The sequence below is a fragment of the Schistocerca piceifrons genome, chromosome 1 (genome assembly GCF_021461385.2).
Source record: "Schistocerca piceifrons isolate TAMUIC-IGC-003096 chromosome 1, iqSchPice1.1, whole genome shotgun sequence".
Taxonomy (NCBI): Eukaryota; Metazoa; Arthropoda; class Insecta; order Orthoptera; family Acrididae; genus Schistocerca; species Schistocerca piceifrons.
The window spans coordinates 1,035,542,877-1,035,614,965 of NC_060138.1; positions in this window are offsets into that span (position 1 = coordinate 1,035,542,877).

Below are 72,089 nucleotides of genomic sequence, written 5' to 3' on the forward strand. Positions count from 1 at the left end.
TGGTTGCCATACTGTCTGTTTCTATGATTGTCTCTGTTATATTCACTGCTATGGAAATGTGATCTTTCTCTGTAACTCTTACTCTGCCTGTGGTTGTCATATGGGTGGTGTCTGTTTTGTTCACGATTTGCGTTGTAAGAATAGCTTTGTCGTCCAGTTGTTATTTCTTTCATCGCAGAATTGTGATGGATGTGAACTGTAATTGTTGTGTTCCTGTTTTCGCGTCCCGCAATTGTCTGTGTCAATTTCCAATTTTTGTAACAGTCCCTGAAAAGCTTCAATGTCGTCTTTGCAACGTCCTGTCAAAATAATATGTCGTAAATGTTGAGGCAATTTGATTAACCAAATGCGGAGGAGTTCTGAGGGGCTGTATGGGTTTGACAGGTACTGATTCTTGTGCAACACGTCTTCAAAATATTTCACAAGACTGGAAAATTCAGATTGTTCGAAATGTTTCATCATTATGATGCTATGTTTTACTCGGTCTTGTGTAGCTTGAGACCAATATCCTGAGAGGAGGGCATGATAAAATTCTCCTTCACTGTGGCAATCATGAATGACCGATCGCATTCTTACAGCTGGTTCATTCTCTAAGTAGCCACACATGAATTCTAATCTGTGCTCTAATGAACAGTTGGGAGGAAAACAATGAGAGAATGGATGGAGCCACGCTTGTGGATGAATGTCGTTGCCAGAATTCTTAAATGTTTTGAATTTACGTGTAGTAATGAACAGCTTATAGTCAAAATCATCGTGTTGACGAGTCTCATATCGGTCATTACTACGTCGTCCATCTCAAAATTCGGTGCACCTTGCCAATTTCTTTCATAATTTCCGAAATGCGCTGTGTTATTATTTTGTGGCTTTTCCGTATTTCTAAGTCCCTCTTCCCGTGTTGGAGCGCGAGTGTCCTCTGAAATATGTAATTTTTGTATTCCTTGTGCCAACTGATGTTGTACTTCCCGGATTTCTCTTTTGTGTTGCGTATTAATTTGATTTTGTCTGAATTTCTTAATTTGTTCATACTCTTCTGTGTCAGTGATGGCTACAGGTCTTGTGTCATTCAGATCATCATCTACCTTTGCAGATAAGTTAGTGAACTGATCCGAAAGTTCGGCTACTTTCTCCGATAGTGTACTTATTTCCTCAGTGTGTTTTTCTGAACCAAGTTTCAGAGTGTCCATTTGTGTTGAAATCGTATCTACTGTGTCCTTTAAGTTTTCCTGAGTTTTTGCAAGTAGCGTAACCGAATCGGTAGATGCAACTGAGTCAGTTTTAGCCCACAAGGTCTCATGATTTTCATGAACAATGGTTTGCAGTTCTTTTATCGCTGCTTCGTGATTCTGTAATGCGTTTTCATGCCGCGAAAAAATAGGTTGAAAATGCTCACAAATTTGTGTTTTTACGTCATTACAGACTTTTTGACATTTCGATTCAATGTTATGTAACTCAGTAGTTAAATCTTCACGTGTTTGTCCAAGTGTGGTGTCTAACTTTTGAAGCTTTTGCTGTGTTTGCCTCTGATTTTGTCCCATTGTGTCTAATTGTTGCTGTGTTTGTCTCTGGTGTTGCTCCATTGTGTCTAACGTTTGAAGATTTTGTTCCATTGTGTCTAACTTTTGAAGCTTTTGTCCCATTTGTTGCATTAATTGTAATAACAATGCACTGGTGTCTGAAACATGTTCCTCAGTGCTATTCGGCAATGCATTTGAACCGGCAATATTCGCATTTTGAAAAGCAGAAAATGTATCTTGACCTATTTGAGAAAACGGCGAGGACGCAAAACCTGAATCTACAGTATTTGCAAGATTGTGTCCGGTTATTTCGGATTCCTGAGGCAGGCTGTTGCCAACCCGTCGATCGATAATGCTTCCCTGTTCACTAATTGTTTCACTGCCTACACCATTATTTGCAGCCCGCTCCATTTCCCTATGCACAGTTACCAAATTACTACTTTGAATATTAGTTCATTCACTACACGGTGGCGCTAACACACTGCTTTCGTCTTCACTGTCATTTCTCAGTTTACTTTGGAGCCTAGTATTACGTTTTTCACACGCCATTATTGTCTCAATATTTCACACGACAACACAGAAAAGCACAATTTGAAGAGCAATATAAGAAAACACATTAACATAGCATTGAAAATAATATCTCGTTAATTGCAAGCGCAGCTGCAAAATACTTGGTGCAAATCTACATGCATGCCACAACAGTTTTACTGTACAAGAATGAAAAACTACAACTACAAAGGAAATTCTCTCTACAATTACACGTTAGCAATAAACAAAGGCTGCACTAACTGCACAAACTACAAGAAAAAATCAGAACATTCCAGTGAGGTATCCTGGCAGGGTCGCTATATGAAACGTCCCCTTAGAAAAATTAATGAACTACTGTGCTGATAAGCCTCTTACAGTATTTGCTTTTAGAACAGCTGAGCAAAACTGAACGTTCTCAGACATTACTCTCGTTACTTATTCTGATCAACACTAAACTGACACATAATATTTTTAGTGCAATGCATTCTGGCTTTCAGTAATCCCTACAAAAGAATGGCCCTGACTAACATTAACCTATACCTTTCACAAATCACTTACCTCACAAAAATCTTCGTTACTCAAACTATTGCAATACAGCGAGCGCCACTACTGCCAGCTAAATAAAATATTCAAACTACTGAAGGCACTAACTACTGATAGGCATAGTTAGCAAATGAAAGATTTTGATAGAGAACAAACAATGTATCTGCCTTAATAGTGTTCAAAAGTCATAATATATATGGCAGTTCATGACATCCAGTCTTACAAATTTCAAAACTCCGCCATTTCTCTCCCCACATCCACCACTGCTGGCGGCTCACCTCCAACTGCGCAACGCTATGCGCTATTAACAGCCAGCTGCCCAACACTACAATGGCAGACAACAATGCAAACTAGCCACAGACTGCACACAGCACAGCCAGTGATTTTCATACAGAGCTATACGTGGCGTTACCAATAAGAAAACCTAAACAGCCTACTTACAAACTGAAAAAAAAATAAAACACATTTTGGGGCTCCTAAAAAACCACATTTGCGTTTAGAATCTTTGCAAATCTTAGGGAGAGAGAAATTATTAGTTTGACGTATTTTGCATATTCTCATTCAATAATGTCATATAAAATAATGTTCAGCGTAACCCATCTTTAAGAAAGAAAGTCTTCATTGCGCAAAAACGTGCTTCAAGAGTAATATGTGGTGCTCACCCACGTTCATCTTGTGGACATCTGTGTAAGGAGTTCTGACTATTGCTTAGTAGTATATTTATTCCCTTATGAAGTCTGTTGTAAACAGTTCACTGCAGGTGAAAAGAAACAATGATATACATAATTACAATATCAGGAGGAAAAGTGACATTCATTACTCCACATTAACGATGTCTTCAGAACAAAGGTGGGTACACAACGCTGCAACAAAAATTTTTGATCACTTACCCAATGGTATAAAATGTCTGGCAGACAGCAAAGCAAATTTTGATAACAAACTGAGTAAGTTCCTCCTTGATAACTATTTCTATTCCACAGAAGAATTTATATTACAGTAACGTGTAAATGGTGGCTGGTAGGAATTACTAACTCACGACTGTATATCTTAATACTTTCAAATGTTCAGAATGTCACCGTACGTACAAATTAATGTGACTTGAATGTATACTACTGGCCATTAAAATTGCTACACCAAGAAGAAATGCAGATGATAAACGGGTATTCATTGGACAAATATATTATACTAGAACTGACATGTGATTACGTTTTCACGCAATTTGGGTGCATAGATCCGGAGAAATCAGTACCCAGAACAACTACCTCTGGCCGTAATTACGGCCTTGATACGCCTGGGCATTGAGTCAAACAGAGCTTGGTTGGCTTGTACAGGTACAGCTGCCCATGCAGCTTCAACACGATACCACAGATCATCAAGAGTAGTGACTGGCGTATTGTGACGAGCCAGTTGCTCGGCCACCATCGACCAGACGTTTTCAATTGGTGAGAGATCTGTAGAATGTGCTGGCCAGGGCAGCAGTCGAACATTTTCTGTATCCAGAAAGGCCCGTACAGGACCTGCAACATGCGGTCGTGGATTATCCTGCTGAAATGTAGGGTTTCGCAGGGATCGAATGAAGGGTGGAGCCACGGGTGGTAACACATTGAAATGTACCGTCCACTGTTAAAAGTGCCGTCAATGCGAACAAGAGGTGACCGAGACGTGTAACCAATGGCACATACACGCTTCCAATGTGCGTTCACCGCGATGTCGCCAAACACGGATGCGACCATCATGATGCTGTAAACAGAACCTGGATTCATCCGAAAAAATGACGTTTTGTCCATTTGTGCACCCAGGTTCGTCGTTGAGTACACCATCGCAGGCGCTCCTGTCTGTGATGCAGCGTCAAGGGTAACCGCAGCCATGGTCTCCGAGATGATAGTCCATGCTGCTGCAATAGTCGACGAACTCTTGGAGCAGATGGTTGTTGTCTTGCAAACGTCCCCATCTGTTGACTCAGGGATCGAGACGTGGCTGCACGATCCGTTACAGCCATGCGGATGCCTGTCATCTCGACTGCTAGTGATACGAGGCCGTTGGGAACCAGCACGGCGTTCCGTATTACCCTCCTGAACCCACCGATTCCATATTCTGCTAATAGTCATTGGATCTCGACCAACGCGAGCAGCAATGTCGCGATACGATAAACCGGAATCGCGATAGGCTACAATCCGACCTTTATCAAAGTCGGAAACGTGATGGTACGCATTTCTCCTGCTTACGCGAGGCATCACAACAACGTTTGACCAGGCAACGCCGGTCAACTGCTGTTTGTGTATGAGAAATCGGTTGGAAACTTTCCTCATGTCAGCACGTTGTAGGTGTCGCCACCGACGCCAGCTTTGTGTGAATGCTCTGAAAAGCTTATCATTTGCATATCACGGCATCTTCTTCCTGTCTGTTAAATTTCGCGTCTGTAGCACGTCATCTTCGTGGTGTAGCAATTTTAATGGACAGTAGTGTAAAATGACTCATTCCCCATCATTACTATCCGTCGTGAGAAATGATCCATGGAACACGGAGCTAACCAACTTCCGCGTCTGAACTCGGTGTTTGTTGCTAGCAGCTTCCACTGCGTGCCTGGAGGTAGGGAGGTGTTGTTGCGGATATGGTCCGCAGCAGTGCTCGCTCGCTCCTGAGAGTGAGTCACTCGGCGGGCGCTAAGCAGCACTTGGTCCCGAGCCGGTCTCGCCCGCCCACCTGCCGCGTAATAGCGCGGCCCGGCCCGGCCCGGCCCGGCCCGGCGCCACGCTTCGTCTGCACATCGCAGGTCCCGTTAGCACGAGGAACGGGACACCGGCCGCCGCCAGTGGTCACATCTAACGTGCCTCGTAAGCGATCACTATCACCGTACAATAGTACTACGCAGTATTCTGCCTCAGTAGAACTGTGCAATAATACTGCGCAGCATTTAATGCGGTTCGAAATGTTGGACGATGCTCGTCTGATTACTGTTATGCTTTATTGCAAGCAAGCGGGAAAAAGAAGGTGGATCAAAATTTGGCGTAAGGAGAATCAGAACTCACTTATGAAAACTTGTTGATAGTCCTGATAGAGACAAATGATTATCAGAACTTTTTCTCTGTTTATGGTTCAACATTTATTGCATTACTGCAAACGGTTTGTAGTGGGACGAAATTGAAGCGTCACCCATCCACCAGTGTCAGCCCAGTTTGCAGGTGAATATAAGTTTAATTTAGTTTTGTTTATGTATTTTTGTAATATTTGTAATGGTTGTGAAGTGTCTAAAGTTTTTGTATTTTTTTTTTATGTTTCATGTACGGAGAGGGCGGCGCAACGAACGGAGACAGCATCTTCGTTGCCGGGACCGGAGAGAAAATTGCTGGCCACTATACGTCGCGGGTCGACAGCCAAAGAGCAACAGAAGATCCTGAAACCGAGTTGTTGCGTCGTGCTTCTAAAAATTGAAAATGAATAATTTGTAATGTTTTGTACAACAATGACGTCGTAGAGAGTTTAATCTTATTGATAATGTTAGTTTTGTCTCGTCAAGGCACAGGTTCACGTCTGTATGTAGGAAGATAATAAACTAGTGGATGCTATTAAAGTTGAAATACGTGTTCCGAGGATTTATTTATGAAGAATTATGTGAATGAATTAATAATATATTTGACATGATTATTGAATTTTGACAGCGTTCGTCGCCACTTTGAATCTCAAAAGTTTATTCAATGTGATTCTAATATCGATTAAATCAGATAACGTGTATCAATATAATTTCTGAGGAGAAACAAACGACATCTAAAATTGAAAAAGTTTACGCAAACCAGTTGGCCCGAGTGACGTAATTCTGTGCATACGACTCAAATGATGTTTTACAGTTTCGTTCAAGAACCATTCTGAGACAATTTAAAAAGAATATAAATAATTTTGAAGTGGGTTGTAACTGACGTAGGTGACGAAGTCTACACATTGTCATATGTCAAATGAAAATCGTTTATAAAAAACGTCGTTACACTACAGGTTGCCTCTATGATCAAAAAACAAAAGACGACATTCAGAGAAGCAGTTCCAACAAGATACCGCTTATTTGTTAAGCCACTGTACTTTACTATTGGCAACTCTTTGGAAGATTTAAAGTTCGTAAGTGCTGTTCACCTTGAAGTGTTGGAGCCCTAGTCATGGAACTGTGTTATGTAATAAACGATTGTATTTCGGTAAGTAATCTAATAATTACAGCTATTGGGATAGTACGTTTTTAGGTTGCGTAATACCTACATGGGAAGACCAAGCCATTAATGCCTATTTCCTCTGGGAAGCAGATCAGATGTCGAAGCATAGACGCGTGGACACAAAATGGTTAGTCTATACTGAAAGGTGTAGTCCACTTAGTGGCGCAGTTACAATCATGAAGAAAATGTCAGGTCATATGGCGCCTCCGATGCCAGCTTACACTTAGGCAGCAACCCGCATTACCCTGACTGTAGGGAAGACGCAGGCCATTATGTTTATTCACCATCGGCCTAAACTGAAAGACCGTCTTACAATGCACAACATCATTCTCCAAAATGGTTCAAATGGCTCTAAGCACTACGAGACTTAACAAAAAAATGGCTCTGAGCACTATGGGACTCAACTGCTGTGGTCATCAGTCCCCTAGAACTTAGAACTACTTAAACCTAACTAACCTAAGGACATGACACACATCCATGCCCGAGGCAGGATTCGAACCTGCGACCGTAGCAGTCGCACGGTTCCGGACTACGCCCCTAGAACCGCGAGACCACCGCGGCCGGCTATGAGACTTAACATCTGAGGTCATCAGTCCCCTAGTATTAGAATTACCTAGTATTTGAACCTAACTAACCTAAGCAGATCACAGATCCATGCCTGAAGCAAGATTCGAACCTGCCACCGAAGCAGTCGCGCGGTTCCTGACTGAAGCGCCTAGAACCGCTCGGCCACAATGGCTGGCATCACACTCCATTTGAAAAATCTGGTGAAATACCTGACTGTCATACTGGACTCGTAACTCCTCTTCAAGAACCACCTTTAGGAAATATACAACAGCACCATGCACCTTTTTCACCAATTACAACCACTACTGTCGAGTCAACAAGTGAACGTGAGCACCAAACTACGCCTGAACCAAACAACGATGGTCACGGGATCACCTGAAACACCCATCTCAAACCGCTGGAAACCCTACAAAACCAATGTCTACGGTTAATCTCTGGAGCACCTCCATCAGTAAGGATCGCGGATCTCCATCATGAATAGCCCATGGGGAGCATCAAGGAAGTAATTGTATAATCCACACAAAAATACCTCGCTACCATTCAAGCACTAAGGCCCCCTATGATGAATTTTTAAACACAAAAAAGGAGAAAAAAAGTAATGTAACACTGTACGACATAAATGTAAAGTCAATTGGGACAGTGTATAACATCATTAAATGAAATGTAATAAAGTAGCCAACATCTTAGGAGGGTCAAAGGACGTAGTGCTCAGTACCCTTCTCACATAAAAATAAAGAGAATCGATATAAGCGCGGCTTACGTAAGTATTTACTTCAACGGTAGACTCATAATCATAGATATCAGGAGTATTTACACCTATAAATTCCAACCAAGTGTGACATCAAAAAGAGAAGAACGTTATTTGGCTGTAAGGACACGACGGTACCGCCTTATTACTGTGCCGCAGCTGGCCTCTGACCTCGCAGCATCCATTGGACGTGTTATATCGGGGCACACTGTAGACAGAAGGCTTCGGTAGAGTGGCCTTTATTGTCGGAGACCTGCTGTATGTTTACCTCTGATGCGTCTTCACAGAAGGGAACGTCTAGAGTGGAGTCGTCAACATGCCACCTGGACGGTCGAACAGAGGGCCAATATTCTTTTTACAGATGAGTTCCCATTTTGTTTGGAGAGTGATTCTCGACAGATGCGCATATGGAGGGCACGTGGAACACGATTTCGGCACCCAAACGTTGTGGGAAGAGACCGATATCGTGGCGGAATCCTAATGGTATGGGAAGAGATTATTGTTGACCACTCTAACACCTCTTTCTGAAATTGTATGGGTGGATCGGTAAAGAGTTAAATGCTATCAGATATCGAGACGAGATCTTGGGAGCTCATGTACGGTTGTTCAAATGGTTCAAGTGGCTCTGAGCGCTATGGGACTTAACGTCTGAGGTCATCAATCCCCTAGAACTATTTAAACCTAACTGACCTAAGGACATCACACACATCCATGCCCGCGGCAGGATTCGAACCTACGACCGCAGCAGTCGCGCGGTTCCGGACTCAAGCGCCTAGAACCGCTCGTCCACCGCGGCCGGCCTGTACCGTTGTTACGAGGTGCTGTGGGCTCAGGCTTCGTATTCAAGGACGATAATGCTCGACCTCATAGGGCATGGATCGTTGATGTTTTCTTGGAAAAGGAAGATATAGCACGCATGGCGTGACCCGCTTGCTCTCCCGATTTGAATCCTATATAGCATGTCTGCGATGCAACTAGGGAGACGGGTTGCATCACATCAGCATCCACCAACCACTCTTCAAGACTTGCGAGCAGTTCTGGAAGAAGAAATGCCTTATTGCCCCAATATGACGTCATTCACGGCATGCCCATAGTTTTCAGGTCCGTATTGGTGCCCATACTGAGCACATTAACTAGTTGTCGGAATGCGTGCACAAACTCGTTAAGTTGGAAAAAACGAAAACGTTTTTGTCGACCGTTATGCTTGTTGCAGTTGTTTACGTTCTGTATTCTACACATTGTTCCTACTTCACTTTTTGTCTACCGTTATGCTTGTTGCAGTTGTTTATGTTTTGTATTCTACACATTGTTCCTACTTCACTATTACCTGTTTCTAGTATTTTGTGGCAAAATAAATGCAATCTTGCAAAACTTCGTTTGTTGCTTTAATTTTGGACACCATTGTAGAAGGACTTGCACAAAGGGACCGAAAAACCACAGATGGGATCTTCCATACGGCCATTTCATAGCTAAACTGTTTTGCACGGGAACGTGGCATATAGTGGCATGCTCTGACTTATATTTTCGTCGCCAAGAAGAAGTTTATACAGCATATTATATGAAGAGTCACGGCTGCTATCTTTGGCCAGCGCCGCCGCCACTGCAGTTCGGCTCTTCGACAACCTCCAGTCATTATTTTGAATTAGAATTGTTACAATTTGCATGAACCAGTGTTTTGTGACGTCAGGCACACATCAATGACCATCATTTCACCTTTGTCGGGTTCCTACTCCTCCTCCATTAATGGTTTCGAGTAATCATAAAAGTGAAAACTTTATTTAATGTCAGTTAATTATTTAAAGTCAGTTAATTTATTTGTTAAAGTATGCTAAATATAAAATGGAGATAGATAGTACAATTTTCAAGTTCTCCACATGTTTACGAAAGCGAGTAACTTTATTCAGTATCAAATTACAATTTTTACCTGATATGACAACTCGGCTTCATCGTAATCAGCTGTTAGATAGGAGGGTCAGGCCACAACACGCGAAGAAATTATATTTGAAACGCAAATGACAAAAATCCGGCTGTATTACCTGCATAATTCGAGCATGCGTGTTTAGATAGGCGCCTTCTGCATAAATACAGCGGGCGCACGCATTCGCCACGACAGAATGGCGCAACAGGCCCTATAGGACAGATAGGCAGTTACAACTAGGACTCTTAATATTTTTTAAAAAATATCGGGCATCTGATATATCGATATTTAAAAAATATCGTTATAGGCCATCAATGTATCGAGGAAATATCGATATAACGACATATCGACGAAAAAGTATCGACGTATTGGCTCATAAAAAATGGTCTGCACATTGTAAATATAACTGCCGGTTACAGAACTGTATATTTAAGTTTTGATTTATTATTAGATATTCTGTACATCAACAAACTAGCTGTCTGCGTATTCCATTTAGAGCAACTGAAAGTAAAACGATGCACGTTCACGCTTGGAGATAACCACTTTGCTAACAACGGTAACTGCATGCAAGTGACACAATAAAAGGAGTCTGATGGGTCCGTCGGTTTTGTCTGGAACACAAAATGTCGACTTCTCTGTTTTTTTCGTTTCTGCAAATTACGCAGTGAAGTTAAGCGTTGCAGTTTCTTTAGGTAGCGTCGAGCACCGATTACGTCAGCATACCCCTCACAAGTCTCCGCCCACCGCAAAAACCAGTCTTCTCATTTAGATAACGGTCATATTTTTCTGCAGCTGTTATTGATGAATGCCGATGTGAAGAAATAGAACGCTATTTGCGACAAAAATAGTTTTCTAACGCAGCTGGTGTGCTGTTTCTCGACATCGAAAAGCTTGTCATTCCATTCACACCGCCTTCCCCCGGTTCCATCGGACTTCTTCTTTGCTTCAGTTTCTTGCTTCACACAGTCAAAGAGAAAAACTGGACTTGATAGGAGCTCAAAGAGTAGTAAGACACCACACAGTGAAAGTAAAATTATGTACTACTAATACAGTTTCAAAAGAACAATTCCAAATATTTACCGAAAATTGCGAAAAAAATAATACAAAATAGAAATATCGGCACTCGATATGGCCACTTCGATATCGGTATATCGATAAGTTTGGTAACACAACATCGCCAATGTAAATCGATATCTTTTAATAAAATGACTATATATCGATATTTCGCCAACTGCCCTAGTTACAACCAAGCGCTAGAGCATTTGCCCCCCTTTTTTTAAAACCGAAATAAAACACTTTAAAATCTTAAATGACGGCACAGTAAGACGCTAACGCAAATATTTAAAAAAAATTGGATACTGAAGTTAAATGGCCACCAACAGATTGACTTTTGTAATATCCAGTCACTCAAAATTCAAATATGCTTCCAGCAGATCATGTATTTCATTAGCAGTAATCATAAGACATTCGTTACAACTAATTTAAAACGTTAACTTCAGAACAACTACCCACTTGCTGTTTTTTTTACAATAAATTTTTTCAGTATAGTGACAGCCAGCCACAAAGTCAAATTTGTATTTACTTGGTATGACAGGTCTTACGCGGCAACTGCCGTTGGTGTACCACATTATTTTAATGAAAAAGGCGTTGAGCCCCCAGCCCAACGCGCCATAATAACTCCGCAAGGTGAACCAGACTGGCCGGCAGCCTACTACCGAGCCAGAAGCGCCTTTTCCGCCACTAGTACAAGGGAACACATATATTTGTTCCTATTAAGCACCATTAAAGCTGAGTGAAAAGTCTAAAATAGTTCGGCGAAGTATGTGCTCTAGATTGACATTCAAAGTTATAAACACCACACGCACACGGTTACTATAATTTATGCTTGACGTCGCAATCACATAAACTGACAGTTTACGGCATAAGGTAAGCAGGAGCGAATTAAATGACAATTTAAACTGATTTCTCATGATACATCATACGAAACTTCGACCACAGGTTCGGCCGTGAATCTCAACTTGCGTTACACGTCGCCCAGCACATACCACTACAACACCACACCACACTACACAGACACCAAAGAAGCTCGCCAAGGCTATGTAGTCTCCAAAACAGGCAAGTACATTAATTTACCCACATTTCTGGAAAAGGCAATTGCCATCAAGGTGCATGAAATCCACCGATCAGCGTCACACGTTATATCTCAATAAACATGCAGGTGATTCGTTCTACGATGCCGAGCGGCCAACTGTCCGCAACCTCGGTACACCTGGCCCCTTGCTCAGTCCACTTTCATTCCGAATCACTTCTCACTTCCTGGCGTCTGGCAGAGCCGTTGTCACTCCGATGACCGCTGCCGGACTGGACACCTGCTAAACACACCTGCTCCGCCCTCTATCTCTTGCGTGAAGCTCACAGATAAAGACACCACTCCCACGAAAAAAAAAAATCGACAGGAGGCCGTCCAGCTCAACAATTACTTAATTTTGGTTTAAGAAGTATTATTGAGTGAGTTTTATTTGCTACGTAAATTCATTCTTGAAAACGTTTTGGGAAGTAGGCTGTGGGCCGTACCTGTCTGAGGACCTGTTTCACATTAAAATATCGTATAGGTTTATAATCAATGAACTTTTATTAAAAATTGTGTTTAGATCCTGTAATTTGGTTAATAGCAAAAGTGGCAAAGTGCCTCCAGAAGAGCACGTGGCAGGGTGTACCACTGTTAAGGTCGCCAAACCTTAGACAGGTTATATACCATTTATGTTATTTCATTAAAGAAGATCTTGCATTATACATTTGCACATTCTATAAGTGTAATTGTCTACTACACTGAAGAGCCACAGAAACTGGTGCACCTGCCTAATATCGTGTAGGGCCTCCGCGAGCACGCAGAAGAGCCGCAACACGACGTGAAATGGACTCGAGTAACGCCTGGAGTAGTGCTGGAGGGAATTGACACCATGAAATCTACAGGACTGTCCATAAACCCGTAAGAGTTCGAGGGGGTGGTGATCACTCAATAGCACGTTGCAAGCATCCAAGATATGCTCAATAATGTTAATGTCTGGGGAGTTTGATGGCCAGCGGAAGTGTTTACACTCAGAAGAATGTTCCTGGAGCCACTCTATAGCAATTCTGGACGTATGGCATGTCGCATTGTCCAGCTCGAATTACCCAAGTCCGTCGGAATGCACAATGGACATGAATGAATGCAGGTAGTCAGATAGAATTCTTACATACGTGTCACCTGTCATCGTATCTAGACGTACCAGGGGTCCCATATCACTCCAACTGCACACTCCCCACACCATTACAGAGCCTCCATCAGCTTGATCAGTCCCCTGCAAACATGCAGGGTCCATGGATTTATGAGGTTGTCTCCATACCCGTACACGTCCATCCGCCCGATACATTTTGAAACGAGACTCGTCCGAACAGGCAATATGTTTCCAGTCATCAACAGTCCAATGTCGGTATCGACGGACCCGTGCGAGGCGTAAAGCTTTGTGTCGTGCAGTCATCAAGGGTACATGAGTTGGCCTTCGGCTCCGAAAATCCGTTTCGACGATCTTTCATTGAATAGTTCGCACGCTGACACTTGATGGCCCAGCACTGAAAACAGTAAAATTTCCCGAAGGGTTGCACTTCTGTCACGTTGAACGTTTCACTGCAGCCGTCGTTGGCCCCTTTCTTGTAAGATCTTTTACCAGCAGCAGCGATGTCAGAGATGTGATGTTTTACCGGATTCCTGATATTCACGGTACACTCGTGAAATGGTCCTACGGAAAAATCCCCAGTTCATCGCTACCTCGGAGATGTGTCCCGTCGCTCGTGCACCGAATGTAACACCACGTTCAAACTCACTTAAATCTTGAGACCTGCCATTGTAGCAGCAGTAACCGATTTAACAACTGCGTCAGATGCTTGTTGTCTTACATAGCGTTGCCGACCGCAGCGCCGTATTCTACCTGTTTAAATATCTCTGTATTTGACTACGCATTCCCATACCCGTTATTTGGCGCCTCAGTTTATAACAGTGTGGTGCAATAATCAGCTAACTTCTGTGAAAAAAATAACTTGTATGCGTCGTGGATTCCACATACAGAAAATTTGTAAGAGTCTAGTTAAAAGCGCAATCGTACAACATAACAGATTCAGGGTCCCTATATGCTAGAAATTGTGCTGATCGTTACTCAGTTATGTTTCATTAAAGAACATTATGATTATTTAAATTTATCAGCTAGTACACGTTAGTGTGACAAAGTTTATTGCTTAATGCATGATTAACAGTAGACAAATTTATGATGATGGTAAATGACTGATGCTGCTCTTGTATATTCGAAAGACTCCTTTATGTTATTCTGCATTCTGAAAGAAGAAAAAGTTAAAAGCTTAGCTTTTATTCTTGAAGTTAAACTTCTTCTTGATGTTTCTATTCTTGAAGTTAAACTAAACTAATTAACTTTTATTTTGAAATTATTTGGCCCTGTGGGACTGGTGACCGTCTTTGTTAATCTTGACTCATACAGTTACTGTTGTCTAAGGAACATTGGTTCTAATCCCATTAATTTTTATGATCCTTTTAATACGAAGCTAAGCTGGGAAAAGACATTCACAGTCCTATTGCTCAGTCCACTGGACACATGATGGTGATGAATTAAATTCTATAAATGGAGTAACATCAACCGAATTTACAGAATTATCATTATAAGTGTAAACAGAGTTAGTGTTATACATCCTGTGAATATACCCAAACAAGATTTTCTAATTTGTGTCTTGGTGCCCAACATCCTTTAAGCATGGGTATACATTTCTTGGTTCCCGCAACTACTATTTGAGCCGACTGCTGTTCCAGAGGCGCCAATATGTTTTTGAGACTTTTTCAGTCCACTGATTGAGGCCTGTTAAATAATCCTGAGTATCTACACTATTGGCCATTAAAACTGCTACACCACGAAGATGACGTGCTACAGACGCGAAATTTAACAGACAGGAAGAAGATGCCGTGATATGCAAATGATTAGCTTTTCAGAGCATTCACACAAGGTTGGCGCCGGTGGCGACACCTACAACGTGCTGACATGAGGAAAGTTTCCAACTGATTTCTCATACACCAATAGCAGTTGACCGGCGTTGCCTGGTGAAACGTTGTTGTGATGCCTCGTGTAATGAGAGGAAATGCGTACCATCACGTTTCCGACTTTGATGAAGGTCGGATTGTAGCCTATCGCGATTGCGGTTTATCGTATCGCGACATTGCTGCTCGCGTTGGTCGAGATCCAATGACTGTTAGCAGAATATAGAATCGGTGGGTTCAGGAAGGTAATACGGATCCCAACGGCCTCGTATCACTAGCAGTCGAGAAGACAGGCATCTTATCCGCATGGCTGTAACGGATCGTGCAACCACGTCTCTATCCCTGAGTCAACAGATGGGGACGTTTGCAAGACAACAACCATCTGCACGAGCGGTTCGACGACGTTTGCAGCAGCATGGACTATCAGCTCGGAGACCATGGATGCGGTTACCCTTGACGCTGCATCACAGACAGGAGCGCCTGCGATGGTGTACTCAACGACGAACCTGGGTGCACGAATGGCAAAACGTCATTTTTCTGATGAATCCAGGTTCTCTTTACAGCATCGTGATGGTCGCATCCGTGTTTGGCGACATCGCGGTGAACGCACATTGGAAGCGTGTATTCGTCATCGCCATACTGGCGTGATGGTATGGGGTGCCGTTGGTTACACGTCTCGGTCACCGCTTGTTCTCATTGACGGCACTTTGAACAGTGGACGTTACATTTCAGATGTGTTACTACCCGTGGCTCTATCCTTCATTCGATCCCTGCGAAACCCTACATTTCAGCAGGATAATGCACGACCGCATGTTGCAGGTCCTGTACTGGCCTCTCTGGATACAGAAAATGTTCTACTGCAGCCCTGGCCAGCACATTCTCCAGATCTCTCACCAATTGAAAACGTCTGGTCAATTGTGGCCGAGCAACTGGCTCGTCACAATACGCCAGTCTCTACTCTTGAACTGTGGTATTGTGTTGAAGCTGCATGGGCAGCTGTACCTGTACACGCCATCCAAGCTCTGTTTGACTCAATGCCCAGGTGTATCAAGGCCGTTATTACGGCCAGAGGTGGTTGTTCTGGGTACTGATTTCTCAGGATCTATCACCCAAATTGCGTGATAATGTAACCACATGTCAGTTCTAGTATAATATATTTGTCCAATGAATACCCGTTAACATCTGCATTTCTTCTTAGTGTAGCAATTTTAATGGCCACTGTAAGTAGCCTGTTTAGGTTTTCTTATTGGTAACGCCACGTAGCGCTCTGTATGAAAATCACTGGCTGTGCTGTGTGCAGTCTGTGGCTAGTTTGCATTGTTGTCTGCCACTGTAGTGTTGGGCAGCTGGATGTTAACAGCTCGTAGCGTTGCGCAGTTGGAGGTGAGCTGCCAGCAGTGATGGATGTGGGGAAGTGAGATGGCGGATTTTTGAGAATGGATAATCTGGAGGTGTGTCCATAAGAAACAGTACATTTGTAAGAATGGATGTCAGGAATTGCTATATATATTATGACTATTAAGGTAAATACATTGTTTATTCTCTATTAAAATCTTTCATTTGCTAACTATGCCTATCAGTAGTTAGTGCCTTCCGTAGTTTGAATCTTTTATTTAGCTGGCAGTATTGGCGCTCGCTGTATTGCAGTAGTTCGAGTAACGAAGATTTTTATGAGGTAAGTGATTTGTGAAACGTCTAGGTTAATGTTAGTCAGGGCCATTCTTTTGTAAAGATTTTTGGAAGTCAGATTGCGTTGCGCTTAAAAATATTGTGTGTCAGTTTAAGCAGTCATTCATTAATTTTTCTAAGGGGACGTTTCATATGTCGACCCTTAGCCGAGGATACCTCACTGGAATCTTCTGATTTTTTCTTGTAGTTTGTGTAATTAGTGTAGCTTTAGTTTATTGCTAGCGCGTAATTGTAGAGAGAATCTCCTTTGTAGTTGCAGTCTTTCATTGTTGTACAGTAAAACAGTTGTGGCATGCATGTAAATTTGCATCAAGTATTTCGCAGCTGCGCTTGCAATTAACTATATATTTTTTTCAGTGCTGTATTAATGTGTTCTCTTATTTTTGCTCTTCAAATTGTCCATTTCTGTGTTATCGTGTGAAATATTGTGACAATAATGGCGTGTGAAAAACGTAACACTAGGCTCCAAAGTAAACTGAGAAATAATAGTCACAACGAGGGTAGCTTATCAGCACCTCTGTGTAATGAATGAACAGACATTCAAAGCAGTAATTTGGTAATTGTACATAGGGAAATGGAGCGGGCGGCAAGTAATGGCGTAGACAGTGAAACAAGTAGTGAACAGGGAAGCATTATCGATCGATCGGTCGGCAACAGCTCGCCTCAGGAATCCGAAATGACAGAACGCAATATTGCAAATACTGTAGACTCAGGTTTTGGATCCTCACCGTTTTCTCAAATAAGTCAAGACACATTTTCTGCTCGTCAAAATGTAAATGTTGCCGGTGCAAATGCACTGCCGAAAAGCATAGAGGAACAGATTCCAGACACTAATACATTATTATTGCATTTAATGCAGAAAATGAAACAAAATCAGAAACAAACATAGCAACAGTTAGAAACAATGGAACAAAATCTTCAAAAGTTAGACACAATGGAACAACACCAGAGACAAACACAGCAACAGTTAGACACAATGGAACAAAATCAGAGACAAACACAGCAAAAGCTTCAAAAGTTAGACACAATGGAACAAAAGCTTCAAAAGTTAGACTCAGTGGAACGTACGCTTGAACAAACACGTGAAGATTTAACTACTGAGTTACATAAAATCGAATCGAAATGTCAAATAGTCTGTAATGACGTAAAAACACAAATTTATGAGCATTTTCAACCTATTTTTTCGCGGTATGAAAAAGCATTACAGAATCACAAAGCAGATACAAAGGAACTGCAGAAAATCATGAGACCTTGCAAGCTAAAATTGACTCAGTTGCCTACGCAACTTGCAAAAACTCAGGAAAACTTAAAGGACACAGTAGATAGTCTGAAAATTGGTTCAGAAAGACACATGGAGGAAATTAGTTCACTATCAGAGAAAGTAGTCGAACTTTCGGATCAGCTAAATAATTTATCTACGAAGGTAGATGATAATCTGAATGACGCAAGACCGGTAGTCTTTAATGACACAGAAGAGTACAAACAAATTAGGAAATTCAAACAAAATCAGAATCAAATTAATACTCAACATCAAAGAGAAATCCGGGAAGTACAAGATCAGTTGACACAGGTAAAAAAAAATTACGTATTTCAGAGGACACTCGCGCTCCAACACGGGAAGAGGGACTTAGAAACACGGAAAAGCCGCAAAATAATAACACAGGGCATTTCGGAAATTATGAAATAAATTGGCAAGGTGCACCGAATTTTGAGATGGAACCGCCGACACGACGTAATAATGACCAATATGAGACTCGCCGACACGATGATTTTGACTATAAGCTGTTGATTACTACAAGTAAATTCAAAACATTTAAGAATTCTAGCAACGACATTCATCCACAAGCATGGCTCCATCAATTCTCTCATTGTTTCCACCCCAACTGGTCATTAGAGCACAGATTAGAATTTATGTGTCGCTATTTAGAGAATGAGCCAGCTGTAAGAATGCGATCGGTCATTCACGATTGCCACAGTGAAGGAGAATTTTATCATGCCTTCCTCTCAGCATATTGGTCTCAAGCTACACAAGACCGAGTAAAACATAGTATCATAATGATGAAATATTTCGAACAATCTGAATTTTCCAGTCTTGTGAAATATTTTGAAGACATGTTGCACAAGAATCAGTACCTGTCAAACCACTACATCCCCTCAGAACTCATCCGCATTTGCTTAATCAAATTACCTGAACATTTACGACATATTATTTTGGCAGGACGTTGCAAAGACGACATTGAAGCTTTTCAGGGACTCTTACAAGAATTAGAAATTGACACTGACAATCGCGGAACGCGAAAACAGGAACACAACAATTACAGGTCACATCACTCGCAATTCCGCGATGAAAGAAATGATAACTGGACACGACAAGGCTATTCTCACAACACAAATCGTGACCAAAACAGACATCACCCGTATGACAACCGTTGGCAGAGTAGTAATAATTACAGGGAAAGATCACCTCTCCGCAGTAGTGACTATCACAGAGACAATCAGAGAAACAGACAATATGGGAACCAAAATAATTATTATCAAAGGAGACAGAATAACTTTAGACGCAACGGTCCAGCGCGCAGTTACGATTCAGGGAGAAATTCTCCACCATGTGACCGACAAGAAAGAAACTATCGAATCTACCGACATGACGACAGACGATATGATCGTAACGACAGACCTGAATTGCATCAGAACTGGCGGGATTCAAACAGAGCAGGGCCCTCTCGACAAGGTGAATTTGTAGAAGTTAGGTCTCCAAATTCCAATAACGACGCGCGGCAACAAAGAGACAATAGGCAATGACTCATACTGCTGGCAGCCACAAAACGTACTTCTGAAACTGACGACGTAGCTGCCGTAGCTAGTAATTACGTTAAAATGGAAGACATTAGGGACATCTTACTCCAGGAACACGACGTAAAACATAACAACATCGCATATCCTGTGATTCACATTACAGTAAAATTTACGGCAGTACTTGACTCTGGCAGTCCCATTTCAGTAATTAGCGAAACAGCCTTCAGTAAATGCAACAAATCGAACGATTGCCCCACACTTCCGTTACGTAAGATTAAATTACAAGGTGCGATCGCTAGAAAAAGTGTAGATGTACGCCAACAAACCAACGTAGAATTCTTTTGTCAAACCCATAGCTTCTCTATGAACTTTCTTATTGTTCCATTATTATCGACGGAAATTATATTGGGAGTAGACTTTTTGAATGAATACAAAGCAATCTTAAACTTTCACGATGCTGAAATAAGTTTAGAGAAAGAAGGTAAGTCAATAGCTTTGAAATTTGAAGATTGGCTCTCAAACCATGACGAGGAAATTATCGGCTTTACCTTCTGTTAGACAACAGTTCGGAATTTTCTACGGAACTAGACACTAACAATCACTCTGCAAGTACTGACAGGGATGATATCGACGACATATTTGATACTAATGAGTTAATTCAGAATAAAATTCAAACAATTGAGAATTGTAATGACACTGATAGGCAAGACCTTTTTGAGATTTTACAAGCACATTCCACAGTTTTTACTCACAAAACAGGAACAATCAAGGGATTTCAATACCAATTTCGTTTTCGTGAGCATACTAAATTTGTGTTAGACCATACGTAATTCCAGCACATTATAGGGACCGTGTTAGAACAGAAATACAATCTATTCTTGACGAGGGCATTATTGAGCCTGCAGTAGGCTCATACAACAATCCATTACATGTTGTTGAGAAGAAAAATGGATCGATCAGACTTGTCTTAGATTCGAGACAAATCAATACTATCATTATTCCTGAAACAGACAGGCCGCAAACGATGGAAGAACTTCTTCAAAATTTTAATGGTGTAAAAGTGTTGTCTTCTATTGATCTCAGATCCAGCTTTTATCAGATCTAACTTCATCCAGAATGTAGAAAATACACAGGTTTCCTTTGTTTCGGCGTTTGTTATCAGTTTCGGAAACTTCCTTTTGGTTTGAACATTTCTTCGGCAGCATTCATTCGCGGGCTAAATTCCATATTACCTGAGTTCTTAAAACGTCACATCACCTTATATGTGGACGATATTCTGATAGCAGAAGCCTCATGGGAACAACACAATCGCATCCTCAACAGCGTGTTACATATTTTTGCAGAATCTGGAATTACAGTTAACTTGGAAAAGTCCGAATTCGGTAGGACAAAGGTGAAGTATTTGGGACATATTATTTCTTCTGAAGGCATTCAGCCGGATCCTGAAAAGTTAGAAGCAATCAGAGCCATTCCAGTTCCATCCACAAAAAAACAAGTCCACTGTTTTCTAGGTCTCGCAAATTTTTACCGCCGTTTTCTGAATATGCAAATTCTAGTTACACCAAAACTTTGTTCTCTCACTGGAAAAAATACTATTTGGAACTGGGACGAACAAGCACAGTTGGAATTCAATTCTTTAAAAGAATCGCTACTTAATGCGCCAGTACTAGCTCATCCAGATCTCTCACAAGATTTCTGCCTTAGCACGGATTCTTCTAAAGTCGGTCTTGGTGCCCTTTTATTTCAAGAAGCCATAGAAAATGACACTACTGTTCAGAAAACCATTGCTTTTGCTAGCCGAGTGCTAACAAAATCTGAAAAAAATTATTCCGTTACTGAATTAGAAGCCTTAGCTATCGTTTGGGCATTTAACAAATTCCGTTTCTTTCTTTCTGGTAAGCACGTAAAAGTATACAGTGATCATCATGCATTATAATTTCTTATGTCTTCAAAATTAAATAATGACAGGTTAAAACGTTGGGCATTGTTTCTGCAAGAATTCCACTTCACAATAGTCTACATTCCCGGCAAGGAGAACATTGTTGCGGACGCACTGTCACGTGCACCGGCTGGGCTTGAGAAAAGTAACACAGAAGGCAACCTCGAGAAAAATTTCAGTATTCTTTACATTCAGAAAGTCGCCTTTGACAACTTCTTCACCACGTCTTTAAAGGACATTGCTCATGAGCAAGATAAAGATCCGATTTGGAAAGACATCAAGAGTAAATGGTATGAAAAGACGCACACTCAGATTCGGCATTATTATCTGGTTAGAAACAACATACTCTTCAAACGCTGCACTGTTGATGACAAGCTATGGGTACTTTGCATCCCAGACGACTTTGTTAATAAGCTCATTTGGTACATTCATTTCAGCTACGCACATTTTGGTCCACGAAAATGTTATCATATTCTTCAAACGACTTGTTAACAATATGGAAAAGAGAATTCGAAGAGTCTTGTCTATTTGCAATCTTTGTCAAAAGGCTAAACCATCTACTATCTGACATCGTGCTCCGTTGTTTCCTATCATTCCCTCTAAATTAAAAGAATTTGCTGCAGTTGATCTCTTGGGACCCCTTGTCAGAACATCAAATGGATTTTCGTACGTTCTAGTCGCTGTTGAACTTACTTCAAAATTGTTTTCTTTCACTCCATTACGTAAATCCACTGGACGGTCTGTATCCAACGCCTTTGTTAAAAATTTCTTACGTGAAGTTGGCCACGTTGCTGAAGTCATTTCAGATAACGGACGGCAATTCAGATCTGCTGTTTGGTCACGCATCCTTCGGAACCATAAAATCAAACCTGCTTTTATTTCATTGTACTCACCACATTGTAACCCGTCTGAACGGATTATGAAAGAAATCAATAATCTTTGCAGACTTTATTGTCACAGAAAGCATCAGCATTGGGACAGATATTTACACTTATTTCAAAATGTGCTGAATGAAATGCCTCGTGACTCCACTGCTTTACCACCTACTCTTGTACTGAAGAATAAAGAACCACCGAACAGAATCAGAGAGCTTGTACCTTTCCCGAATACACGTAAACTTCGACACAAAGACATAATTGATTTGGCTATTAAAAACGTAAAATCTGCAGCAGACAAAAGAAAAAAACTACACGGTAAAGCAAATGCAAAGAAATTATATATTGGTCAGAAAGTTCTCATTAAAACTCATTCATTGTCACATAAGAAGAAACACTTGAGTCACAAATTCTTTCTGATTTACAATGGACCTTACAGAATCCGACGTATACCACATGATAATTGCGTTGAAGTTGAAACTCTGCGTACTAGGAAGAGTAAAGGATTGCACCACATTTCACATGTAAAACCGTTTATTGAGAGATAATGTTTCTTTTTTAATTTAGTCTTTACTATAAAATTTTTCACTTCACGTTACTAGTACTCTTTGTCACACTTAGAAACTGTTAACATGTAACTATGTTTTAAAATAAACTATCCTGTCTATGACCTAGGGAACATATTTAGACAGTAATTACGAATGCATTGTTATAGTGAACAGACGACACAGTGTTATTGTGTGTGTACATTCTTGCTTGTTAGTGGCACGATTACGTAACGACCATAAGGCTCACATACTTAGAACATGTACCGCTACTGCTAAAGAGATTTTAATGCAACATTTTGGTTAATTTGAAAATACATTCTGGATTTAAAGTACTTTCTGAGAGATATCAGATGACACAGTGGTTAGTTTATTTGACAGCTACACGATTATATCACGACGCTACTAATGAGTGACACAATTTATATTATTGCTTTTGCGCTGTATCTGTTTTATATCTGGATAGTTTTTCTGTATTATTCTGGAAAGTAAAACATGTTTTAGTAGTAACTTTTGTGGTATAACTACAATGATACAGCCTTTTTCGTAGGACAACAATATGTTACATTACAGTACTTTCTTGATCACGGTAAGGTACGTAATAACTATGATATCTATACGCAAAGCATTTCACTTTCGTTTATGATGAGGTAAGTACATTGACTTTAGCAGAACTTTGCTTACAGAGGACGATAACTACGGCAGTTCCACAGAATTATCTTACAGCAAGACGCACCTTTAGCGCTACAGGACACGCATTTGAGTGATTAATTTTGTGCTTAACCATTTATTTTTCAAGATTTTTGAATTACAAACAAAGTTTTCCGTGATACATTTCATTCCATTGCTGTAATCTGTAACACCTGAGGGTATAATTACATTTATCCTCAGGGGGGTACACACTTACTTTGTGTATCATGTGTTTGGCAAGCACAAGGAGCCCTAGCTAATATGGTATTTGCTTATACAACTTTACACATTGGTACCATGTTTCTCTAACACAGAATTACACAGCTATCCGATTATTTAACTGATTATTTAACTGGGACAAACATTTATTTTACTACATCAGTGACAGATGTTTACGTAATTACACAGCTGGATAACTTCACAGTTATGAAACTGTATTTTGTCTGTACTTTGTGAACTGTTCATATTTTTTCGGAACCAGTGTGATACTATGAGAGCTTTGAATGATACGTGGTATGGGATCATGATTTTTAAAGTACATTTGAGGTAGATGACACTATTGAAATGAGCAGAGAATTTTTTAGGTTTTGAAACTATTGCAGAAAGCTACGACGTTTTTGAGATTTGACTGAGGTGTTATGATGTTATTTTTACGACAACGATGTGTATTATGCTTTTGAGGTATGTTTATGATCAATAAGCTGATGCTATATGAGGAATCTGATTATGCTATGTATTTATTATGATGAAATATTGAAGACGTGTTGATGAATATGCATATATGTAATAAGGTAAGGAATAAGGAGGAGTGGTTAGGGACTCTGACTTGTGAAAAAGGATGTTGGAAACCAAGAATCGTACTTTAAGAGTTATGAAATGTGTGTAAATGCGTGAATGTATCACAACGCCGGCGAAAATTTTTTGGACACTGTTATATTCATAGGATTTTGTTTCTACACATATGCAACGTAAATTCTCGACCTGTGAAATTTTTTATATGAGACTGTCACTTTAGTGCAAACTGGTGTCGTAAATATTTCGGTAAGGAAGGTAGGTCACTGTAAGCAGCCAGCTGCGTGACAGTCACCTGGAAAAAAGCCTTTAGTGTGTGCCTTTCAGAGGCACAGGTGGAGAAAAAAAGAGGCCATTATCCTCGCTATTGACATTCCTTTGTAGAAAGCATTGCAAATATGACACGCTCAAACTTGGAAAACATATGATTACACTGTGGAGATCTTAATTTATGATATTTACTAAAATGCTTAATGAAATGATGAGAAACATTTTACATCTATTGTCTTTCTAGTTGAGAGAATTTTTTTGCCTTTGGAGACGCCATTTGCCTAGTGAATGACGTTTCATATGTTGCTTTATATATATATTTGCTCATTTTGTTTAATATCTACTTTCTAGCTGCACTGTAGCATTGTTTAAAATAAAATTTTATAAATGTACTAATATAAATATTTTATGCCTACAGATCCAGTAAATAATAACTTTATGATGTACTTAAAAAAACGAAGGAGCACAAAAAGACATTTCCCTTCATAGGAATTGCATACAGAATTTTCTTTTCACGTACTTGGTAATTTTTGGTAGAATAACTTCTCGTGGTGCACCACTTTAATTACATAGACATTAAGATGTGACTATACATTTCCCTTATCTGCATTGTTGTCTTTAGTGTAATATTTTTTCTGCTTGAACTTTGTCATGTTTAGATATAAGTTATTGCGTTTGGTGCTGCTGTTTGCCAGGCATTGTGCTACTAAATTTCACTTTGTATTACTCTGTTAAGCCAGTTTTACTTGTGATTTATTTTTCATGTTGCTGCACATTGGCTCATATTAGTTGTAATATTGCAATTTCTCTGCCAATTTAGATTTACTGCTGCTTGCTTTGCCAGTTTGAATTTTTTTTTGTCCTTGCTGTTTCTGTTAATTTGTTATGTGTTGCTGCATTGCCTCGTCCCTTGGTATATATATCTGAGCTTAGTAGATTTAAGTTAGCTTAAGAGGGGGTAGACTATATAAGAAACTAGCTATGATGAATTGGAAGAAATGCATTGAGAAGCTATAAGAAAATGGTTTGGCCAAAAAAGTAGTGTACAGTGGAGAAAAACTATTTTTGAAAGAGGATGTGAACAGAATACAGGAAGTATGCTTGGACAGGATTTTTTTGGTGGAAACAAATGTTGAAATAAGAAGAAAGATCTACCGAATGAAGTTTTGGGTTGGACTGCAGTACCAAATGTCACACTGAAAACAAACCCTGTCCTGTACGTTTGTGTTATTATGCTATGTGAATTTGTGTTTTTCCTGTCTTTATATGTTTAGCTAATAAGATTTACATTGTAGAATTTTTCTGATGTTTGGACATTATTTATTCTGTTTTGTTTTAATGCTCATGTGTGAAGTTGATGTTTCAAAAGTTATTCTGATCTTTTATGTATTTGCTTATGTCATAATTCCTGTAACACTGATGTATATGTTATTTCGATTCTTCTGTAAAGCCTGCATTACCACAAATGTTATCTGTATTGTTATGTTCTTTAATGATATATTTTGTACCTTTGTTATTGTATTCTTATGTTATAAAATTGTAATTGACACCAGTTCATCAAATTAAGTAACTTGAAAGTCACATTTCACTGCACACATTTCTGTTGGTCATAGTATATGGACAATATGTGAGAAGTAGGGACTGTTAGTGTTCGCACGTGTGTTAATAATTCAGCAAGGGACTGGATAACAGCATTGCTGGTTCTAAGGACAATTCCAAAAACTTTGTGAGTGCACAAGTGGTGGTTTATGGACTTGCTATATTGTCCGCAAGACTCTTCAATGGTGATTGTGCACTTGCACAGTTGCAACAGATGGCTGCTGGCCGTCTCTACAAGGACTACAGTGGGTCTGCATCTTTGATGGCCCACCAATATCATTATCTCTACAAGGACTATAGTGGGTCTGCATCTTTGATCGCCCACCAATACCGTAATCTCTACCAGGACTACAGTGGGTCTACTCTGTGATGACCTACCTACCAATATTCTTCAAAACTTCGACTGACTCTGCAGTGGGTTTGCTCTGTTGTGGCCCATTACCTGTCTGCATGTCGAGAGTCAGCACTGCCTTTCCGTTGGAAGGACAACACTACTTCTTCAAGACTGCATGGAAATCCACTACTTCTGTGTGCATTTTCTTTTACTGCTCAGACTTTGAGAAAAACACTGCTATTTTACTATGATGAACGATTAGGACTGTCTTTATGGACTGTGAGAAAATTTTATCTTTTGACCAACATTGTATCAGTAAGTGTGTGCATAAGATTTCTTTGTTATTGTAATTGTGAAATTTTTTTAACATATATGTATTGGCCAGTACCCAAAACAATTTGTAAAATTTTTTGTTTGGAGCATGGGGGCTATGTAAGTAGGCTGTTTAGGTTTTCTTATTGGTAACGCCACGTAGCGCTCTGTATGAAAATCACTGGCTGTGCTGTGTGCAGTCTGTGGCTAGTTTGCATTGTTGTCTGCCATTGTAGTGTTGGGCAGCTGGATGTTAACAGCGCGTAGCGTTGAGCAGTTGGAGGTGAGCCGCCAGCAGTGGTGGATGTGGGGAAGTGAGATGGCGGATTTTTGAGAATGGATAATCTGGAGGTGTGTCCATTAGAAACAGTACATTTGTAAGAATGGATGTCAGGAACTGCTATACATATTACGACTATTAAGGTAAATACATTGTTTATTCTCTATTAAAATCTTTCATTTGCTAACTATGCCTATCAGTAGTTAGTGCCTTCCGTAGTTTGAATCTTTTATTTAGCTGGCAGTAGTGGCGCTCGCTGTATTGCAGTAGTTCGAGTAACGAAGATTTTTGTGAGGTAAGTGATTTGTGAAACGTATAGGTTATTGTTAGTCAGGGCCATTCTTTTGTAAAGATTTTTGAAAGTCAGATTGCGTTGCGCTTAAAAATATTGTGTGTCAGTTTAAGCAGTCATTCATTAATTTTTCTAAGGGGACGTTTCACCACTAGTGTACATCTACCTGGTTGTTGTAATATAAAGTGCAGGTACTCACGGAGGTCCAGTGTGGATTGTAATTATCGTACGGCAGCGAAACTTGATAGATAACCCAATGTGTTAATGTGGAACCGATTTACGCTGGAAAAAAATAGTTCCAATTTTGGTCACCAGGTGCAAAACTGGCGTTGCACACTGTTCGTATGACGACATCCACAATGTCATCTGGCAAGCCATAATGAGAGTGAACACTTAGGCTATCGAGAAGAGAGACCTTGCAGTATTGAAACTGTTGCATGTGAACGGCAGCAATTACAGTGCTTCATTGAGAGAGAATCACCGAATGAAAGATGAGACGAGAGGCCCGATGTCATGACATGGTTTAATGAATATCAAAAAGAAATTCGAAAATGCGGTTGAGCTTGGTATGGCAACTGGAAGAGGAAGGTGTCCTGTCTCGGTGAAAGCTGTTGTAATTGACTACGAGACACGTGCACTGGGTAGTGATAGCACTCGCACAGTGTCAAGAGAACTGTCTTTCCCATGGTCCGTCTATTGTACACTGGTAGACATCAAGATACAGACACTGCAGTAACTGATACGCGGTCTGACAATATTCTTTGTAGTGACGAGGCTCATTTTACACTAGGGGGTATTTCAATACACAGAAGCACCGAATTCTGGTTACTGTTAAACCACGTGTTGTGCCCCAAGAGCCATTGCCCTAGCCGTATGTGACAGTGTGGTATGAATTGACAAGCACCTAAATTCTCGGTCCCTTCTTTGGAGAAAATACACCCAGAGGGCTTGTGAGGTGTACCTTGACGTCCACACGTTATCCAGACCTCCTTCCACAACATGTGACGCCTGCGTTGAGCGCAACTGTGTGGAAACTACTGTTTTCGTGCAAGATGGTTATCAGGAACACGTTCGATCTCTACCCGAACTGAGGGTCGGCATACACAGCGATGTTGCTCATATTCCACCGGAAATGCTGCGAGCAACTGTTGATCACGTAGTTTTATGGATGCAGCATCTCGTTGACGTCTCTGGTGCTCGTACTGAAAAAGCTGCATAAGCGGGGGTTAATGATAAAATCAATGTTATGCCTTTCTAACCTGTTTGACCTTTTCTGTCCACTTCCTGTTCTTAATCTATTACATACGGGAACATTTCTACACATCTTTCTTGCAATCACAGCGCCAGATTTCCACCTGGCGGCCGAAATTGGAACTAATTTTTTCCAGCCTTAATCGGTTGCGCGTTAAGACATTAGCATACGTATCAAATCTCGCTGCCATACGGTAATTACAGCCCAAATTGGACCTATGTGGTTTCGGTTCATTTTTTGCGTTATCGTTTCCTGTCCCTGCACGTAGGTCACTGGTATTGGCGTACGTGAGGAGCTGAGAAAGTAACACAGCTCCTTCGCTAAGACAATTGCCCAACAGGAGTGGCGCACTGTCGCAAGACAATACATGTTCCGGGTTTCTTGCAGACACAGTTCCGTTGTGTAGACGTATAAGACGTTGACTGAGGTGTTCAGATCTTGCAACTTGTGATTTTCGTCTTTTTGCCAAAACAAAAGAACATGTGCGGGGAATATTTTGACAAATAGGACCATGTATCTGTGTCACTTTGAAGTGGTGTGACTAGGTCCTCCCGTCGGGTAGACCGTTCGCCGGGTGCAAGTCTTTCGATTTGACGCCACTTCGGCGACTTGCACGTCGATGGGGATGAAATGATGATGATTAGGACAATGCAACACCCAGTCCCTGAGCGGAGAAAGTCTCCGATCCAGCCGGTAATCGAACCCGGGTCCTTAGGCCTGACATTCTGTCGCGCTGACCACTAAGCTACCGGGTGCGGACACTTTGAAGTGTAGTGCTGCATTCAATAAAAATTACTTCTCCTGTCATATAATGTGGAACCTACTTTTGTTGCCCCCTCATAGTACACTGCCCGACAAAAAAAATTAAGCATCCAAAATAGATGGTCGGGTGTCAGTGTAACTTTGTACATGTACACACCATCGGTGAGTATCTAATTAATTAGAGCTGCAACTCTCGGCGACAGGTAGAACAGTCACCGGAATCCCTTAGCGCTGCTTGTGTTTAGTATTCTTACCAGACCTGACAGGGATACAAGAGGTGTGAACGGCCTCAGATATTGAGTGATCACTGCGGAAGACATGAAGATGCCTCGTACTCGTGTGTGAGGCAGCGCCTGAAAGAGTTTGAAACAGGCCTTATTGTGGGTCTTCATTTGGTCCGGTGGTCAAACAGTGCATTATCAAGATTTGTGGGGCATTCATATATGGCAATGTCCTAGCTTTGGAGTGCATGGGAACGTGAGTGCAGGCATAGTCTTCGCCAAGGTTTCAGTCGACCACACAAGGGAGGATCGCCGTATTGCGCACCGGTCAAACCGTAACCTCTTACATCTGCACCTGCCTTTCGAGAATAAGTAATGGACTTCTTGTAATACTCTGTATCACCTCGCACCATTCGTTGGAGACCAGCATCAGCTGGACTACGACATTACCGTCCTATGCGTAGGCTGCTGTTAACACCACAGCAGAAACCGCTGCGTTTTGAAAGGTGCCGTGACTGGGAAGCATAAACGGCTAATGAACAGTTTTGTGTTCAGCGATGAATCACGGTTCTGCCGTTCCCTGAATGACTATCTTCGGGGAGCAGAAAGATGAGCTACGGAGAGAGCCCATTCGCCCAATATTTTGGAGACTCGCAGCGGTGTTACTCTTTTCGTCATCGTATGGGTCGCCGTCTGGTGTGATTTCAGGTAACGGCTGATTGTGACTGAGGGACCTCTGACAACCCAACTTCCTGTGCCTCCTTTGTTATGTCTTATGCGACTGTATCAAGGTGGCATTTTTCAGCAGGATATTGCTTGTTCACACATGGCACGTGTCTTTATAAACTGTCTGTATGATGTGTCCAACGAGATCTCCGGATCATTCCCCGAAAGAAAAAGTGTGAGACCAGCTATGACAGTGGTTCCCAACCTTTCTGGGACCATTACCCCTGGGTGTAATCAGATATAAGCTAGTGTCCCCCTTCTCTCACCATCATCAATATTAGATCCTAACAAAACTTTAAAATGGAAAAGGATTATCTATGAACACTTTATTTTTAAACTGACGAAGTATAAATAAAATTTAATTCGTACAGGCATTTTATTAAACCGCGAACTAGTGTGTCAGTAACACAATTGCTATTGCTTATTTCTGGCAACCTTCATTTGAAGAATGATGAAGCAATCTTCAGTGCCACCTACAACTCCTACTCAGAAAAGAAAGCTGTCCACATTAAGGTTGGAGACCTCTTACAAAATATGCTTGTCCTGCACCTATCCTCTTCCTAATAATTATTATTATTATAGTATTTATATATAGTATTTATATATATATATATATTATATAGTATTAGTATTTACTGTTGTGTAGTACTGTCAATTAGTTCGTTTATCTAGAAAGTGAACAATGAAGCAATTACCGACCGACTGCGGGAACTATCTACAACTCGGATAAGTCATTTTCATGAGATATTTAAGAACACAGTCTCAGTGTTGCTGTCATAGATGCATGGTGTTTGTGTTGTTCATGTGAGAAACACGGAAGATGTTGTCCACATATTCGTTTTATAAGCTGTAACCACCACATTGTTAATGCTAGTGTTTGAAATAAAAATGTAATTTTTGTAACTTATATAATCAGTATTACAGTCTAAGGAAATTATAATGATGGAAATGATCTACAAAATAAATGTAGTCTCGTAACCGAAACACAATCGAGCCCTTACGTTCTTACCCACCAAGAAATTTCATTTAATCCCTCACGATGTAACTTCCCACCATGTTGGGAACCACTGAGGCAGGATGCCAACCACATCCCAGCTGCAGTATCCGGGATATCAGGGACAAGTTACAACTTACCTCAGAGGACAATACATAGGTTTTATTGCACACTTCTCAAAAGAATACTGACACTGCATCCAGACAAAAGGGGCTGCATCGTTATACTGATAACTGGGCTCATACTGACGATTTTTTGTCTTACTTTGTAAGTAGGCTGTTTAGGTTTTTATGTTGGTAACGCCATGTAGCGCTCTATATGAAAATCACTGACTGTGTGCAGTCTGTGGCTGGTTGGCATTGTTGGAATACTCGCTATTGTAGTGTTGGGCAGTTGGATGTGAACAGCGCGTAGCGCTGCGCAGTTGGAGGTGAGCTGCCAGCAGTGGTGGATGTGGGGAGAGAAATGGTGGAGTTTTGAGAGCGGATGATCTGGACGTGTGTCCATCAGAGAGAGTAAATTTGTAAGACTGGATGTCATGAACTGATATATATATTATGACTTTAGAACAGTATTAAGGTAAATACATTGCTTGTTCTCTATCAAAATCTAACTAACTATGCCTATCAGCAGTCAGTGCCTTCAGTAGTTAGAATCCTTTATTTAGTTGCCAGTATTGGCGCTCGTTGTATTACAGTAGTTCGACTAACGAAGATTTTTGTGAGATAAGTGATTCATGAAAGGTATAGGTTATTGTTAGTCAGGGCCATTCTTTTACAGGGATTTTTGAAAGTCAGATTGCGTTGCACTAAAAATATTGTGTCTCAGTTTAGTGTTGATCACAACAGGTAAAGAGCGAAATGTCTGAGTACGTTCAGTTCTGCTCAGCTGTTTGAAAATCAAATAATGTAAGAGGTTTATCAGCACAGTCATTCATAAATTTTTCTGAGGGGGCGTTTCAACTTGACTTCGTAATCACTGCAGTTACACCAAATACCCTCGCAGCTTGTGAAGTTCTATTTCGTTTCCTCTGCCCCTTGTCTGTGTTTCAGATTTTTCTCAGGCAGTGCAATTCCTTATTTTTTTCATAGTTCCACACAACTTCTTCCTGTTTTCTCGATTGATCTGTGTTCAGTTTTTCAGGGCCTATCCACTGTGCTGACTTATAACTAAATCTGAGGGGGGTGCGATGGGGAGGTTCCCTTGTAAGGAGTTGGTGAAAGTACAGACAACGTAGCTCGCGATAGCCACGCCAGAGTTTAAACATGGAACCATGTTAAAGCAAGTCGACACTTTTATTGCTGCACCAGATCGCACAGTGGACTCTCCAAACACCTGCAGACACTTAACCTTTACGTGCTAAACAGCGCAAACTAGGGAGCGAAGGAGAAAGCCACCGACGGCCCCTAGTCAGATTCCCAGACACGCCCGTACAGTTAAACGCTCGGCTTTATTGAATAGCGACGTTTCGGCGCGCACCGGCCCTTTTACCACCGCGTCGAGTCGTCGGGCGAAACATTTGCTTGCCAGCCACGCTCTTTTGCTCATCAGGGGAATCACGCAACACCGGTCACGTTTGGCATTCTTGGCAAGTTCGAAGCACGCCAAAGATGCATGAGAATGTCGGCCAAAGCAGCAATTCCGATGCGTGCCGCCACCAGTCGTTATAAATCTCTGAATACTGGAGCAAAAAAAAAAAAAATCTCTGAGATTGCGTGTTCCGTCCAGTAGAGCTAGAAGACAGGACATTTAACATACAAAAGGCCAAAGATTGGGACGTGGACGTTCACTTTTATTGTCAAACAACCAATCGGAAAATTGCTGACGATTCCAAGGATATACAGTAACGACGTCCACAGTAACTTTCGAATAGTTAATTGCCCCGTGATTAACGACAAAAATATGATTGAACTGATTTTGGGATTACTGAGTACCCATTTTCTGCTCTAGTGGAATATACGCTGCCGGTTCATTTGTGCTAATATGTGTGTACTGCAATAGGCTCGAACCCACATGCTTGCATTATACGGTTAGTATGCTACCCTGATGCTGTGCCTACGACGAGCTCTCTGCTATATCATGCTTATCTATTACAGATATTTTAGAACCCGTGACTGTTAATGAATGTAAATAAGTTACATAAAACTGCAACCAGTAACTTTTTTGAATAATTATGTTTTATTGAAACCTGAAAAGGTTCGAAAACCGGTTCATGGAATAAAACAAAATTATTAAAACAGTGAGCGGTTGCAGTTTTATGTAACTCATTTACATTCTCTGCTATATATAGATAACATCCCAGCAGAAATAATGAAGGAAACTGGAGAATCAACAAAAGAGTACTTATATAAACTTATTAAAGAGTACTATGAAGATGGAAAAGAACCACCTACAGATTTGCTAAACAGCAAAACAGTAATAATCCCAAAAAAGGAAATGCTCTGGACTGTGAGAACTATAGAACTATCTCCCTATTATCCCACACTTCCAAAATAATGTTGAACATAATAAAAAATCGAATAGAAAAGAAAATTGAGGCAAACCTAGGAGAAGACCAATTTGGTTTCAGATCCGGAAAAGGAACTGGAGAGGCAATGCTAGCTCTGAGGATGGTATTAGAAAGACGAATTGGAGTTGATAGGAGAATCTACTTGACCATTATAGATTTACATAAAGCATTTGACATGGTTAGTTGGAAATTGTTGTTCCGAACAATGAAGGACATAAATCTTCATTGGAGGGACAGAAGGTTAATCTGGAATCTGTATAATAGGCAGGAAGCAGAGATAGAAGTGAATGGTGTGAAGAAGAAAGCAAAAATAAGGAGGGGAGTAAGGCAAGGATGCCCGTTATCACCATATATGTTCAACTTATTTATTGAAAAAACAATTGAAAAGAATAACCAAAGGAATTGAAATTAACGGGGAACGAGTACACTGTATTCGTTTTGCAGATGATATAGTAGTACTTGATGACTCAGTAAAGGAAATGGAGTTTATGTTGCTAAAATTTGCCAAAATCCTAAAAGAATTTAATTTAAAAATAAATAAGAAGAAAACAAAAGCTATGGTAGTAGGTAGGACAAAATGAAATGCTAAAGCTAATATTAAACTAAAAGATGATTTTCTAGAGGAGGTCGAAAACTTCTGTTATTTGGGGAGCACAATCACTGGCGACAATAAATGTATCACAGATATAAAGAGAAGAATAGCCTTGGCAAAGCAAGCTTTCCAAAATAAAAGGAATTTACTAACAGACAATCATATAAGCCTAGAAAGTAGGAAAAAGTTTGCCAAAACTTTTGTCTGGAGTGTCTTAACATACCGATGTGAAGCGTGGACTCTGGGAAAGGCAGAGTAAAAGAGACTGGAAGCAATAGTAATGTGGATATGGAGAAGAATAACGAAAACAAGCTGGGTAGATAGAAAAAGTAATGAACGGGTCTTAAGAGAAGTGGACGAGAACAGAACGCTGCTAAATTATATAGGAAGAAGAAAATCAAAAATGATAGGGCACATAATGAGACACAACCAGTTCCTAAAGAATGTATTTGAAGGGAAAGTTTTAGGGAAAAAAACAAGAAGCAGGCCAAGAGCGACGTATTTTAATAACGTCAAAGAAGATATGGGGATAAAATGGTATGAAGAATTGAAGAGGATGACAACGGAGAGAGGGACGTGGCTAAATCGACAAGGCATAGCTTTTAGTTTATGATGATGATGATGCTATGTACTTCTCAGAAGCGCTAGTTCTTCAGCTTCTACGGAAGGATTGAGCTGGTGACAAATTGAAGCTTGGCAGAGAGATGCCAACAACGTCGTGAATCCATATTCTTAAAAGTTCCAGTCCGGTGCACAAAATCAGCTTTTCACGAAAGTCCTTCAGGAATATTCGTGAAGCGAGAACATGCAATATTTAAAGACGTAATGATTAAGGAAATACATTTTTACATTCTTTGACATATCAAATATGATACTTATTAAGGAGGGACTACTGTAAGAGGACTCACTGTTCTTATGCGATAATTTAGTTCTGTTCCTGTGCTACCTTTCCATACCAACCAGATAACTGTAAAACATAGAAAAACTTTTGCGGTTACGTTCTATGACTTCCCTAGTGGCCAAAATGGGTGTGGCTGCAACACGTTTTTTTTTTTTTTTTTTTTGTTAGACGCGAAGTTTTATGTGCAGTGTCTGTAATTACTACAATTCTACATATTTAAGTAGTATATAACACACTCTAAGACAAGGACGCACCACCAAGGAAGAAGGAATCATCCGAATGTGACGGAAATCCGGGTTTGTACAGACAAACAAAGGATTACAATTTCAGTAAATTTGGGTGATTTAATCAAGAGAGAAAGATCCACAAATTGAGTAAGTCAGTAAGGCACTGGTTCACTTCTGGACTTCATGCAAGTAGTTATTCGGCTTGTCATTGATTGACAGAGTCGTTGGATGTCATCCTGAGGGGTATCGTGTCAAATTCTGTGCAGTTGGCATGTCAGATCGTCATAACCCCAAGATGATTGGAGGGCGCTAACCTTAATGCTTTTCTCAATTGGGGAGAGATCTGGCAACGTTTCTGGCTAAGGTCGGGTTATTCCTTCGTGGTGACTTGTTTTTCTGTTTTAGAGTGTATATTAAAGCTATTTTGAGGGTATTTTGAATTCTTCAGTTATAGAATTTTGTGGTGGGTAAAGGTCTGTATATTTTTAAAACTAGTTACATGAAGTGCGGACGGTTAAGCCACACATCCTCAGTCGTGCACCATCCTGAACCTTGAAACGGAAGAAGGTCTACCATGGAGAATATGTTACTCGTATTTGTAAATAAACTGCGTTTGTTTACTGTCTTAACAATTTTACTTGTCTTTAAAAAGTGAATTTGTGTTAGTTGCCAATAGCTTCTACTTCAAATTGTTTTAAACTCGTTTTTGGAAGTATTTAATGATCTGATTTTACTTAATGATCATTAGTGTGTTGCCTTGATAAGATTTTCTCGACTACTACTCATTCAAATTTGAATACAGTATTTGTTCCTAGATATGTGGCCATGTTATACATCGAAACTGTTTTTCGCATTTGGAAAAACCTCACTTTCGCAGAGCGAGTTTTTTAGTCTCACAAAAAGACCGGAGCACATATAAAGTGAATGCTACCATTTCAGAATGCAATAAGGATATATATTAAGCTTCTGCTACAGAGCGGCTAGAGGCAATATCGTGAGAAGTGCACTCTCCCTACTGGCTGTGCCCTGAGTGTATCGGATGATCAGTAACATTACACACGGAAGGTCTGAGGGTACAGTGCATGTGCTGCATGGTTGTTGTGTGGTGGCACGATGGACATGCGGATGTTTTCTCTAACAGCGAAGACCGTATTGATTTAGTTATTTATACGCCGTGCGCGTGATTGATTTTATATGTGCAATTGTACAGAAGGTGATGTTGTGGTTATTACACTACAAGCTTGACTGATTTCATTTGTGCCATGTATATAAATTTGTCTTGTATTATACTCTGTGAGAGTGATCTGTTTTGAATGTAATACTGTACAGAAAACTGTATTGAGAGATTTTCGTAGGTAGTCCTCTAAATGGTTGACAGTAGCTTTGTTTTAGTAATTGCCTGGAGATGGGAGTGGTCGTAGATCTGTATTGAGAGTCAATTTAAATAGCGCTAATTAGAGCAGGGAATTGTCTTCTAACTTGTTGTCCTGCGGTTAATTGCAGAAGTTAATTTTAATGTCATTTTTCAGCCTATCGGCAGGGGCCAGATATTATAACCTGCTACTCTAAACTATTATTGCCACGATTTTATCTGCTGGGGCGAAGTCGATTTGAATTGTGTTTTCACTGTACTAAAGATATTCTATGTTGTTATTCTCTTGCACTTTCTTCGAGGAATATATTCAGCTGTAATTTAAATTCTGTTTTGTTATCATCTCTCCATTATCAAGAAGACTGTTTAATGTTTAATACATTCTTTGTAGAGTTGAGCCCCTACCTGCAAAACACCCAATCTAACCATTAGGTTTGAAGTTTTACATAACACCACTTGTATCATCTACACCGGAGGACAACACTCTACTTCCGACTACGACGGCAAAAAATGAACCAACGCAGAGTCCTTTCTTCAAACCAAAATGTTCCAACTTATACAGAAGCGAATCCGTTTGTTAAATTAAAGATAATATTTCCTGTCCTCAGTCTGTCGTTCTGGCCTGCTAGTGCTTCACACACTAAAGAATAAATTACATTTTCTGTGGTTACTCCATTCCTGAAGCCAAACTGCGAATGTGACAACAAACTATGGATACTGAGATGTGACACTACCCTATTATACATTGTTCCCTTCCTTTTTATTAAGGGTTTTCTGTAGCAAGTATTTCAGTCTGTGAGGTAATTGACCACTCCTGAAGCACACATTACACGGATGAGTCACTTGTGCACTGATCCTCATAATACCACATAACATACAGCGATACACATGGGGGTCTTTACGCATTAGTGATTTCATAATCTTAGTGAATGTATAGAGAAATACAGTAATATACCAGACACTTAATATAAAGCAGTAACCACGCAGACTCACACTGTGCATAATCATTCTGGTTGACTGTAACGTTGCACTCGATCCACCAGAGATTCTACTGATGTAATGGTAAACAAATGCTACCATATTTTCAAGGCAGAGGTCAGAGATGGTTCTTCCTCTGCCTTCCTGGATTTTACGTCGAATGTCTAATCACAGTACGTTAGCAGTGACCGATATTCACCATGGTCTGTTTTACATCAAATTTTCTAAACTATGGGCAGAACTCTACAGTTAATAATGTAAACGTGACATGAAATCATGCAGGAGGCGACCATTATTATAATAATCAGTAGTTCTGCATACAGGCCGACTGGGTCGCACTGGTAAAAATGAAACATCTGGCAAGGAATGATTTTACTGATCTTATGACACGTTTCGGAATTTACCCATCATCAGATATCCAGAACGATTGCTGCACGTAAATACGGCGTTTCAAGATGTATATAAAACAAATCTTCCCATTCTATAGATTATCATTAATTACTGGGTGCCACGACCTTCACCGCGTCACAATTACAGAGTAAATATTACTGCGAAACATTTGTAGTTTTATTGAACATGACTTTATTTTCAATACATATGTAACGATTTTGTTCTTCGCAAGTGCCTTAATAATCACGCAGGAAATTTGTCCTTCTGAGTCCTTTCCTTTTTTTACCACAACTATGCTTCCCTTGCAATTGTAAGTGTTATAGTATACCAACCCAACTTTACAACGAACATACAACCAATCTCACGTTTGTTGAAAGTCTACTCTCTGGCCAAATTATTAGTTTTACTGCGCCCTGTCTTCTTAATTTTCCATTCCCTTACCAAATAAAAAAATAGAGCCATACACCACCCGTCCAAGAAGCTGCGAGACTGGCTGCGTTACCGACGTCATCGCAGTAACTAAGGTGGCAGGTTGAACTAACAGCTGTCAACAACACACCAGTTAGGTGTGAGCAGGCAGTATTAAACAGCGTAGGTGTGGGCGTGGTGTGTCAGCGTTGTTGTGTCACAAATTCCAATGGAGCAACATCTCCAGATAAAGTATTCGAAACATTCTCCAGGAGAAAAGTATGGGCAAAGTTCGTCCTTCACACTTAGATTGCCGAACAAAAGCATCGACATGTGGACGCGACTTCACTGAAATTCTTTTCTGGAAAAAAATATCACGAGTGACGAGACTTGGTATTATCAATACGAACATACCACAAAACGACGGAACTGCAGAAATTCATTAGAAGGGTCAACTCTTTGGCTGCATAACAGACAATCAAGGCACTGCGATGCGTGAGTTGATCAACGTCCCAATGAAAAACATTTCTGATAGTTTCACATGGTTGAATGAACATGATGCACTTTCTATTCAAGTGTGTGAGGAGACTTTGTAGATTATTAATCTGGTCTCGAAACTTTTAGCACTTTTAGGATATACAACATGTTCACTGGGAATGGCTGAATAGTCTATCAAATAAGATGCTTCATAAGCTATTTCAGATTTCGTATCCTAATTAATCAGCCTCCGTCTCTCAGAAGTTTTCTTCAGTTCATTGCCCAGAACTTCAGATATATTTCACGTTTTTGTTGAGATCTTCAGTCCAGAAACTGGTTTGATGCAGCTCTCCATGCTACTCCATTCTGTGCGAGCTTCTTCATCTCCGAGTAATTACTGCAACGTACATCCTAATGAACCTGCGTAGTATATTCAGCTCTTTGTCTCCCTCTACGATTTCTGCCCTCCAGTAGCCGGCAGGAGTGGCCGTGCGGTTCTAGGCGCTACAGTCTGGAGCCGAGCGACCTCTACGGTCGCAGGTTCGAATCCTGCCTCGGGCATGGATGTGTGTGATGTCCTTAGATTAGTTAGGTTCAATTAGTTCTAAGTTCTAGGCCACTGATGACCTCAGAAGTTAAGTCGCATGGTGCTCATGGCCATTTGAACCATTTGAATCTACCCTCCAGTATAACTTGCGATCACTTTATGCCTCAGAACGTGTCCTGCATACCGATCCCTTCTTCTAGTCAAGCTGTGCCACAAATTCCTCTTCTCCCCAATTCCATTCAGTGCCTCTTCATTAGTTACATGATCTACCCATCTAATCTTCAGCAATCTTCCGTAACACCACATTTCAGAAAGCTTCTATTCTCTTCCTGTCTAAACTACCTATCCTCCGTGTTTCACTTCCATACATTAACTTTGCCGTTGGTGGGGAGGCTTGCGTGCCTCAGCGATACAGATAGCTGTACCGTAGGTGCAACCATTACGGAGGGGTATCTGTTGAGCGGCCAGACAAACGTGTGGTTCCTGTAGAGGGGCAGCAGCCTCTTCGGTAGTTGCAGGGGCAACAGTCTGAATGCTTGACTGATCCAGCCTTGTAACACTAGCCAAAATGGCCTTGCTGTGCTGGTACTGCGAACGGCTGAAAGCAAGGGGAAACTACAGCCGTAATTTTTCCCGATGGCATGCAGCTTTACTGTATGATTAAATGGTGATGGCGTCCACTTGGGTAAAATATTCCGGAGGTAAATACACTACTGGAAATGGAAAAAAGAACACATTGACACCGGTGTGTTAGACCCACCATACTTGCTCCGGACACTGCGAGAGGGCTGTACAAGCAATGATCACACGCACGGCACAGCGGACACACCAGGAACCGCGGTGTTGGCCGTCGAATGGCGCTAGCTGCGCAGCATTTGTGCACCGCCGCCGTCAGTGTCAGCCAGTTTGCCGTGGCATACGGAGCTCCATCGCAGTCTTTAACACTGGTAGCATGCCGCGACAGCGTGGACGTGAACCGTATGTGCAGTTGACGGACTTTGAGCGAGGGCGTATAGTGGGCATGCGGGAGGCCGGGTGGACGTACCGCCGAATTGCTCAACACGTGGGGCGTGAGGTCTCCACAGTACATCGATGTTGTCGTCAGTGGTCGGCTGAAGGTGCACGTGCCCGTCGACCTGGGACCGGACCGCAGCGACGCACGGATGCACGCCAAGACCGTAGGATCCTACGCAGTGCCGTAGGGGACCGCAACGCCACTTCCCAGCAAATTAGGGACACTGTTGCTCCTGGGGTATCGGCGAGGACCATTCGCAACCGTCTCCATGAAGCTGGGCTACGGTCCCGCACACCGTTAGGCCGTCTTCCGCTCACGCCCCAACATCGTGCAGCCCGCCTCCAGTGGTGTCGCGACAGGCGTGAATGGAGGGACGAATGGAGACGTGTCGTCTTCAGCGATGAGAGTCGCTTCTGCCTTGGTGCCAATGATGGTCGTATGCGTGTTTGGCGCCGTGCAGGTGAGCGCCACAATCAGGACTGCATACGACCGAGGCACACAGGGCCAACACCCGGCATCATGGTGTGGGGAGCGATCTCCTACACTGGCCGTACACCACTGGTGATCGTCGAGGGGACACTGAATAGTGCACGGTACATCCAAACCGTCATCGAACCCATCGTTCTACCATTCCTAGACCGGCAAGGGAACTTGCTGTTCCAACAGGACAATGCACGTCCGCATGTATCCCGTGCCACCCAACGTGCTCTAGAAGGTGTAAGTCAACTACCCTGGCCAGCAAGATCTCCGGATCTGTCCCCCATTGAGCATGTTTGGGACTGGATGAAGCGTCGTCTCACGCGGTCTGCACGTCCAGCACGAACGCTGGTCCAACTGAGGCGCCAGGTGGAAATGGCATGGCAAGCCGTTCCACAGGACTACATCCAGCATCTCTACGATCGTCTCCATGGGAGAATAGCAGCCTGCATTGCTGCGAAAGGTGGATACAGACTGTACTAGTGCCGACATTGTGCATCCTCTGTTGCCTGTGTCTATGTGCCTGTGGTTCTGTCAGTGTGATCATGTGATGTATCTGACCCCAGGAATGTGTCAATAAAGTTTCCCCTTCCTGGGACAATGAATTCACGGTGTTCTTATTTCAATTTCCAAGAGTGTAAGTCCACCATTCGGATCTCCTGGTGGGGGCTACTCAGGAGGACGTTGTTATCAGGAGCGTGAAATGTCAGATCCCTTAATTGGGCAGGTAGGTTAGAAAATTTTAAAAGGGAAATGGATAGGTTAATGTTAGATAATAGTGGGAATTAGTGAAGTTCGGTGGGAGGAGGAACAAGACTTCTGGTCAGGTGAATACAGGATTATAAATACAAAATCAAATAGGGGTAATGCAGGAGTAGGATTAATAATGAATAAAAAATAGGAATGCGGGTTAGCTACTACAAACAGCATAGTGAACGCATTATTGTGGCCAAGATAGATACGAAGCCCACGCCTACCACAGTAGTACAAGTTTATATGCCAACTAGCTCCGCAGATGACGAAGAGATTGATGAAATGTATGATGAGATAAAAGAAATTATTCAGATAGTGAAGGGAGACGAAAATTTAATAGTCATGGGTGACTGGAATTTGATAGTAGGAAGAGGAAGAGAAGGAAACGTAGTAGGTGCGTATGGAATAGGAGTAAGGAATGAAAGAGGAAGCCGCCTGGTAGAATTTTGCACGGAGCATAACTTAATCATAGCTAACACTTAGTTCAAGAATCATGAAAGAAGGCTGTATACATGGAAGAAGCCTGGAGATACTGGACGGTTTCAGATGTATTGTATAATGGTAAGACAGAGATTTAGGAACCAGGTTTTAAACTGTAAAACATTTCCAGGGGCAGACGTGAACTCTGACCACAATCTATTGGTTACGAACTGTAGATTAAAACTGAAGAAACTGCAAAAAGGTGGGACTTTAAGGAGATGATTCCTGGATAAACTGACAGAACCAGAGGTTGTAGAGAGTTTCAGGGAGAGCATTAGGGAACGATTGACAAGGAGTAATGCATTAGAAGAAGAATGGGCAACTTTAAAGATGAAATACTGAAGGCAGCAGCGGATCAAGTAAGTAAAAAGACGAGGGCTAAAAGAAACCCTTGGGTAGCAGAAGAGATATTGAATTTAATTGATGAAAGGAGAAAATATAAAACTGCAGTAAATGAAGCAGGCAAAAAGGAATACAAACGTCTCAAAAATGAGATCGACAGAAAGAGCAAAATGGCTAAGCACGAATGGCTAGTGGACAAATTTAAGGATGTAGAGGCGTATATCACTAGGGGTAAGAGAGATACTGCCTACAGGAAAATTAAAGAAACCTTTGGACAAAAGAGAACCACTTGCATGAATATCAAGAGTTCAGATGGAAACCCAGAACTAAGCAAAGAAGTGAAGGCAGAAAGGTGGGAGGAGTATATAGAGGGTCTATACAAGGACGATGTTCTTGAGGACAATATTATCGAAGTGGAAGAGGATGTAGATGAAGATTAAATGTGACATACGACACTGCATGAAGAATTTGACAGAGTTCTGAATGACCTAAGTCGAAACAAGACCCCAGGAATAGCCAACATTCCATTAGAACTACTGATAGCCTTGGGAGAGCCAGCCCTGACAAAACTATACCACCTGGTGAGCAAGATGTATGAGATGTATGAGACAGGCGAAATACCCTCAGACTTCAAGAAGAATATAATAACTGCAATCCCAAAGAAAGCAGATGTTGACAGATGTGACAATTACCGAACTATCAGTTTAATAAGCCACGGCTGCAAAATACTAACACGAATTCTTTACAGACGAATGGAAAAACTGGTAGAGGCCGACCTCGTGGAAGTTCAGTTTGGATTCCGTAGAAATTTTGGAACACGTGATGCAATACTGACCCTACAACTTATCTTAGAAGATGGATTAAGGAAAGGAAAACCTACGTTTCTAGCATTTGTAGACTTAGAGAAAGCTTTTGACAATGTTGACTGTAATACTCTCTTTCAAATTCTGAAGGTGGCAGGGGTCAGATACAGTGAGCGAAAGGCTATTTACAATTTACAGAGAAACCAGATGGCAGTTATAAGAGTCGAGAGGCATGAAAGGGAAGCAGTGTTTGGGAGGGGAGTGAGACAGAGTTGTAGCCTATCCCCGATGTTATGCAATCTGTACATTGAGCAAGCAGTAAAGGAAACAAAAGAAAATTCGGAGTAGGAATTAAAATCCATGGAGAAGGAATAAAAACTTCGAGTTTCGCCGATGACACTGTAATTCTGTCAGAGACAGAAAAGGACCTGGAACAGCAGCTGAACGGAATGGACAGCGTCTTGAAAGGAGGACATAAGATGAACATCAACAAAAGCAAAACGAGGATAATGGAAAAGTAGTCGAATTAAATCGGGTGATGCTGAGGGTATTAGATTAGGAAATGAGTTGCTTAAAGTAGTAAATGAGGTTAGCTATTTGGTGAGCAAATAACTGATGGTGGTCGAAGTAGAGAGGATATAAAATGTAGACTGGCAATTGCAAGAAAAGAGTTTCTGAAGAAGAAAAATTTGTTAACATCGAGTGTAGATTTAAGTGTCAGGAAGTAGCCATGTATGGAAGTGAAACGTGGACGATAAATAGTTTAGACAAGAAGAGTATAGAAGCTTTCGAAATGTGGTGCTACAGAAGAATTCTGAAGATTAGATGGGTAGATCACATAACTAATGTGGAGGTAATGAAGAGAATTGGGGAGAAGGGAACTTTGTGGTCCAACTTGACTAGAAGGGATCGGTTGGTAGGACATGTTCTGAGGCATCAAGGGATCACCAATTTAGTATTGGAGGGCAGCGTGGAGGGTGAAAATCGTCGAGGGAGACCAATTAATGAATACACTAAGCAAATTCAGAAGGATGTAGGTTGCAGTAGGTACTGGGAGATGAAGAAGCTTGCACAGGATAGAGTAGCATGGAGAGCTGAATCAAACCAGTCTCCGGACTAAAGACCACAACAACAACATCGCTACATCCAAGATAATGTCCATTCCGTTCAACTGCTGTTCCAGGTTCCTTGGTGTCTCCGACAGAATTACAACGTCATCAGCAAACCTCAAAGTTTTTATTTCTTCTCCACGGATTTTAATTAGTACTCCAGTTTTTTTTTCTTTTGTTTCCTTTACTGCTTGCTCAATATACAGATTGAATAACATGGGGGATAGGCTACAACGCTGTCTCACTCCCTTCCCAACCACTGCTTCCCTTCCATGCCTCTCGACTATTATAACTGCCATCTGGTTTCCGTACAATTTGTAAACAGCTTTTCGCTCCCTGTATTTTACAACCGCCACCTTCACAATTTGAAAGAGAGTATTCCAGTCAAAAGCTTTTTCTAAGTTTACATATGCTAGAAACGAAGGTTTTCCTTTCCTCAATCTAAGGTAAGTCGTAGGATCAGTATTGCCTCGCGTATTCCAACATTTATACGGAATCCAAACTGATCTTCCCCAGGTCGGTTTCTACCAGTTTTTCCATTCGTCTATAAGGAATTCATGTTAGTATTTTGCAACTGTGATTTATTAAGCTGATAGTTCAATCTTTTCACACCTGCCAACACTTGCTTTCTTTGGAATTGGGATTATTATATTCTTCTTGAAGTCTCAGGGCATTTCGCCTGTCTCATATATCTTACTCACCAGATGGTAGAGTTTTGTCATGGCGGGCTCTCCCAAGACTATCAGTAGTTCTAATGGAATGTTGTCTACTCCCGGGGCCATGTTTCGACTTAGGTCTTAAAGTGCTCTGACAAATTCTTCACACAGTATCATGTCTCCCATTTCATCTTCATCTACGTCTTCTTCCAGTTCCATAATACTGTCCTCAAGAACATCGCCCTTGTATAGACCCTCTATATACTCTTTCCACCTTTCTGCTTTCCCTTCTTTGCTCAGGACTGGTTTTCCATCTGAGCTCTTGATATGCATACAGATGGTTCTCTTTTCTCCAAAGGTCTCTTTAATTTTAACTGTAGGCAGTACCCCTAGTGATACATGCCTCTACATCCTTGCATTTGTCCTCTAGCCATCCCTGCTAAGCCATTTTGCACGTCCTGTCGATCTTATTTTTGAGAAATTTGTATTACTTTTCGCCTGCTTCATTTACTACATTTTTATGTTATTAAATCCAATATCTCTTGTGTTATCCAAGGGTTTCTATTAGCCCTCGACTTTTTACATACTCGATTCCCTGCTGTCTTCACTGGTTCATCTCTCATAGCTACTCATTCTTCTTCTATTGTATTTCTTTTCCCTGTGCTTGTCAATCGTTTCCTAATGCTCTCTCTGAAACTAACAACTTCTGGTTCTTTCAGTTTTTCCGGTTACCATCTCCTTAAATTCCTACCTTTTTGCAGTTTCTTCAGTTTTAATCTACAGTTCATAACCAATACGTTGTGGTCAGAGTCCACATCTGCCACTGGAAATATCTTAAAATTTAAAACTTGGTTCCTAAATCTCTGTCTTACCATTACATAATCTCTCTGAAACCTTCCAGTGTCTCCAGGCCTCTTCCATGTATACAACCTTCTTTTATGATTCTTAATCCAAATGTTAGCTATGATTAGGTTATGCTCTGTGCAAAATTCTACCAGGCGGCTTTCTCTTTTATTCCTTACCCGCAGTCCAGATACACCTAATACTTTCGCTTCCCTTCCTTTTCCTACTATCGAATTCCAGTCCTCCATGACTAATAAGTTTTCATCTCCCTTAACTAACTGAATAATTTCTATCTCATCATACATTTCATCAATATCTTCGTCATCTGCGGAGCTAGCTGACATAAATTTGTACTACTGTGGTAGGCGTGGGCTTCGTATCTATCTTGGCTACAATAATGCGTTTACTATGCTGTTCGTAGTCGATTATCCGAGCTCCTGTTTCTTTATTCATTATTAAACCATCTCTTGCATTACCCCTATTTGTTTCTGTATTTATAGCCCTGTATTCACCTGACCAGAAGTCTTGTTCCTCCTGCCACCGAACTTCACTACTTCCCACTATATCTAATGTATCCATTTCCCTTTTTAAATCTTCTAACCCACCTGACCGATTAAGGGATCTGACATTGCACGCTCCGATCCGTGGAACGACAGTTTGCTTTCTCCTCATAACGTCGTCTTCCTGTGTAGTCCCTGCCCAGAGATCCGAATGGGGGACGGTTTTATCTCCTGAATACTTTACCCAAGAGAACACCATCATCACTTAACTATACAGTAAAGCTGCATGCCCTCGGGAAAAATTACGGCTGCAGTTATCCCTTGCCTTCAGCTGTTCGCAGTACCAGCACAGCAAGGCCGTTTTCATTAATGTTACGAGGCCAGATCAGTCAGTCAGCCAGACTGTCGCCCCTGCAACTACTGAAAAGGCTGCTGCCCCTCTTCAGGAATCGTATGTTTTTCTGACCTCTCAACAGATACCCCTCCGTTGTGGTTGCTCGTACGGTGCGGGTATCTGTATCGCTGAGGTACGCAAGCCTCCCACAAACGGCAAGGTCCATGGTTCATGGGGGAATATGTTTCATACTCAGCAGAAATATGCAAACAAGTTCTCTACCAATATGAACATAATGTTTTTTCGCCTGTTAGTAATTCTACTGCCCTGACATTATTTTTCAGACAAATTTTTCTTCTGAACTCGTTGTAAGAATAACTCTTAATTATTCGTGGTCTCTACACCTACAGTATACCTTCCCGAGAGGCACGAATAAATTGGATTTCTTTGTTGTTTTCGCAGATTGGGGTGTTTAATTTTTCTGTGCTTTACGCAACAGTAGAGAAACAGAGCATGCCGGTTCCCAGCAGATGAAGACTGGAGGGTTTCACAGATACGACTGGATGATGACACATCGCTCGTACAGTCCATTCTTACAGGTGTCCTATTAACATATCCGGCTTCTCGGGAAGACCCACGGACTTGCAACATGCATAATGCATTAAATGTCTCAATAAAACGAGGAGGCGGCTACCCAGCGTCCCAGCGTGTGATTCTTATCGAGCCAAAATTCATTCTAACCACTCAGGCATAGCTGTCCGGGACTCTGCGCAGCCAAGCGTGCAAGAAACTTGTCAAAACACAATTTCTAAAATTTTAAAGCTCGTCACGAATGTCATATGAATGAAGGAGGTGCAGTAATTATACCCCAAGCCATCTTGCGATGTGCGGTAGAGTATACGCTAGGGGTTACCGCCAGTGGTGGGACAGCCGATTGGTTTTAACAACCGACTGGCCAGTCTACTATTTTTGCTTTCAGTCGGTTTTTTTTCTGTCGAATGAAATAACCGAATGAAACTAGTCTCTGCAGCCAAGTCAGTCATATGAATGTTTTCTCCCAGTCTCTGTGTTTTTGTGATTTTAATTACATACTTTTGCAATCTTTTCGGTTATACACGAAATATCACTAGGGATGCCAACTTTTAGGTACGCAAATAATATATTGCATTTCGAGGATTGGTGAATAAAAAGTATGTTTCTCTAAATGAAAAATTTTCGAAACTTACTTGTTAATTTACTTGAATACAATTTTTTCGTAATTCTGGCATAAAAATATGGATTTTTGGTTCGTTTTAAAAGTTTGATAACTAGAGCTACAGTACAGATTTGTATTTAAATAAAAGCTTGTTTACACCTATTACAGATATTTCTCTTGCAGTAAATGCAGAGGTGTTGTGAACAGACAGCATATAAGGCATTTTTTTTTTAAATTGCCTGGTGTCTTTAACACTTTCGTTTGTCGGAAGAATTTTTTAACGAGAAATATTTATCATCAATCGTCAATTTTCTTTGAATTTCTTTAATTAATATAGTTTCAGGATGTGAATCATCCTTGCAGATATTATATGTAAAGTGAAATGGTTTCTTCTGTACCCACACCACTGAACATGCCATCATTAAGATCGAGACAAAGTTCATCATTAAGTAGACGCCTATTCTCAAACACGGGCGGAAAACTGAACTAAAAGCTACTCGATAAATCGTGACGACAATAACGATGATAGCAGGAGAAGACAGAGTGCAGTTAACAATAGTGATTTAACAATGCAAAACTATCGAATGTTTTCATTCGGTTGCTCGGACAGATTGATTTTAATGCAAAGAATGGATGAATAATCAAATTTATATGTAAAACTGAATGAGCCGAATGTTTTCCAACAAAGGACTGAACTGGTTGCTTTCATTCGGTTGATGGGAACGACAGTCACCATTTTAAAAATTTCCGATATTTTAGTTTCTACTCTGAGCAGTTTAACGTATCATACATAAGGTGTGATGTATTGAGTCAATTGCTGTATTATTCTACGACCTGATACTGTCTCTGGAAACAAGTATTCATTCACATCCACACAAATAATAATGAATAAAAAACACCAACAACTTACTTGAACGCCTCTTTCCTATCTAATATTAGTTAATCTCTCTGACATGTGACGCACAAGAGTTTGTGTCACAACTAGGCCAAGAATCTTGTAATTTTGGAGAAACACTTCTTCCGTTGCACCTTATTAGCAGCGCACTATTTTTTCAGATGATCGTTGAGTTCACGCCACAAATTCTCGATGTGATTGTGTTACACCAGCACTGCATGTCACTCATTATGTTCACTTGTTATAAACGATATTTCACCTGCATTTTGTGCGTGCAGTGTTAATATTTATGATAACTCGTTATTTTTACTGAATTTAGACGTTTTCTATACGTGTACCGATAACTGGAAAGGCTACTGGTCCGTGTTTTGGTCGACAGTTAGAAGTGTAACGATTACGAAAAGCTGGACCTGTGTTAGGGACACAACAGCGTTCCAAATAAAAAGATGGAAGGCACGATGGGCGTGCGGCAACTCATAACGAACTCCCAGTTTGTCGTCAGCCATCATACCGTTCACATGCTGGTATGGATGTGAAGTTTAAGAATTAAGTTCCAAGGAATACGGGCGTCGGATAGATGTAGGTCCGACATTTAAAGATGTGGAATGCTAAAGTTACGCTCCATGGCAACTGGTAATTGAATAAAGGGCCATCCGTGACCCATGTGAATGCCGAGGCTGCATCTACGTTATACTCGTTGCAACCTACGCATCGCTTCGCCTCTTCGCCTCCAGGAAAAGTACTGATTTAGTTACAAACGTAAAAAAGCATGGGAAGCATTTATTGACTGTTTTTTGTGAATATATTGACAAAATTTAACGTGCCTCTATATTTAAAATGTTGTTCATCTAACTCAAGTTATTTGTGATAGGACGCTGGTCCCGTGTCCTTACCTTAGTGTTACAGCTGTACGGAAAAATTGTAAAATTTATTGTAACAAAGATCGTCAGAGATTATTACTTGGTAAAGTTGCATGAGAAAATAGTTCAACTTTAACAAAGCCAAAAACGGTTTGAAGTAAACTGTGAAGTTCATTATAAACAGGCATTAATTTAAAAATAACTTGAATCTGACACTATTATTCAATGTAAAGAAAATAAGTCTGCCGGTTAACTTCCATGATAGCTGTAGATGTTGATTTACTCAAAAACATCCATATTGTTTTCGTAATCGTTAGTGTGAGGACGTTATTTTCTTGTAAGTTAGTATTACATAGCAAAAAGAAAAATTAATACTGTAGTGGAGAGCTGATTCGACGAAATACTTCTCTCATGAAACTGTCTTTTTGAAATTTTGAGTTCAGAGATTGTGGTTGCCTTATGTACTATAACATATGCCACATCTCAACCTTTTAGTAACAACCGCTTTGTATGATTTAACAAAAACGTTTAAACGTCCTCATTTTATGGTGAGTTTCGAAGATGAGTAAGTAACTTTTAGTGCGACTGCCTAAACAAAGGATTAGTAGTACGATTACTATGAAAATTTATTAAACTAAAAACACGATAGATAGTGTTACAACTAATATCTTGCGAACGTCTGAAAGCTACCTACTGTTACTGTTTTTCACAAAGTCCTGGTATGTATCGTCCTCAAATTGGTTTTGCATGTGACTGCTCCCACAAAATCAAATACTAGCTTCTCAGACCCCAATTATTTTTTAGAAAACCCTTCAATTACACCAACCACATCATGATTCTTGATGAGGCCCATATAAACCTAAATAGAGATAAAAATGTGACTCATTATTCTAGACCTCGAAATTTTGCACAACTGTTCCAACTGCACCTTAGCTCTGCAATGACAGTCTCTTCAAGCTCAAAATTTCTTACCCATTAGCCGAAATACACTTATAAATCTCATACGTAATAGTAAGACGGAGAACATTACAAGGTAGTGGATGTATATACTTTGGAAGTTTCTGTGGCAGATGTTTTTTAGCCAAGATGGCATTATCCTTAATAACATTTATTTGTAAGTGTGAACATTTGAGGTTAGGCTTTAACGCGATTATTGATATCGAAAGAAACACATTTACTGTTACCAATCACTGTTTATTTATACCGTCAACGCGTTTCGCAGGTTTAAACCTCCATCATCAGGCGGATTTACATGTGTTAGTACGACATTTGAGTGTTGCGTTAAGACTTAGCGGTAACTTGTGGCACTGTCTTGTAGAGAAACAAAAACAATACTTCAGAAGATGATATCGGGGACGTTTTTGACTAAATACAAAACGTGTATCTAAATATGAAAATAAAGCAACTAAACCAGTATACCATCAGTGGCCACAGGCTTCTTTCCCTGTCATAATACATCACAGATAAACTGTCGTTCTTTGTAAATAAAGACGGTGTCTTTAAATTACTTGGTACAAAAAACATGTAGCAAAACAGGAACAGTATCTTGAAGTACAAAGCATATGTTGTAAAACGCCACTAGTATTTCAGAATAAGTTTTAAAGAACTGTGGAGGTCTTTGGTCGAGCTATTGAAAGCATGCGCTAGAATAAATATTTCAAGTGGTATTCATATTCTTAGCTTAAGTTTCATACTCATTTATACAATCATGTGACATGTTACAAACCTTAAGTATAATAAATATATTGCCGACAGTGGTAAAATTATACAAAAAATTTTAAAAAAAGTTTCCTGCGATTCAAAGACAAGAGTACGAGAAGTTGCGAGAAAAAAAGGTAAGTTTTGGATATGAGAGGCCTGTGGGTTTGTTAAGCGACATCTTAATATAAACAGATTTGTGTAATTTGTTATGTATGTAATATCACTGGAGGTGCTCTGTTTTAGCTGGTTTATTTTCAAATTAAGATACATGTTTAGTTTTTAGTCAAAAACCTCCCCAAAACCACATTCTGAAATAGCGTTTCCGTTTCTTCACTAGAAAGTTCCACAGGTTACCCAGCGTCGTAACACAACACATATAAAACTTCCTGGCAGATTAAATCTGTGTGCCGGACCGAGACTCGAATTCGGGACCTTTGCCTGTCACGGACAGGTGCTCTGCCGACTGAGCTACCCAAGCACGACTCACGCCCCGTCCTCACAGCTTTAATTCCGCCAGTACCTCGTCTCTTACCTTCCAAACTTCACAGAAGCTCTCCTGCGAACCTTGCAGAACTAGCACTCCTGGAAGAAAGGATATTGCGGAGACATGGCTTAGCCACAGCCTGGGGGATCTTTCTAGAATGAAATTTTCACTCTACAGCGGAGTGTGCGCTGATATGAAACTTCCTGGCAGATTAAAACTGTTTTAATCCGCCAGGAAGTTTCATATCAGCGCACACTCCGCTGCAGAGTGAAAATTTCATTCTACAACAAATATATGTCGTACTAACATATGTAAAAGCAACCTGATGATGCGGGCTTACACCTGCGAAACGCATTGTGGATATAAATAGTGACTGGTAACAGTAAAGATTTATTTTGTCTGTCAGAGACAGAAAAGATATTGGTAGACCAGCTGCACGGAACGGATAGTGGCTTAAAAAGAGGTTATGAGATGAATATCAACGAGAGTAAAAGAAGAGTAATGGACTATCGTGGAAATAAATCATGTGATGCGTCGGAATTAGAACAGGAAATGAGATACTTTAAGTAGTAGAACAGCGTTACCATTTGAGCATTAAAAGAACTAACGACGGCCGAAGCAGAGAGGATATAAAATTCCGATTGGCAAAAGCAATACAAGCGTTTATGAAAAAGAGGAATTTGTTAACAATGAATATAAATTTAAGTGTAAGACAGTCTTTTCTGGAGGTATATGTCTGGAGTGTAGTCTTGTGCGGAAGAGAAACGTGGATGATAAGCAATTCAGACGAAGAAGCTTGAAATATGGTGCTACAGAAGGATGTTGAAAATTAGGTGGGTAGACCGAATAACTAAAGAGGAGATACTGATTCTAACTGACGAGAAAAGTAACTTAAGGTGCAGCTTAAATAAACGAGTAAATCGGTTGATAGGAAACATCCCAATGCATCAAGGATCATCAGTTTGGTAATGGAAAGACGTGAGGAGAGAAAAAAACTGTAGAGGGAAACGAACGCTTAGCTTTAGTAAGCATGCTCAAATGGATGTAGGTTGCTGCAGTACGCAGAGATGAGAAGGCTGGCACAGGGTAGACTAGCGTGGACAGCTGCATCAAGGCTGTCTGTGGGCTGAACCACAACAACAATATAGGCAATAAAATGATTTAGAAACGCGTAATCAATAACTGTAGAGGTACAGTAATCGGACTAAATGGATGTTTATGTAAACTGAGGACCTGAGCAACTAACCCCAGAACTTTATGAAGCAAATCTTCTACATTGAAGAAAATTACTAACTATCCAAACAACTTACGGGAATGCGGCCAAAGGGCCGTCTTCAACAAGCGCCATTATTTCGACAGGTGCAAATGCTGTCATATTGAAGTTTAAACGCAACAAGAGAGAGCTCACACACACGCACATGCACGCACACACACACACACACACACACACACACACACACACACACACACACATGTTCTGTACGCAACTAGCGCCATCATGCAACCAAATATGACAAACATCAGAAGTAATAGATGAAGAATCTTGGTATTTGGCCAGGGAGAGAGAGCAGCTTCCAATCGGAATTTAAGCAAAAGGCTACGTTCAAAAAAAATTGTTCAAATGGCTCTGAGCACTATGGGACTTAACATTTGAGGTCATCAGTCCCCTAGAACTTAGAACTACTTAAACCCAACTAACCTAAAAGGATATCACACACATCCATGCCCGAGGCAGGATTCGAACGTGCGACCGTAGCGGTCGCGCGGTTCCAGACTGAAGCGCCTAGAACAACTCGGCCACCTCAGCCGGCCATAAGGCTACCTCTGTATTTGTAAGTCAACAACGGTCGCGCGGTTCCAGACTGAAGCGCCTAGAACCACTAGGCCACCCCGGCCGGCCAAAAGCTACCTCTATATTTGTAAGTCAAATTCCTTATTTACTATCAACTTACAGGTTCCCCTATGCACTAAACTTCCGAAAGTGTTTCCCAGAATAGCCCTGAGTACGTAGAAGGCGATACAGGAGCTGTAGAGATCGTCTGAGCTTGCCTTTCCACTGGAGACTGCGCTACCTTTGCCAATCGATGCGTCGGACTTCCTCTTTTCAGTGCTAGGCAGTGCTCCCGTTGATGTTGACCCTCGCAGCAGATTTTGTAGGACATTGGAAATGTTCTGGGTTGCAAAAGTTTTGTATAGCTATGACTGCACGTGTGGGTAACAAATTCACTTTAAGTAACACTCCGGGATGCCTCTACAGTGAATTTATTGAGAAACACAGTAAAATAATATATAGTCGCTCCGTTCAACACAGATTATTCCGTATAAGTCCGCCTGCTTAGCTGGGTGGTAACGTGCTCAGCTCCCATGCCAGCGGGCTCGGGTTCGATTCCCGGCTGGGTTGGAAATTTTCTCCGCTCGGGGACTGGGTGTTGTGTTGACCTCATCATTAGTTCATCCTCATCTCCGGCGCGCAAGTCGCCCAGTGTGACGTCGAATGAAATAAGACTTTCACTTGGCAGTCGAACTTCCCCGTACAGAGGCCTGCCGCCCAACGATGCCATACGCCCATTTCCATTTTTTTTATTCCGTATAAAATTTATAATCAAGAGCATGGCTGACACGGAGTTCAGACACGGAATACAACTAAATTACGATGGGCATTCAATAAGTAATGCAACAATTTTTTTTCTCGCCAATTTCCGTTGAAAAAATGCGCAGTTTATGGTGGGACATCGTGGCATTTTCTACTTCAGCCCCTATACTTTCGTGAAGTTCCAGTAGGTGGTGGCGCTGTACATAGTCTTCGAAATGGCGTCAGTAAGTGAGGTACATTCCAAGCGGAGAGTTGTCACTGAGTTTCTTTTCGCGGAAAATCAGACCATTGCAGATATTCATAGGCTCCTGCAGAATATCTATAGAGACTTTGCAGTGAACAAAAGACCGATGAGTTGTTAGTCGAGGCGTCTGTCATCACCGCAACTAGGTCGTTTAAACCTGTCCGATCTCCCACATGGCGGCCGGCTAAAAACGGTAATGACTCCTGCAATGTTGGAACGTGTGGACACTCTCATTCTATTACCAGAAGGAACACAGACACCTCTCTGCACAACTGTTGGTAGGGCTGACACAATCAGCCACCATTTGGGGTATAAAAAAGTGTGTGCCTGCTGGTTTCCTCACTGACTAATAGAAGACCATAAAGAGCAACGAAGGACCGTGACAAAGCAAGGCCTCATACAAGTCTGTGGACCTGAGAGGAGCTCACGAAACGTCATTCAATTATTCTTCCTCGACCACCCTACAGCCCAGATATCATACCTTCTGGCTCCTATCTATTGGGCCTAATGAAGGATACAATCCACAGGAAGCAGTACAAGGATGATGAGGAAGTTAATGATGCAGCAAGATGTTGGCTCCAACGTTGATCAGTAGCGTGACACCATGTGGAAATACAGGGCCTCCCTAAGGCGTCGTAAGGCCATCGAAATGGAGATTAATGTGAAAAATAGAGGTTTGTAGCCTTGTAGCCAAAAGACAGGGGAATGATATTGTGTATTGGAATCCCGTAAAAAACAACCTGCCTTCAAAGAAAAATGCGTTGCATTACGTATTCAACATACTTCGTACTTGGCGCCGAACAAGCATCACTAACAAACTTCGTACGAACCGGAAGTCAATAATGTATCCATTTCCTCGCAGTATATTTTACATTTTTCTGAATTTTAATATTAATCTTACTACTATATTTGAACTCTTGCATTAACCAGCTCCAGTACATACGGATAAAAGCTTTTTCACAAGCTCTTTGCTAAGCCACTGCATCATTACTCAAGTCACTGGTACGTCGTTTTGCTCTCGGTCAATAGCAATCACTGACGGGCTTCAAGCCATGTGGATTCCTTGTCCGAAGAGTGTCAACAATTACATTGCATTACGACATCTGGTCTGGTTCTAGCTGTAACTTAGAGATACTTTCGATGCTGGATTCTGTCCTGCTGAAGTCACCTTCGTTCGATGGAAAGCCATGTCGTTGAGCAGACGTTCCCATGAACAACAAATCCGGTGATATCAAACCAGTTTTTGTTCAGTACTGAAATACAGTTTCCCGTGTGATGGTAGATGGCTGCTCCACGTGCAACTGTGTTTAACAGGTTCAAATGGTTCAAATGGCTCTGAGCACTATGCGACTTAACTACTGAGGTCATCAGTCGCCTAGAACTTAGAACTAATTAAACCTAACTAACCTAAGGACATCACACACATCCATGCCCGAGGCAGGATTCGAACCTGCGACCGTAGCGGTCGCTCGGTTCCAGACTGTAGCGCCTAGAACCGCACGGCCACTCCGGCCGGCTTAACAGGTTCATATTTGCTTGGAAGCTGGTTGGTGCATCACTTATAACTTCATTTTATTACGTACTGATGTTAACTGTTTGCGGAATGTAAGATTACCTTTCGCCTGATTGTTATTGATTACATATCCAATAAGGTTGTCTTGGTTTGTAAGGATGACTGTACATTAGATTATCCCTATGAGGAAGTAAACGATTCCAGTTGGCTTCATAGTTGATTATATCTTTCATTTCCGAGGAACTTATTATTCTGTATACTTGCTTTATTTAAAAATGCCACGTTAGTGAGGCACCATCTTCTCATGCTTCAGAAGTCAAAGACGCTATTCACAGTTACAAAAATGGTTCAAATGGCTCTGAGTACTATGGGACTTAACATCTATGGTCATCAGTCCCCTAGAGCTTAGAACTACTTAAACCTAACGAACCTAAGGACATCACACACATCCATGCCCGAGGCAGGATTCGAACCTGCGAACGTAGCGGTCACGCGGTTCCAGACTGAAGCGCCTAGAACCGCACGGCCACACCGGCCAGTCTATTCACAGTTACAGTAAATCGCCTCTCAGCTGCAGAGTAAGCATTGAGAATTATAATAACAATCAGTAGAAGTCCTAGGCGCGCTAGTTAGCCTTCAGGGGCTGAGTAAGGTAAAGTCCTTTATAATGTGCTGCTGGACGCTGATATAAGAGCTGTGGTTGCACTACTACGGTTGCATGTACGATAGGAAGTTAATCATTTATTAAACGACATTTTTGCATTCTGAGTTTATGCTTACACAGTAAGGGAGACTACCCCGTGGTACAGCTGGACGCAAAAAGTCGAAATCACACATGATGAAAGTAATCAGTTGCTTTCGTGTATCTATTCATTCAATTAGTACTTACTATACTCGAGTTTCGATATGCAGGTCTCATTCTACGTCTCGTTGCGCTGAATTTATGTAAGCATGTTTTGTACGACTATTTTTCATATACAGTTTCGTTATAACTTAACTTTAGCTACTTGAGCCAGTGTAGGCGGAAAACTATTTACCACACGCGTACCCAGCTTTATAGGAATTATGTTCAGACTGTGCGTTGCAGGATTTGCGTTGTTTGCAGTTTTAGTGTCGTGACTTGGCGTTAGGTGCCGGTACTGGAACAGCGAAGTAGGGTTGAAACACAAGCGTTAGAGTGTGTTACAGTTACAGACAGTGAAAATGGGTATGGAAAAGGACAGCAGGATTGCTGCTCTTCGCAAGTGTTGACGCATTAAACGAATACGGAGAGGTGACCATTCAGCACAGGGGTTGAAGAACATGATTTCAAAGTACGAATTTGGGAGTTCTTCCTAGGAAAGGCCGGCGGTCATTTGCGGCACAAATTGTTGAAGGAGTTACTGTCGCCATGGCTGACAATGCTGGACGCAATGTGCGATCTTCAAACAGTGCAGGAGCTGTGTCACGACAGCTGAACGTTCCATGGAACGCCGTTCGAAAAATGCTGCGAACAGTTATCAAATAGTACCTCTGGTGCGTTTCCAGGTTGTCATATTGAGCAACATTGGCAGCCTGAACGTAAACATACACTATGTGATCAAAATTATCCGGGCACCTGGCTGAAAATGACTTCCAAGTCCGTGGCCCCCTCCATCGAAAATGCTGGAATTCAATATGGTGTTGGCCCACACTTAGCGTTGATGACAGCTTCCACTCTCGCTGGCACACATTCAGTCAGGTGATGGAAGGCTTCTTGGGGAATGACAGCCCATTCGTCACGGAGTGCTGCACTGAGGAGAGGTATCGATGTCGGTCAGTGAGGCCTGGCACGAATTCGGCGTTCCAAAACATCCCAAAGGTGTTTATAGGATTAAGGTCGGGACTCTGTGCAGGCCAGTCCATTACAGGGATGTTATTGTCGTGTAACCTCTCCGCCACTGGCCGTGCATTATGAACAGGTTATCGATCGTGTTGAAAGATGCAGTCGCCATCCCCGAATTGCTCTTCAACACTGGGAAGCAAGAAGAACGTCACTGTAGGCCTGTGCCGTGATAGTGCCACACAAAATAACAAGGGGAGCAAGCCCCCTCCACGAAAAACACGACCACACCGTAACACCACCGCCTCCAATTTTACTGTTGGCATTACACACGCTGGCAGATGACGTTCACCAGGCATTCGCCAAACCCACACCCTGCCATCGGATCGCCACACTGTGTACCGTGACTCGTCACTGTATACAACGTTTTTCCACCGTTAAATCGATCAATGTTTACGCACCTTACACCAGGCAAGGCGTCGTTTGGCATTTACCGGCGTTATTTGTGGCTTATGAGCAGCCATGAAATCCAAGTTTTCGCACCTCGCACCGAACTTTCATAGTACTTGCAGTGGATTCTGATGTAGTTTGGAATTCCTGTGTGATGGTCTGGATAGATGTCTGCCTATTACACATTACCGACCCTCTTCAATTGTCGGCGGTCTCTGTCAGTCAACAGACGAGGTCGGCTTGTACATTTTTGTGCTGCACGTGTCCCTTCACGTTTCCACTTCGCTACTAAATCGGAAACAGTGGAGCTAGGAATGTTTTAAGAGTAAGGAATTCTCATGTACAGACGTATGGCACAAACACCTGACCACGTTCGAAGTCCGTGAGTTCCGCGGAGCGCTCCATCGGCTCTCTCACGATGTCTAATGACTACTGAGGTCGCCGATATGAGGTACCTGGCAGTAGGTGGCAGCACAATTCACCAGATATGAAAAACTTATGTTTTTGGGGGTGTCCGATACTTTTGATCACATAGTGTAGTACACATCTGACAAATGTCACTCTCTCATATGAAAATTAAAATGTGTTTCTTTTAATGGTTTACTCGTTATTTCTCTTACGAATGACCTTACAAATGTTTCCACAAAGTTTCACTGTCCTACGAACACTCGTTTTTCATCGAAGCCCTCGCAAGTAGCGGAAGTTTAATTATAAACACCCTGTACTAAATTTGTTGTCTCAGGCATTACTTATTTCTACTCTGCGTATCATCATCAAAGTATCATGGATTGTTTTATCACTACCTACGACAGTAGTTCACGCGTTTCAACACACACACACACACACACACACACACACACACACACACACACACACACACTTACGCCATACACAGTTCGTGAGGTTCATCTTATTTCAGGCCCCTTGCATTTGCCACTTCACATTATATTTTATCCTTATATGTACGATGAACAAATAGCTATTGTGGGCGATAGTGAGGGCGCTACTGTTTCGGGAGGCAGTTCCCACGGTCAGCGAACAGACAGCAAGTACGGTCACGCCAAGCCTCGCTGTAGGTACGCGGGTGGTATGGGGCAGGTATGAGGCGTGAGAGTGCATCTGTCTCAGCAACCGCAGACGCCGAGAATCAACAGACATTTAAGCGTGAAGCAGCTACTTTTTCTGTATGAAACATTAATTATTACAATACGTATGTTTTTGGGGGTGTCCGGATACTTTAGGTCACAAAGTGTAGTACACATTTGAAAAACATCACTCTCTCATATAAAAATTAAAATGTGTTTCTTTTAATGGTTTACTCGTTATTTCTCTCCCGAATGACCTTACAGTTTTAACGTAGTAAATGCTAGGGACTTCTTTACTATTATTAAGCAATGCTGTAAGCTAGTTGTAATAAGAAACAAACTATGTTGAATACGCTTCTGACAAAGCACGAATCCTTCTGAGACGTCCGAAGTTTGCTAATCATTCTTGTTGGGCGCCAACTACGAGGCGCATTCAGTAAATAATACTACGCATTTCCTTCTGCAAGCGGATTCTTTTTTCAGGATTCCAATACATAATATTATTTCCCACTCTTTTGGCTACAAAAACTTATTTTCCAACATAATCTCCGTTTAGTGCCCCATCCTTACGCGATCTGAGTGGGGTGGGGGGAGAGGATGGGGGAGTCTGTATGCCAGCATGGTACCACTCTATTGATGGACAGGGAAGCTTACATCTTGCTGCCCACCATCCACACACTGCTTCCTGTAGGTTGCCTCCTTTGTAGGCTAAACAGATGGCAGCCGGAAGGTGATCTGGGCTGTAGAATGAATGAGAAAGAACAGTTCAATAAGTTTTGTCAACTCCTCTCTGGTGTGCAAACTTGCTTGAGGCCTTGCATTGTCATTGGTCTTCGTTGTTCTTTATGGTCTTCTACTAGGCGCTGAGGAACATAGCGGGCAGACACCTACGCATGTGTACCCCAACTGGTGGACGAGTGTGTCAAGACTACCAACAGAGAAATTCGGTTATGTAGCGAGATGTTTGATAGTGATCGGTCGATCATCTCGCGTAACAGGCACCTTTCAATCGCTTCCTTAATAACACTTCTCCAATAGTTCGGTAGTTCACGTCGGAATCTCTGTGTTACTATACACTGAAGCGCCAAAAAACTGGTATTCAAATACAGATATACGTAAACAGGCAGAATACGGCGGTGTGATCGGCAACGCCTATATAACATAACGAGTGTCTGACGCAGTTGTTAGACAGGTTACTGCTACTACAATGCAGGTTATCAAGATTTAAGTGAGTTTGAACGTGGTGTTATAGTCGGCGCACAAGCGATGGAACACAGCATCTCCGCGATAGCGATGAAGTGGGGATTTTCCCGTACGACCATTTCACGAGTGTACCGTGAATATCAGGAATCCGGTAAAACATCAAATCTCCGACATCACTGCGGCCGGAAAAAGATACTGTAAGAACGAGACCAACGACGACTGAAGAGAATCGTTCAAAGTGACAAAAGTGCAACCCTTCCTCAAATTGCTGCAGATTTCAATGCTGGGCCATAAACAAGTGTTAGCGTGCGAACCGTTCAACGAAACATCATCGATATGGGCTTTCGGAGCCGAACGCCTACTCGTGTACCATTGATGACCGCACGGCGCAATGCATTACGCCTCACCTGGGCCCGTCACCATCAACATTGGACTGTTGATGAGTGGAAACGTGTTGCCTGGTCGGACGAGTTTCGTTTCAACTTGTATCGAGCGGATGCAAGTGTACGGGTATGGAGACAACCTCATGAATTCATGGACCCTACATGTCAGCAGGGGAATGTTCAAGCTGTTGGAGACTCTGTAATGGTGTGGGTCGTGCGCAGGTGGAGTGATATGGGAAACCTGATACGTTTATATAAGACTCTGACAGGTAACACGTACGTAAGCATCCTTTCTGATCACTTCCATCCATGTATGTCCATTGTGCATTCCGATGGGCTTGGACAATTTCAGTACGACAACGCGAAACCTCACACGTCCAGAATTGCTACAGAGCGGCTCCAGGAACACTCTTCTTAGTTTAAACACTTCCGCTGGCCACCAGACTCCCCGGACATAAACATTGCTGAGCATATCTGTGATGTTTTGGACCGTTCTGTTCAGAAGAGATCGCCCTCCCCCTCGTACTCTTACGGATTTATGGACAGCCCAGCGGGATGCATGGTGTCAGTTCCCTCCAGCACTACTTCAGACATTAGTAAAGCCCATTTCACGTCGTGTTGCGGCACTACGTCGTGCTTGCGTGGACTTTACACGATATTAGGCACATGTACCAGTTTCTTTGGCCCTTCGGTGTGTTTCATAGTGTATGGTTAAGAAGCTGTCCGGTACCAAGGCAATTTTGTGCAAAAGTAGATTTGCTAGTGGTTTTCAAACATGTGTGAGACTCTTATGCTCAAGACACCGGTCGTCCATGGTCCTGATGGTCTGACCAATGGAAGTGCAAGGGATACGGTAGACAGATGGGCTTTTACTTAAATTTTACCTGAAATGCTGCTCTGTTAGTAATTAGAATTAACTTCTGCCTTTGGTCATCTTTGGTTGTGTGGTGGTGCTAGATGTTTGCGATATGTCTGTGTGTGTGTGTGTGTGTGTGTGTGTTGTCTTTCTGTATATGCCATATTACAGTTGTTGGTCGGCGAAGCCCAACCCACAAGGGATTTAACTTTCCTCATACAGTGTTCTCTCGTTGCATTTGGACATTGAAAATGACGGTGTGTTCACCTACCGAAATGTCGGCTGTTATCGAAGACGTTATCCGGCTGCATCTCCGTAAGTAGTTTGAACATTTTATACGCCGGAGGAAATCAACTTTCACAATAACTAAGTAAAGCTCATCGCAACCGGTATTTGCAGACAGCCCGAGCGCGTTTTCGAAAAGAACGAATAAAAAAAAGAAAAAAATCCACATGACATGTAATAACGTGAATTTGAAACGAATCGAATAAAAATCGAATCAAATCGAGTAAAATGACTTTAGTGTAACTCGAGTACAAGCTCCATTTGCCGCTATGACGGTCTTCGAATTATATGCGTCCAGATAAACAGTATAATGTACATATAAAACTTTTAACAGATTGCGTTCCGGCTTCCGACCCACATTGGCGAGCAACCCTTTTGTCAAACTCTGTATATTCTATGAACTTCTCAAAGACATCTATACATGCCGCGACGGTCTTTCTCATTAGGCAAAGAGATGACAAAGAGTAGAAGAAAAGGTTACAGGAGAATATGGGCTTGGGACAAGGAATGAAAGAGGAGAAAGACGAGTTCTGTAACAAGTTTCAGCTAGTAATAGCGAATACCCTGTTCAAGAATCACAAGAGGAGGAGGTATACTTGGAAAAGGCCGGGAGATACGGGAAGATTTCAATTAGATTACATCATGGTCAGACAGAGATTCAGAAATCAGATACTGGATTGTAAGGCGTACCCACGAGCAGATATAGACTCGGATCACAATATAGTAGTGATGAAGAGTAGGCTGAAGTTCAACACATTAGTCAGGAAGAATCAATACGCAAGGAAGTGGGATACGGAAGTACTAAGGAATGACGAGATACGTTTGAAGTTCTGTAACGCTATAGATACAGCAATCAGGAATAGCGCGGTAGGCTGTACAGTTGAAGAGGAATGGACATCTCTAAAAAGGGCCATCACAGAAGTTGGGAAGGAAAACATAGGTACAAAGAAGGTAGCTGCGAAGAAACCATGGGTGACAGAAGAAATACACTCCTGGAAATTGAAATAAGAACACCGTGAATTCATTGTCCCAGGAAGGGGAAACTTTATTGACACATTCCTGGGGTCAGATACATCACATGATCACACTGACAGAACCACAGGCACATAGACACAGGCAACAGAGCATGCACAATGTCGGCACTAGTACAGTGTATATCCACCTTTCGCAGCAATGCAGGCTGCTATTCTCCCATGGAGACGATCGTAGAGATGCTGGATGTAGTCCTGTGGAACGGCTTGCCATGCCATTTCCACCTGGCGCCTCAGTTGGACCAGCGTTCGTGCTGGACGTGCAGACCGCGCGAGACGACGCTTCATCCAGTCCCAAACATGCTCAATGGGGGACAGATCCGGAGATCTTGCTGGCCAGGGTAGTTGACTTACACCTTCTAGAGCACGTTGGGTGGCACGGGATACATGCGGACGTGCATTGTCCTGTTGGAACAGCAAGTTCCCTTGCCGGTCTAGGAATGGTAGAACGATGGGTTCGATGACGGTTTGGATGTACCGTGCACTATTCAGTGTCCCCTCGAAGATCACCAGTGGTGTACGGCCAGTGTAGGAGATCGCTCCCCACACCATGATGCCGGGTGTTGGCCCTGTGTGCCTCGGTCGTATGCAGTCCTGATTGTGGCGCTCACCTGCACGGCGCCAAACACGCATACGACCATCATTGGCACCAAGGCAGAAGCGACTCTCATCGCTGAAGACGACACATCTCCATTCGTCCCTCCATTCACGCCTGTCGCGACACCACTGGAGGCGGGCTGCACGATGTTGGGGCGTGAGCGGAAGACGGCCTAACGGTGTGCGGGACCGTAGCCCAGCTTCATGGAGACGGTTGCGAATGGTCCTCGCCGATACCCCAGGAGCAACAGTGTCCCTAATTTGCTGGGAAGTGGCGGTGCGGTCCCCTACGGCACTGCGTAGGATCCTACGGTCTTGGCGTGCATCCGTGCGTCGCGCGGTCCGGTCCCAGGTCGACGGGCACGTGCACCTTCCGCCGACCACTGGCGACAACATCGATGTACTGTGGAGACCTCACGCCCCACGTGTTGAGCAATTCGGCGGTACGTCCACCCGGCCTCCCGCATGCCCACTATACGCCCTCGCTCAAAGTCCGTCAACTGCACATACGGTTCACGTCCACGCTGTCGCGGCATGCTACCAGTGTTAAAGACTGCGATGGAGCTCCGTATGCCACGGCAAACTGGCTGACACTGACGGCGGCGGTGCACAAATGCTGCGCAGCTAGCGCCATTCGACGGCCAACACCACGGTTCCTGGTGTGTCCGCTGTGCCGTGCGTGTGATCATTGCTTGTACAGCCCTCTCGCAGTGTCCGGAGCAAGTATGGTGGGTCTGACACATCGATGTCAATGTGTTCTTTTTTCCATTTCCAGGAGTGTACTTCAGTTGATTGATGAAAGGAGGAAGTACAAACATGTTCCGGGAAAATCAGGAATACAGAAGTACAAGTCGCTGAGGAATGAAATAAATAGGAATTGCAGGGAAGCTAAGACGAAATGGCTGCAGGAAAAATGTGAAGACATCGAAAAAAGATATGATTGTCGGAAGGACAGACTCAGCATACAGCAAAGTCAAAACAACCTTTGGTGGCATTAAAAGCAACGGTGGTAACATTAAGAGTGCAACGGGAATTCCACTGGTAAATGCAGAGGAGAGAGCAGATAGGTGGAAAGAATACATTGAAAGTCTCTATGAGGGTGAAGATTTGTCTGATGTGATAGAAGAAGAAACAGGAGTCGATTTACAAGAGATAGGGGATCCAGTAATAGAATCGGAATTTAAAAGAGCTTTGGAGGACTTACGGTCAAATAAGGCAGAAGGGATTGATAACATTCCATCAGAATTTCTAAAATCATTGGGGGAAGTGGCAACAAAACGACTATTCACGTTGGTGTGTAGAATATATGAGTCTGGCGATATACCATCTGACTTTCGGAAAAGCATCATCCACACAATTCCGAAGACGGCAAGAGCTGACAAGTGCGAGAATTATCGCACAATCAGCTTAACAGCTCGTGCATCGAAGCTGCTTACAAGAATAATATACAGAAGAATGGAAAAGAAAATTGAGAATGCGCTAGGTGACGATCAGTTTGGCTTTAGGAAAAGTAAAGGGACGAGAGAGGCAATTCTGACGTTACGGCTAATACTGGAAGCAAGGCTAAGAAAAAATGAAGACACTTTCATAGGATTTGTCGACCTGGAAAAAGCGTTCGACAATATAAAATGGTGCAAGCGGTTCGAGATTCTGAAAAAAGTAGGGGTAAGGTATAGGGAGAGACGGGTCATATACAATATGTACAACAACCAAGAGGGAATAATAAGAGTGGACGATCAAGAACGAAGTGCTCGTATTAAGAAGGGTGTAAGACAAGGCTGTAGCCTTTCGTCCCTACTCTTCAATCTGTACATCGAGGAAGCAATGATGGAAATAAAAGAAAGGTTCAGGAGTGGAATTAAAATACAAGGTGAAAGGATATCAACGATACGTTTCGCTGATGACATTGTTATCCTGAGTGAAAGTGAAGAAGAATTAAATGCTCTGCTGAACGGAATGAACAGTCTAATGAGTACACAGTATGGTTTGAGAGTAAATCGGAGAAAGACGAAGGTAATGAGAAGTAGTAGAAATGAGAACAGCGAGAAACTTAACATCAGGATTGATGGTCACGAAGTCAATGAAGTTAAGGATTTCTGCTACCTCGGCAGTAAAATAACCAATGACGGACGGAGCAAGAAGGACATCAAAAGCAGAGTCGCTATGGCAAAAAAGGCATTTCTGGCCAAGAGAAGTCAACTAATATCAAATACCGGCCTTAATTTGAGGAAGAAGTTTCTGAGGACGTACGTCTAGAGTACAGCATTGTATGGTAGTGAAACATGGACTGTGGGAAAACCGGAACAGAAGAGAATCGAAGCATTTGAGATGTGGTGCTATAGACGAATGTTGAAAATTAAGTGGACTGATAAGGTAAGGAATGAGGAGGTTCTACGCAGAATCGGAGAGGAAGGGAATATGTGGAAAACACTGATAAGGAGAAGGGACGGGATGATAGGACATCTGCTAAGACATGAGGGAATGACTTCCATGGTACTAGAGGGAGCTGTAGAGGGCAAAAACTGTAGAGGAAGACGGAGACTGGAATACGTCAAGCAAATAATTGAGGACGTAGGTTGCAAGTGCTACTCTAAGATGAAGAGGTTAGCACAGGAAAGGAATTCGCGGCGGGCCGCATCAAACCAGTCAGTAGACTGATGACCAAAAAAAAAAAAAAAAAAAAAATTGATTGAGAATAGCGGCTCCGGTCTCGTAAACTGACATACGGCCGGGTGAGCGGTATGTTGACCACATGACCCTCCATATCAGCCTCCCGTGACGCCTTCATGGCCTGTTCGGGAAGAGTTTAGTTTATCTTAAAATGAGGTCCTACATCCTATTAAGAAGGTTGCTACAGTGAATCCGGAAACTATTCCACGAAAATTAAATGATGTAAGGGTCGTACATTGAGGTCCTACACCCTATTAAGAAGTTTTGGACGAACTGAGGCTTGCAGAGATCTCAGACTACACAATTTATATTCCCAAGAATTGCATCTGATGTAATCAACTCTGACGAATTCAAGGAATAATACTCTCAAGTGGGTGACAGTGACAGATGAGTAAGAAATGTGAAAGGTCACCGCCAGTGATGGTATCGATATGCCGACGTGAAGCTGCTACTACAAGTAGAGCCCACATACGGCGCAAGATAATAAACATGACGTGCAAGCACCATGCCGTACACCCTTTATTTGCTGTCATAAAAACGGTCCAGGTCTTGGCTGTAGAATATCCTGCACGTTTGACCAGTACTGCGCCTGTAACTCAGGTATCATCCAACAAAGCACAGTCCACTACCGAACTGAAGATGCCGCCAACGACGACAGTTGCTGCAATAAGGTTAAAGCTAAATGGATATATGAGACAGACACTGGAACAAGAGCAAACCCTTCTAAGACTTCACATACCCATTCGTCAGTTTGCACACTATTTACACTACCCTTATGCTGCCTGTATATTGTTCAGTCCTCCATTCACTGTCGAAAACTGATCAACTGAATACATGTATAGCCGTAATTAGGCAGTTTTGTTCATTTGAAAGATGGATGAAACTGGGTTGTTACAGTTGTTTGCGTATTTCAGTTGATACTCTTAATCGTTACAACTAGGCCTAGCCTAAAACGTTCGCATTTAAATTGTAACGTGGGCTTAATACTCGTGATATACGACCGCTACCAGCGTTGCTATTGCAACGCCTAGTTAACGTCAGTTAATTAGCGGACACCAATGCCGACATGCAGCAGCTTATAGGGAGACATTCAGTAATGGGAGGTCCGTATTAGCCGAGCTTTAACTAATGTCAGTGCAGACATACGGATTAATTTTGTTACTTGCCTTGTCTTGGACGCAAATGTATTGATTGTTGTCAACTCATTTGTTGTAAGTTGTTCGTTCATTTCACAAGTCCAGTATGTGACTAAGGAGCTAGTTCCACTAGGTATTATATTTTATAGTCTTCTCTATTCTGCTGTTCAGTACAATTGTGTTACTATGTTTGATGAAGAAAATCTGACAGAAGAAAAGAGAAATCGGCAATAAACTACGCCGTCAAAAGGTAAATACTGGAATGACTAAAATTAGACATAAACAGGTAGAATTTAAATTGAGTTTTAAAACATTATACTTGTGCATAAATCGTGCAATAGATCGTATAATGCGGAAGGTAAGGAAATAAGCAGAATTTTGTGTAAACAAACAATTTGTGCGTTTTCCACGGATTTTCGTGATTACAGCCGGTTTACGTCGATTTCTTGCCGCGATATTTCGGCTGACAGTCATTAAGGAGAGGGCACTCAATTCGGCAGAACCTGAACCAAGTCTTCTTTCGATATTTGGATGATACTTTTGTAGTGTGGCTCCACTGTGAAGAAGAACTGTCACGCTGTTTGCAGCATCTGAATCCTATCCACGATAATATCAAATTTACGATGGAAGAGGAGAAGGGCGGCTGTCTGCCATCTCTGGACGTCTTGGTCAGTTGGAAACTGGATGGATCACTGGGGCATTCCGACTACCATAAGCTCACATATGACATGTACTTGAAGGCGTCTAGTTTCCACCACCCATCACTAAGTATGGGCGTCCCTAGAACTTTGGTGCACCGGGCACTTATGTCTGATGGATACAGCCTTGCAAAGGAGACGGAACACCTAAATCTGTGTTGGGTAATGGATATTTTCCACATCAGAACAGGACAAGATTAAAAGGAGAAGGAGCGGTTAAAGTACAGCGCGTTCCTCCCGCACATCGGCAATGTTTCGTTGAAATTAGGCAGAATCTTAAAAACATGGTGTCAAGTAATCTTCCGCCCACTTACAAATGTTTGTGCACGTCTCTGTTCGGCGGAGGGCCAATCTGGAACTGCGGAACGCTGGAATCTACAACACACCTTGTCAGTGTGGCAGAGTCTACATTGGTCAGACAACGCGCACAGTGGGTGAAAGGTGATCACTACACTCGCCTTTCGCAGCCTAGTAAGTCAGCCATAGCCAAACACTGTATCTCCACAGGACATTCCATGGATTATTCCGCCACGGAAATCTTGGCCTCGACGAGATACTTCTCGGACTAAATTATTAAGGAGCTGATAGAAATACGTTTGGCGGAAGATCTTGCAAATAGTGTTGGCGTCTTTCAGCTGTATAAGGTGTGGAAGCCGCTGATTTTTTTAAATTCCTACGAGAAGAAAACATCATACGACTAATGACACGTCTTGGGACATTTAATTTCATTAATTTTGGCATCTGAATTTCAACTCCGTGAGTGCGCAATTCGACAGAGAGTGCGCATGTAGCAGTATGACCATTACGAATGACCCTGCACGCCGTATATGGAGCGATATTCGACGAGGGCGCGAAACTCGACAGAGGTCGCTCATGTACAAGCTACCTTTGCGCATGAATCCCGCTGCCAATTTTTGGTATAAGTTAGCGATGTGAACTAGAAATCTCCAGCACAAAACGTTCACCTGAAGATGGCTGAATGGCTGTCAGCCGAAATATCGTGACAAGAAGTCGACGTCATACGTCCACACTACCGAAACTTCATGGAGTACTCTACTTCATGGAATACTCTTCACGCCGGAAAAATTTCAAGAAGCACATGCAACAGCGGCGTTTGAAGCACCCCTTACTTCACTGCAACTTAAACACTTTCTCTTTGAAATGTACTCCATCAGAACCGTTGAGTAATTAGACAAAACTACACTCAAAACTGAAAACTTCTTGTTTCTTGAGAGAGCTATGCAGAATGCAGTCAGAATGATTTTGATTACAAATCACTATTCACTGCAGTGAAACAATTGTGAATGTCTCGCTTGCGGCTTACAGTCCCGAATGCGCACTCTGCAGAACACTTGGCGTGGCAGTTCTTTAAACACTATGCCCTTCGCTCCTTAGTTAAGTCTTTTGTGCATATGGTCGCAAGGCACGTTTCAACAAACCGAAGCCTGAACGCGTTGATAAGGTGGAATGGAATACCTCGCCTCTCTGTCCTTTCTCCTGTCACTGTCTTTAAGTATTCGCAGCAACACAATGTCCAACACGGTCTACTTTAGCTGTAATCATCGTTAGAGTGAAGAAAAGCCACGTTTATAGCGCCACAGAAACCGTGGTGAATAGAAGCACTCACAATCAGCGTGCGTGACGAGTTAGAAACGCGACGACTTTAGCACTCGTTGTGACTTACCGAAACAATACAGACTGTTCAGCGTCAGCCACGCTGCGCTGTAAATGACCGTAGGACATTATCGTAAACGTAGTAAAACTGCACAAATCATGTGCTACTCGTTTCATACATAGGGTACTCTGCAGGTCGTATGACGATCGTAAGTCGACATTGGTTGCATGATGTTACATGTTATGTTTACGCAGCCCGATAACAGGAGGATACAATAAAATTTTAAAAATAAATCATGTGCATTCGATATCGACTTTTAGTCACCAAAAATATGCTGCTCCTCACTGGCGCTCTCCATCCCATCGATAAGTAACCTGTTGATGTTTTAAGATCGAAACTAATTTTGGAAATTTGTGGTAAGGACTATGGGACCAAACTGCTGAGGTCGTCGGTCCCTAGGCTTACACACAAATTAAACTAACTTACGCGAAGGACAACACACACAACCGTGCCCGAGGGTGGACTCGAACCTCCGACGGGGGGAGCCGCATGAACCGTGACAAGACGCCCCAGACCGCACGGATACCCCGGGCGGTTCTAAAGTAATCAAAAGTCAAAGAACCAATTCTTAATGTAACAGTTTTTTGTCAGTTGCAAGTCGTCCTTTTTGAATTTTAAGTTGTTTACCAAACGTAATTCGGAAAGATTTTGTAAGAGAGCAACTTGGAATAAGTGTACAATGGTGCAAGGGCTCTGCGAAGAAATAGGTTAGAATAACGCAGAGACATTGGAAAATACGAAGGGGAGATATGATGCTCTGCGAAAAAACAGGTGAAAAAAAAACACCCAACTTTCAGTGGACAGGAAACACGAGAGAGACGAGCAGTGGAAGGAGAAGAGTCCAGGTACCCAACAGCAGGTTCTCAGAAACAACTAACAACGTTCAATAGGTTCTTCCATGAATAAACCGGTGTAGCGCGAAAGTGAGCACGGGATGTATGAGGAACAGTGTGTGAGGAAGGAATGACAAAATTGGAACCAATTGCAGTGTGTGTTGACGTTCACCAGAAATACAAATACCTGGAATTTGCCTGGTTCTTCTGATTTCCTAAAGAGAGTGGAAGTCGGGAACGTTGTCAGTGCTATCCCAGAAACCCGTGGGGTCATTCGGAAAATCATCTTCTGTGTCTAAATACACGATGAAGACATTGCGAACCAGCGATCTGAGGAGACACCGAGCGTAGTGGCAAGTCACATATTTGGAACGGCATTGAATTTCGGAAGGAGAGATCTTCGAATGTTCCTCATACCGTTTTGCCTTAGGCTTCTGGTGTTACCCTAAACCACTTAATGTGATTTCCGTTTACGTTTGTTAATAGAAAGCGATTACTGCTTTCTTTCCTTCTTTATTTCTTTCTTCCTGTGTACAAACAAATTGTAACGACATCTCTAGTGATCTATAATGTGCATTAAAAGAAAAGAGCTGGATGCTGTGAAATGATAAACGCTGAAATGATAGTGATGGCATCGCCTATGGAATAAGCTGTGATTCCTATAAGAGCGATGAAGTCCCAGACTCGCTGTTGGAGAGCTACGGAAGTACATCCACGTAGCGATAGAGC